We start from the raw sequence: 72,089 nt of genomic DNA, 5'->3' as shown, positions 1-72,089 counted from the left end.
AGATATGGGGGAAATGGAATGTACATTGAGGCAATATCTGCACCTCCCCATCGGTACAAGGAATGGAAACGTCAAGTCAGATGATGTCCCTTAGACGAGAGAGGGGGAGGGAGGATACATGAGGAGGTTGCGTGATGGATGTAATCAATTGTTCATGATCTGTTGTGATGCACGGTCGTGTTGTTTATGTCATTATAATAAATGCCAATAAAAATGTTTTTTTTTAAAAATGCATGTTTTTAAAAATGAGTAAAATGTGGCTTTTAAGGTTGGAGAGTGAAACTCTGCATTGCAACCTCTCTTTGTCTGCGAGTCATGTGCTTATCCAAATATCATTTACAAACATCCAACTGAAAAATACCATCACTGGTGTGTTCCTCTTTAATTCCATTTTTTTGGGTAAGTACATTTTATTGGATTTTTAAGTGAGCATCAAACAGCTATAATACATCAGAATGCAACATGTTTCGAGGGACCCTTCGTCTCACACCTGTACAGGTGCATTGGTAGAACAGAGATTAAAGGGCAGGCTGGGAGCCACCGTATGCATGCCAGTCACCCCACCGGCAACAGAATGAGGAGTTGTTCACTCAAAGCACTACTAGAAGTCCAGCTCCAAGAAACAAACCTTAACAAACCATCCTCCCTTCCTGCCTTCCCTCCCTCTCCCCTGTGGTGTACTGTTCTCCCTCCCATTCTATTAGACTGCTAGTGAGTATGGAGTGGGGCGGCAACTCTTATAGCACAGCAATAACCTGTACCTGGTACCTCATACCGCAGCGAATCCTCCCTCAGTGTTGGCCATCAACGCGGGCTATGAGGCCATCAAACCCATAAACCCCTGTGGCTTCTATGCATTGTCCTGTGGATTTGCAAGGTAGCTATTCTGACTCAATGGTCCCATCTTCCTCATCCCACTCCTTTAATGTGTCAGTTAACGCCTCCCACAAGCTCTAGCAAAGTCTATCGTCCTCCTGCCCTGATAAGCCTCTCTAAGCAGTGCGCCCCCCTCCCAGTCTACCCATCTAAGCATATTAGCTCTCCGCCATTCCACCTTGGGACATTTATCTTGTATTTCATGTCTCACTGTAAGAATATGCACGTACAAGAAACACTCCAATCATTTTGCCCTACTGTACAGCCTTGAGTTTGGAGGGTAGGAAATTGTAGGGCATTGTAGATTCATTACTACATAGCAGACATGTATGTTTCATAATAGATTGGAAAATACCCGAACCTTAAGATCCTATCTTAAATATTATCTTACAGTTTCATATAAATGCAAAGCTGCATTGTCGGTCCAGCAAGGGGGGAGAGCGTTAATAATAGGCACTCAAGAAAAGTTAGTCAATGGCTATTCAAGGGGAGACTCCAGAAGTTCATGGAAATTGAGATGGTGCACGTAACTGGTCAAAGCAGCATTCAATAAAAACATTGCTTTGTCGAATAGAGCAGATGCGATTTTAAAGGTAAGGGACCTATGTGTCCCTGCGACTGAATCACCAAGCAAAGCGCCCTTCATTTGTTATTCTTTTGTAGTTGTTATAATATTCCACTGAAGCAATAAGGAAACTTTACTCAATGCCAACTCACATTACTACATCTGCAGCACATGCATACCCCTTGTATTTGTTTATCAGTAGCTAATTTTCTCCTGCAAATCAGACGCATCAGAATTTTTTTTAATTGAGTTTAGTCAAAGAAATTGTATTTTATACTGTATTTTTAATAATACGATGTTATTTGACTGAAACTCGCAGCACAGATTTATTTTGCTTAGATTCCGGTTGCACCTAACACCACTCATGCTGGGTTTTCCTATGAAGAGATTTAGACATACTGATTTGGTACCGTGCCCCTGTGACTGTGGCTCAGAGCAGTCGGACCTTCATATACTCTTTTTTTTGTGGGTTGTATAAGAATGAAATCATCAGATTTTTACGCCCAATTTTAAAGAAAATGAATTTTAATCAATGTCGCCCGGAATTATACTTTTTAAAGAAACTCTCGGACCCATTTGTATGCTTCTCAGAAAGTACTTTTTTATTGGCATGTCCAAGGAGAAGGAAAAACGGTTATGCACATGCCTTATGAATATTTATAATTGACTACCTTGTTTAATTAACCCCAATTGTAATTCGGACATTTTTAATTAGTTTTTATGAAATGAAGTTCCAGACTTAGTCGTCTTTTTAACATGGTTGGCGCTAAGAATAAAATTATGAATTGTGTCCAAACTGATTAGATTATAAACGTTTTTATTGTTTTGTACTTTTATGATATGTAATCTTAAATGGATCGAATAAAGTTTCTTCGTTTGTTTTGACTGATGCAGATTTTAAGTATTTACTAAATGTATTGAAACATGAAATGTCTAAATTGATGCATTACAAATTGTATTTTCGTTGTATAAACTGTATTGTTTTTATGGTTCATGTGTGAATCGAATAAAGCTATTTGAATGCCTGTGTAGAGTCAAAGGAATTGTTAAGGGGCGAGTATGTGGATTCTTTAACACTGACTTCTACTGAAGCACTTTCCCATTGTACACTATATACCATAAGACAATCCCTTCACACACTGGTATCATCTACTGCAAAGCTGATTCTCTGTTTGGTGCTGGCTGCACCATCCGGCATGATGCACTGTTGTCTACTATGTTCTAGAGCTTTACAAAGAAGTCGAACACTAAGCTGAAATGGCTTATAAGTACCTCTAGGGATGTCCATTGTGGCCAGAGTTGCGTATTTTGGAACCGAGGAGCCAGGTTCGAGTCTCACTGGCAGCTCAACATCCTGTGATTCTGGGCACATCACTGATTCTCCCCGTGTCTTTAAAAAATAAATGAATGTGACCTTATGTAATGGAACTGGTGCATCTGTAAAGTGTTCCAATTCCTTCGGGTCAAGTTTGCCCTACATAGAACTACATTACTGGCATTCTGTGGACATTACTGTGCCACAGAATGCCAGCCAAGTGGAAATCCACTAAACATTGGGTTCAGGGCACTTTCATGGAATGGCAGCTGGTACTGGCATTCGTGGTCGAGGCAGGTATTCGCTGGATACCCTCACACATGATAGTACTCTGACAAATACACAGAACATATTGTGGTCTGTTTTGAAGGTGTATTTTCGTGAGAATTCTGAGCCCATTTGTCCTTGACAGGCTTTCGCCCATGCTGTAAGAGTTTGTTGTGATGTGACTGTCTTTATCAGTAAGCCAATTAACTTTATTCGACCTTAGACATTAAGATCATAAAATTACAATAAATTGTGAAATACAAATTCAGTTATATATTCCGTTTCCATGACGTGTATAAATAAATACAGATAGAAAACCTCTAAAAAGCTAAGGTTAAAAGCACACTGTTAAAACCTACTAAATTCATTCAGAATATAAAATAATATACACAACAGTGCCAACATCAGTTAAAGTGCAGACTATGGGCCAATCAATCTCCAATTTACTAAATCCAGACATAAATAAGATGCAAGACAAAAGCATACATATGGATGAGGAAGCGTTTGGAGAAAACACAGAGCTGGTCGACATTGTGCAAAGTTATATTTCTGGAATAAGGGACAGATATACTTTTTGCGTTCACAAATATGGAATTCCCCAAAAAAATATACAGTGGAGATCGGACTGAAGGGATATACTGTCACAGGAACAAACTAGCAATTCATTGGTTGAATAAACTCCCGCAGGGAAACTCAACATGCAGGGGATAAGATTCAATCTGAATCGCACCAGTACATATCGGTGGCGGATATTAGTTACAAAGGCCAGATATGAGCTAGCTTCCTCAAGGACTCTCTTTATCAACCTTTAGTGTTGGCGCATTCACGCTAGCGGCAGATATAATTTTAGTGCAACACATTGTGGGGGTTGGTTCCAAGCCAGTTCAAACCGAGCCCAGTGGTGGATGGGATCTACTCTTTCTACCCGAAACACAAAGATAAATAGAATACACGATGAGTGTGTGAATGTCGCAGGGGACAGTCACCACCATCCACCTCTGGCCTTGTCAACTGGAAATCCAAAGGGCTGCTTCCCATTACATTGGAACACTTCACTCATATGATCAAAACAAAAACAACTCTTCCAACCACACACCCAACTTGATGTAGCTGCTACCCATGCAGGCAAAAGCGTCATCCCCCCACATTGGAGTAGTAAGCGAAGCGCTTTGTAAATGTTACAGTACAAACACTTAGATAAGCTGGCCGTCATCCTCTTTCTTTGGGGCTTGTAGCTGCTGGATAACTATTTCCGTCTGTCTCAGTTTTGAAACGGGCTAAATGGCTGATATATGGTTTGAGGAACAGTATGCGGTCCAGTTCTGGGAATGATTTGCTTCCTTTTATTAATCAGCTTGCCAGGGGGGTGCAAGTTTAGCAGCTCGTTTAGGAAGTGGGGAATGCACATGAAAAAGCTCAAAGCACAAACAGGACGTTAACCATCAGAACCCAATCAAGCAGGGGAGACACGATTTTTGAAGGCAAAAAATGGCTTTATTTTAGCTGTCTCCCCACTAAAATTTCCTGTGCTTCAATAGAGAAAATACCTTCCCATGATTTTTTTTTCAAAATCTTCCACTCTCTTGTTCTAAAATGTTGGCATGTATGGGATAAGTGAGACCTCTTGTAGACACACAGCATCTCGGCTCCAATTCTTGACTCTGCCGTGAAGGTAGACACCTTGTGCAGAGGAAGACTGTCCCTGCATTCAAAGGACCAATCATGAGCGCGCGGGGGCTGTCCTCGTCCCTCTTTTCTCCAGCACAGTGCGTGCCCAGCCATTTTTTGGGCAGCTGGAGAGCTCAACACTTCAAAATCAATACTGGACCGCTGGGGACCACTAGGTTGTGGCCCAGCTCAGATGGCAGCAGTTAGGTATTTAGGTGTGGCGACCCTCTAAGTCAGTGGTTCCCAAACTTTTGACTCCTGAGGACCCCCATTGAGTCACTACTGGAAGCCGGGGACCCCCAAGCAATTTGTATGAGTTAAATTTCAAATATTAAAACAGTAATTCGAAAAAAATACACGTGTGCACACAAAATAAATACTCAAAGTACTAAGGATTTTGGGGCCAGATGTACGACTATTTCATTTAGCGCCTCGCAATTGGCGACACATTGCGAGTGGCAAATTGCGAGTCGCTAAATGAAATGTACAACAGTGTGTTTAACACTGTTTGAGATTCCCAATGGGGTCGCAAATTGCGAGGTTCATTAATATTAATGAGCCTCTCGCAATTTGCGAGCCCATTGGGAATGTCAGCCCTCCCAGGTATGGTGGCCTGCTGGGCTCTGCAGGGCACCATGTCTGGGACTGCTTTTCAATAAAGCAGTTTTTTAAAAAAATGCAGCCCGTTTACCATGCATTTAAAAAAATTTAAAAAAATGAAACTTTTTCGTTTCATTTTCTAAGGGTAGGCAGAGGTCCCTGCCTGCCCTTAAAAAATAATTTTGCATGCATTTGCAAATGGGGAAGGGGTCCCCTGGGGACCCCTTCCCATTTGCGAATGCATTACCATCTACTTGAAGTAGGTGGTAATTGCGAGTGTTTTGCGACCACAAAATATTTGTATATGGTTTTGAGACTCGCTATTTGGAAGGGAATGCCCCTTCCAAATAGCAAGTTGCAAAATCTATTTAGCAAGTCACGAACAAATTGCAATTCGCGAAATAGGCAATGTACATGGCCCAATAGGTTTTTGCATGAGCAAACGGGTTCACGAACCCGTTCGCGCATATAAAAACGGATCGTACATCTGGCCCTTAGTATTTTATATTGAAGAAATAGCCCCTCTGTCACATGTATTTCATTTGTTTTATAGCATCTCTCATACCATTGTAGGATGTCAGAGCACTTTACATCACACACATATAGAGACATTGAATCATACATGTAAATCAGTGTGTATATAAAATGTTTAAAGAGGGCTTGGTCTGGAAAAGCACAAACTCAGAATTCAGAACATAACACAGTGGCTAGCACTGACTTTAACATTAAAAATGTATTTCCACCCACATAAATCTTTTTAGCAGCATCAGGATAGTGAATAACTGGGAAAAAACATAAGTTACTAACTGGTACCATGCAGTTTGCAAGCAGCTCTTTGACATGTTATAGGTCCCTCTGCTACATTACGATTGTCACTTATGAAGTGCACAGTAACGAAAGAATCTCTGACAAAAGCAGTAACCACGAACCTATGCACATAAAATGCTGCTTTTTTAAATGCTTGTTACACGTTCTTTGCAGTAGGCACATTAACCCTCTGTGCTACATTAGTTAAGTCAAAGCTGCCACTGAACACAACTCTCCTCACGCTCCAGCAGGTACATTAATCACTAGCATTATCTTGACACTTTTATTGTTGCTGGGAAGCTGCTAATTATACAAGAAACTTTTCTGTGCTTTTAAAACTTTTACCTACGGACCCCCTGGGAATGTGTCACAGACCCCTGGGGGTCTGCGGACCCCAGTTTGGGAAACACTGCTCTAAGTGATTTAAGGTGTAGCTGCTACTTTCAAATTTGGGATGATGAAGATTTTAAAACATACATCGGGGAGATGTAATTTCCCCACTGACTTATTATAAAGCAGAGGCAATGTTAGACAGGAGAAAGGTAAAATAAAGACATTTTTGACTTTTTTTTTTTTTTTAAATGGGCGTGCCCTGCCTAAATCTGGTCTGTTGGCATGTGTGCTGTTATGTCTGCAATTCTGGACTGGAAAGACTGCTAGTTTGAGGAAATTAGCCGCCATAAATCCATTCATGGACGTGGCCTACATATCATGAAAGAGCAAGCAACACAAGTCCTACTGCATGGTCCCAGCTTTAACATTCATGCTGGAGGTGACCTTAAAAGGATCAGTGGAGACAGCATAAGCTAGTAATGGAAGCCCCCTCCCTCCGCCCCAGGTTCACAAGGCGGTTCTCCTCACCTCACAGGCACCCTGAAGGTGCTGGTGGGACTCCCAATGAGGACCCCAGGGCCCAGGAGCCTAGACATAAGGCAGATGCTTTTGAGAAGCTCTACAAAGAGTTCCAGACCAGGGCACATACATTTCTGGAAGGAGCAGCAGCAGGACCCCTTGGCATTCCTCACTTCTCCTTAAAGCAAAAACGATGGGCAGAGTAGACTCTCTGACCTGGAGACTGTTGATGATAATGCAGATACATTTGAGGTCTCAGATCATATCAAAGGTGTAAGAGAGGCAAATGACTGGCTTTTTCTGTTTAATTTAGAAGCTGGAAACCTGCCACCAAAGCGGCCTAGATTGTGCAGACAGGATTTCAGATGGTCTATCGACAAGAAGGTCAAGAGCCACCTGCAGGCAGAATGCCCTTTGCCCTCTATTGAGGGTAAATAGACAGTCATTATCTAACTGCATATCAAGAGGGCAACGTTCTTGAGGAAGTATACGAAGGGCAAGTTCTGGTGTGCATGCCGGGACAAACTGTTGGACCTACCTATGGAGATAGTTGAATCAACCAAGAATTCTGGAGAACCTGTGGATCCCAAAATGCTCTCTGGTTGGACACAGTGGGCAATCTACTACCTTGGAAACACAAACTGCTCAATTTCCACCAAGTACAGTCTGTCCATTCTGTTGGGGAACGATCTAAAATTAGGGAAACTATCCTACTTGGAGATAGCACCAGAGGCGGCTGAGATCCTGTTTGGCAACCCCTATGTCTGCCATTCATGAACATATTTCCAGACCTTTACTACACTGTAGAAAGCAGTCAGCATTGAAAAAAGTGTCTGTCTTTAAGGCTTACAGTTGGGCGGGACATAATAAGAGTGCACTTATGCCTGAAGGCAAAATCCCCAAAGGGGCCAGTACTTTAGAAGATGGGTTGGCAGGACCAGAGAAGATTTAGAGTCATATTTATTAACATTCATGCAACCCAGCACAACAAGGGAAGTTGAAGAGCTGCATTGTGTGCAGAAGAGACAGCTGAATTGCGTATACAAAGATGTCCATGGTTCCGCTCTCTCCTAGTGTTGGTGCACTGTTGGCTGCCTAGCCCTATGGCACAAGTGTGCCTGCATTATAGACGGCTGTTTTTGTGCACAAAAATAGTACTCTAAGTCTTATTCCTCTTTTCTTGTGTACTTCAGCATGCAGCACATAGAAAGAAGAAATGAGCAGAAAGAAATATATTTTTTCTTGTTATGCCTCTGTTGGGTAGGCACACCATTTTGATACAAACCCAGGTTTACAAATCATGTAAACTTGGGTTTGTGTCAAAATACATTGCTGGGTGCACGAGGACATTCATGATCCACCCACTTAATGACTACCCAATTCCAACCAGGGCTAGGCGGTGTCTTGCATTACTTTGTATTATCTAAACCATTGGTGCAGTGCCACAACAGTAATGCAACACAATGTTAAATCTTAGTAAATCCGAACCCCAATGTCTTATTCACCTCCATATCAAGGTCTAGAAGGGGACAGTTTAAAAGGGTGATCTGAACTTGCATAGTGCACAACCAACACAGGAAAGTATCCTGGCACTGAAACAGGACATGTGTGGGCCAAGCAGGGGCTAGGTGAAGAGCCTGATCCTCAGTTTCTTGAAGAATTCAAGAACTGAGAAGGTGACTCTGATGTGCAGGGGCAGGGTGTTCCAGGCTTCAGGAGCGAGGTAGGAGAAGGAACAAATGCAAGATCTGGTTCGGAGTATGAAGGGGGAGGGGGTGCAAGTAGGAATACAGCTGAGCGGCATTGACTGTTAGGTTTATGCAGTTGTTGAGGTACGTGTGGCCAAAGTTGTGTAAGGCTGTGAATATGCGCGGGAGGAGTTTGAAGAGTGCTGGTTTGTGGATTAGGAGCCAGTGGAGCTCTTTGAGGTGCAGGGTGATGTGAGTGCCAGGTGGGAGGTTGAGGGTGAGCCTGGCAGCTGAGTTTTGTATGGTCTGTAGTCTTCTGGTAAATAGAGCATCAATTCCAACATAGAATGTATTGCTATAGTCAAGCATGCTGTTGATAAAGACTTGGGTGACATTTCTGCGAGTGTTAGTGGGGAGCAATTTGAAGATCTTCTTGAGTATCTTGAGAAGCAGGAGATGGAGGCTGTGTTCACGTGGGCGGTCATGGTGAGTTGGTTGTTGATTACTATTCTGAGGTTCTTTGAGTTAGTTGCCAAGAGCATGTGGTCTGAGTTCATCAAGCCTCCAGGCAAAGTCCCAGACCAATGTGAGATTCCTGCCTTCTTCATTTGTAAAACTAGGGGCACGGTTACAGAGCGCCTAGCCAAATGGCAGGATATTTCTTCAGATTCCTGAATCCTGCAGACTTTTTAGGATTCCAGGAAAAGTTTTGGGCACCAACCTCTAATTGGTAAGGGCACATCCCATTATTTTCCATCCAAAAACTAATAACCTTGGTGGATAGAAGATACAGGACATGGGAGTCCAAGGGAGCAGTGCAAACATATTTTCTACACTGAAGGGGTTTCCTCAGCAACTTGAAAAAAGAGAGAAAGAAAAGTAAATGTTTTCGACCAATTGTTAGACCGGTCAGCCTTTGGTGGTCTTCCGCCAAATATGTCGCCTTCTCCCCTCCTGTTTTGCTGAATTCTTTTTGTTGACCTTAGAACTCTGTGCACTTTACCACTGTTAACCAGCACTAAACTGCGTGTGCTCACTTCCTAAAACCTGGTCAAATTGGCTTACACCCGATTGGCACGATTAATTTACTTATAAGTCCCTAGTAAAGGGGTATGCCATATACCCAGGCCACTATTGGGCCTGCAGCACTTATTGTGCCTGTTACTCTCTTAAGCAGCCCCTTTAAACAGGTCTCTGGCCTGACATTTCAGCCTGTATGCAATGATAAACTGCCAATTCGACTTGGAAAAATAAAACTCGTGCAGAACCCAAAACTCCCTTTTTAATACATATAAGTCACCCCTAGTGTAGTCGATAAACAGCTCACTGGGCAGGGTGCCTGGTATTTGAAAAGTTGGACATGTACTTTTACATATCCTGGTAGTGAAAAATTCACAAATCTGTTTTTTTCTACTCTGAGGCCTCCCCTTCCGATAGGATAACATTGGATGACCTTATTAAATGTAATAAGTGATAACTTTTGTTTTCGAAGCTAGAGGAAATGTCAGGTTTGGTATCTAAGAAATTGCAATTTAAAATCCTCTTTAGTGGAAATGCCAGATTTTAAGTCATAAATCTGAAAATGCCGCTTTAGAAAGCAGGCATTTTCCTGTCCTAACCATTTGGTCCCAGCAGCCGGTTTCCTGGGACACATGACTGGATGTAGTTGGCAGATGGCCTTTGTGTATTCCTCCCAGACAGCTACACAATAGGGGAACTTTGGGGATTGGTAGTAGGGTGGGTCATCTTGGCACAAGGGGGGCAGAATGCTGCACAGCCCCACTTGCACTTTAAAGTAGCTGTCTCAGCATATGCAAAATTAACTTCATGCTAGCTGTAGGAAGGGGGACTTTAGAAGTTTCTTCCACTTTACAGCTGGCCCCAGATATAAAGTTAGCACCTTCAGACCTACTCTTCAGTTCACTTTTGGACCTGCAGAGGACTGCTGCCTGTGGCCTGCTGTGTACTTTAAAGGACTTCTCTGCTGCTCCAAGAGAACTGCCTTGCTGCCTGATGCCTGCCCTGTGCCCTGCAACTTAAGATCTGCTTTTCTACTTGAACCCAGGACTTCCAGAGTGACTCCAAGGGTTAGTTGGCTGGTCTCCTGATTGTCTCAGGGACAGAAAAGGCTCCAACCATCCTGAACCCAGCCTATGTGAGTCCTGACCCTCCAAGTGGTCCCCCTCCATTCCTGGACCCTTGGAAGCGTGGCAAAGGTACCCAGATAGACCAAATCTAAAACTTTGGACTTGGTAAAATGTCAACCAAAAAGTGCCCCAAGAACCAAGAGGAGACCTGGGCCTACCTGCTTGTCAATCCGCCCAAGGTGCATCACCAGTTGGCCTGACTTCACAGTAATTCCCATTATGTGCTTCGCCGGAGCAGCAAATGCTGTTCAAGGGCTCCTCCCAGCAGGGATTGCCAGCCTTGTTGAGCCCTCGTCGGCTACAGCCTGCAGTGTCGTCCCGCTGGAGACTTTTGACTTCCATAAAAGAGACTTAGTCTGAATGTTGAAATCTTCACTACAACCTCATCCGGTAGCTCCCCACCGATGACGCCTCCTCCTTGGACACCACTGGCAGCCTTGCCCTGCTGCGCTTTACCTTCTTAGACACTTTTTTTACTACAAATTCTTCTAAGTCCGAAGGTAAGTGGAAACCAGGCACAATCCCCTTAGTATACCGGAAACGTGCACTATAACGGTTACCCATACCTTTTGCCTTAGCCCCAGTCTCGCGCAACTAGATGTCTGCGACTGGTGCTTTTATCTTTTAGGTGCTATTTTTAAATGTAAACTTTAATAATTAATAACTCTGGTTCTGATTGGATTTTTGTAGTTTTGGTGTCAAATAATTTATTAAAATTAACTCTCATTTTCTAAATTAATGTGGCAATTTTCTTGTTTTCACTTTATTGCTGTTTAAGTGCCGTATACATACTTTACACTTTGCATCTAAGTTAAGCTTGACTGCTTTTGTGCCGTGCTACCAGAGGCTTAAGCACATGTCCATTTAGCAATTTGTTGTTGTTCACCCTGACATGGATAGTGGCTGTTGCTTGAGAAGGGCTCCTCCCCCCAACCCACAAACAACAACCTAATTTCTCACAGCAGTCATAAACCTTAATCAGGATAAACAGATGTCTGGTCTTCAGACACCCATTTTCATTTCAAAATGGTTTTATTAGAGTTTCAAAGATATAAAAACATACAAGGTGTATAAAATGCTTGCATCTAATGTGAGATAACTGACATTTTAAGCAGATCCAATATTATAATGGAGGCAAATATGACCATGAACAAAGCATTGCTGATTGTAACAGTATATAATATAAAAGAGCAGGGGGTATAGGAGGAGGAGGAAGGAAGGAGTGGTATGGGTTGTACTGAGCGGCATGTGAAAGGAAAGTGATAAAAACCAGCTTGGTGAGATGCATTTTATACCATTTACAGGGATCCCACTTATAAAGGCTCTTCTAAGCAGGTGGTAGAGTGGTGAATAGGATATATGTTCAGCTCAGAAGGCCTAAGACTTAGGTTTGGTCTATGTGGGTGGATTGGCGAGGTTGATGATTACCGTGGCTTTAAAGTTTAGATATACAAGTCCAGTTTATTACATAGTTTAGGTGGGGCTTGAGGATTAAAGTTATTTATGTATTTAAATCTTTTTATTAACAATGCTCAAGAGACTATTTAGTACAAGACAGTTCCATAAGTCCATACATGAAGAGACTACTGAAATCAATAGATTCAAGTTATTTTTGAGCAGTGAATGATCCACTCTTCTTGCAAAGTAGACCACCGACCGCCATGTATAGTGGGATAGATTCGGACATGAGTTCCATTCACATAGGATATTCTTGATCCCTATTGTTAATAGTAGGTTTTAAAAAACTCAGATTTTTGGAATGCAGTTTTGGAATAGGTATGAGGGATCATGGACCTAAGGTCACTGCGTGGAAGTTAAGCGGGATCTCCGTATCAAAGATCTTCTTTTATTATGTTTTGGATTTCCTCCCAGAATGCTCTCACCTTCTTAAAGAGGAACAACATATGATCGAGAAAGTCTGAGGCTTTGTGGCAGTTCCAACGTTCGTTGGAGTCTAGAAGGGCCATCTTGGCAAGTTTTTTAGGTGTCCAGCAGGTATTCTGCTGTTTCCAGAATTTGCATTGGGAGAGAATGAGAGATACTCTGATACCTAGGGAGAATTTCCAATTGCTTCTCCAGGAGCCATTACATACAGTCATGGGGAAGGTTGTTGTAGGGGGGGGGTCACCATTTATTTGGATCTCTGATGTTAACCCATTGTAGCTGGAGTTTAATATTTTGTCACTTTTAGCTGCCACATGAGGTAGACTGGACAACTTTGTAAGGAGGTTGATGAGGTCTGATTTCTTGTGTTTTCTATTGCATCTATTTAGGGCTACCTCAGTAGCGGCCCGTCCCCTGCCAAAGTGGGGGTGGCGGGCCAGAAAAATGAGGTGGGGAGAAGGGAGGTGGGGCGGGTGTGGATACAAAATAAATACACTTCCCTTAATGCTGCCACTGCCATCTCCCGCACATCAGATACTCCTGCTTCTGGCTCTGGGACTGGGCACAGGCTCCCTGTCTGCCCTGCGGCCAATCCTGAAGCTCCTCTCACATGAGAGCAGCTTCAGGATTGACCTGAGCGTCGACAACTTGTTCTCCCAGGCAGACAGGAAGCCTGTGCCTGCACTCTCCAGCTACAGCGACACAACTGAGGCTAGACAGAGCTTCACTGCACATCAGGGATTTAGCCAGCCTGAGAAGGCCGGCCAAACACCTCATACGCAGTGAAGGGAGTGCCCACCACTCCCCCACCAGCAGTGTCATCTCCTGGACCCGCCCCCAAGACTCATCAGAGTCCTGGGGGTGGGTCCAGGGGATTAAAATAAAACAATATTAAAACATGTTTAAAGCCCGTTTTATTGTCGTTTTATATACTGGTTGTGGCGGGGGGCGGCACTCCTTTGCCCTAATGAAGCAGCCGCCGCTGGGGTAACTTGGGATTTAAGAATTTATAAAAGTCAATATTGTTTAGGTTATGGGCGGTCTGTAACTCTGCAAACGTTTTGGGCTTATCTGAGTTGATGAGGTCTTTGATATTTGGTATGTTCTTGTCCGCTCAATTCTCCCATATTGGAGACTTCCCTTCTATGTTAATTTTTGTGTTGCCCCTAAGGGAGGTATATTCTAATAGTTGGATTTTGTTGTTGAGTGTTTTTTGTCGAGGACTTCGAGGGACGAGATGGTGTCCTTGATAAATAAAGAGTTTAGAATGATGCTCGTAATGTCTCGTAATACGTAATTCATTATCACTGGACATATGTATTCATCATCCTTCATATGACACAATTCTTGATGTACATACAGATTAATTCATTGAATCGTAAATCTGACACAGTAAAAACGCATTGACAGTAATTATCCACAATTGAGCTCTGTATGAGCATACATCAGTAAACAATTCTCCCACAATGTTACAAAGATGGTCCAGAAAATTAATAAATGTAATAACTTAAAAGGATTTCAAATCTCATTCTGTGCAAAGATTGCGCATTTGATTTTTAACACGGTAACGTATATCTAAAATTCCTGCTTATGAAAACCTGGAACCCAAACTGTTGGATGAGTGGGCTGCCTATACAACTGAAACGTCCGTGGGAATGTTAAAAATATTAATCAAATTCGCCTGGAGCGACAGGGAAAACTGTTTAAAAGAAATTGAGGAACTTGAGACTTTGATCTCTCAGGAACAAGATACGAAAACAAGAGATGAAATGAGAGAAGCTTTGAAAAAACAACTTCTTGCCTATGAAGAAAAAATTAAACAGCGCAAAAACAATAGAGACACCCATGATTATGAACAGGGCAGAGTCCTCACATTTGCACAAAAATTTGATGCACCACGAAGAGCTCTAAGGAATAATGTGATTCGAAAAACTGTGGAGCAGAGAGAAACATCTGAATCCGACATTACTACAGACAATGAACAGTCAGGAGATGATAGCACAGACCCCAAGGCACAACTTCCAGTGAGATTACCTTTTTCACAAGGAATTTCAACTGAGGAGACAATCATGGCAACGGGGAGGAAGAGGCAAACCCCCAGAATGCGGCCAACAAGGAAGACAAGAAAAACACGAAGAGGGGGCTGCCTCCAATGCAAACAAAGGTGTGGCTTCACAAACACGAAGCAAGAGAGGGTAAAAAAAATTAACAAGGTGGATGACTTAAGTATCATTAACTTGGCTCCCAGAAAGTTGACCAAAATTGAAGAATCAATCCTAAAGAAGGGGCTTACATTTTGCCCAACGCAAGGTTTTGAATACACCCAAACGCGCATAGACCTGTACCTCTTTACAAGAAAATTGAAATTGCACAAAATGTTAATTAAGGGTCTCAACAGACAGGGAAAATCTGCCGAAACATGAACATCATCACCAATATTGACTGACATACTAACAGGGGGCGATCTCGAAACCCTGCTACTTTTAGAAAGCCAAAATCAATCTAATGAAATGGGAGATGGTGTTGAAACGATCAGAAATATAGAAAGCTTGGAAATTCCCCAACATACGGCAAAGACAGCATTTAAGGTAAAATCGACATTTGTACCATCAACAACCTGTGACACAATTGATGTCTTTGAGGAGGCTGCAAAGAAAGACTTTATTAAAATGAGACAGAAAGCACTGAAAGGGGCAGAATCAAATTATGGCAAATCGAATTTGACATTGGAACAAAAAAGAAATCTGGAAGGATTCCATAAACACCCAAATATAAAATGCAAGCCATCAAACAAAGGAGGAAATATTGTACTTATGACAAATGAATACTATCGTAAAGAGGCTTTACGACAATTATCGGACATTACCTGTTATGTTAAGATCACTAAAGAGGAATACAATACTAGCATCAAGGAATACCACACTATGGGGTCGATTCCGATCAGGTAAAATAATCCGCCGTACGACTCGCATCCGGAGCCGTTTCCGTACGACTCGTACAGACGCCGTACGACCCGACGAGTACGATCCCGACCGGGGTACCAGGACGCGAGTCGTACGTTCCACGTCAGGTAAGGGCGATCCGTACGGAAAAGCGCACATTCACATACACACCGTACGGCGCTTACACCCCATGATCGCAGGGGTATGCGCCGTACCCCTGCGATCATGGGGGGTACGCACCGTACACCCAGCGTACATGGGGTACGGTGCGTACCCCATGTACGCTGGGTGTACGGCATGTACCCCCCATGATCGCAGGGGTACGGCGCATACCCCTGCGATCATGGGGTGTAAGCGCCGTACGGTGTGTATGTGAATGTGCGCTTTTCCGTACGGATCGCCCTTACCTGACGTGGAATGTACGACTCGCGTCCTTGTACCCCGGTCGGAAATATCGGCCGTGAACCGTACAGATGTCGCGTACAGCGGGTTCCAAGGGAGAGTCGTACGGGGATTTCATTCGTACGGTCCCTGTACGATTCGTACGGAGTACGGCTCCTGGTACGGATCGTACTTCGTCGTTTGTACGGGGGACGTTGCAGGGTACGAATTGTATGGGAAAACGCTCTGAACGGCAATTCGGAGCGCTTTTTACCGGATCGGAATCGACCCCTATGATACATAAGTCGTTGGATATAGGTATGATAGATTTTGAGGAACTAAGATTCTTAAATTGTCCTTATCTCGTGATATCAACATTCTATCACCTCCCTAAAGTCCATAAAGACTCCAAGACTCCTCCAGGCCGTCCGATCGTATCCTCCAAAAGCAGCTTAACATAATCATGTCACAATATATAGACTATTTCTTATCTGATTTTGTTAAAATGCTACCTTCTTACATCTGTGACACCAACGACTTCATTAGAATAATTTCTGAAATAACTTGGGAATCAGATATGTTAATGGTGGTCCTTGATATAACCAGTTTGTACACCTGTATAGATCATGATAAAGGTGTCAATGCTATCTGTTACTTTCTGAAAGGAGGATCTTTGAAATATGCAGAGCATAATGCAATGTTGATTAAATGTCTCATGTTTTGCCTTACTAACAATATTTTTGTTCCAATAGCAACTCTACAGACAGATAAAGGGGTCAGCCATGGGTGGGCACCTGCTTCGTCCCCAGCTATGCAAACTTGTTCGTGGGCTGGTGGTAGAAGCAGGTGGCCTGGGATGATGATAACAACAAATGGGTATCATCCAATATTGGATGGTACCATTATATAGATGATTTATTCATCCTTTGGAAAGTTCCCCAAGCAGAGGCAAAACAATAAATTTCAAGCCCTGAATAACAATTCGGTTAATCTACATTTTAGTGGACACATTAGTGCAACAGAAGTGGCATATTTGGATCTAAAAGTATTTATTGAGGAAGGACACATTTGCACTACCTTGTTTAAAAAGCCAACAGCAGGAAACTCAATTTTAGAAGCACAAAGCAGTCATCCTAACTCTTTAAAAATAGTGTTCCCTATGGCAAGCTATTACGCCTTAAAAGGAACTGTACCAGAAACAAAGACTTTGGCAAGGCAGCTGAGGAAGCCATTGAGAGGCTTAAAAAATGAGGATATTCCATCATTGCTCCAGAAAACTCTTACCAGAGTGAATAAGATCCCTAGAAAATGTATTCTAAGTGAAAAGAGAAAGGGAGTTGATGGTGAGACAAATGAATTTAGATTCATCACAACTTTCTCGAATGAGTCACAGACATTAAGGAAGGTCATTTATCGGAACTGGCACATCCTAAAGGCAGACTTGGTGATTGGGAAGAGCTTACCAGACCATCTAAAAATAACATATAGGAGGTGTCGCTCTCTTAAAGATACCTTAGTGAAAAGCCAGTCAGTATCAGTGGTTAGTAGTCAGTATCAGCCATAAAAGAAAACATCATAAAAAGACATTCAAATAAAATAAATAAAACATGAACATCAGATAATATTTCCATGACAATCGCAATTTCATTATCAGAATATCAATATTTTAAATAGTAATTCCCACAAATAACGTCTTAAAGATTTAAAACCGGGGTACAAGTAAATTCATAGAATCATTTACCAACAATATCCCGTAACCGTACAGCCGAAGAAATGTATCTGTAGATCATTAGACAAGTAAATACATCTTTTAAAAGCTGGAGGTGATATAATGCTGCCCAACACTTTCTAATATATAAAATTTTAAAAGAGGAATAATAAAAGCATGCCGTGGTACAATGTAAAGTTTACAAAAAAACATGAAATATAAAGTACTCTGAACAGACAGAGTCACATGGGCACAGGTCCAGTTTGGCATCACAATAAACTTTACGTGGATAAGAGACCAAAAAATGTGAAATGCCAAACCTGAATCTTATGAGATAAAACAATTTGGCGTGACTAAAATTAAAAGAAAGATAGGGCTCAATACATGGAGTGCAGACTAACAATGAATGTCCTACAACACTCTTTTTAGCCATCTCTAAGCTTCCTTTAGTAGAATATAAATGTGTTAAAAGATCTCTTTTTAACTTCACTTTTGGTATTTTAGCGATACTAGCTGGATTATAGAAACAATCCACCAACCCCATGGTCTCTAACTGTTTTTTATATAACTAAACCAGGGTATTTTTGTCATGCACTCCAGTTTAAGGCAATTTAAAATAATAGCACGATTCAGGTCCGGTTCTTACTTTGCCCAAATAGTGTGCCACAGTAGTATCGGGGCTACTTGGATGCGAAAAGACAAAGGAACCAAGCCAAATTCGCTGTGACAGATGGTGGCAGCAGTACTTTTAGGAACTGTCAACAAGAGTTTCATAAGCATTTTCTCGGCTCTTTGTAGGCCCTCTACATTACAAGAACCCCAAACTCCAGCACAATACAAGGTGACAGCACATGAACGGGCTTTATAGATATTAATAATTGCGTTAATTGGTTTAGTGCCATTTTGAGTCTGCCTTATTTAATCCCAGAATGAGTAACCTAACGGGATTTTTTCCTTGCACTAAATGTAAGGCATGAAAAAATAGTCCGAAAACATTATCTTATGCCATTCCAGGATGTAAGCAACCCACAGCCATTACTAAATTTCTAACATGTACCACTCCTTTTTGTATTTATTGTCTAGTCTGCAAGTGCAATTTAACCCCTTCCACGCTGATGACGGCTGAAACAAAGGCCCCCTCTTGTCTGAATATAGAAGAGGAGTTGGTGCTACATTTAGGATAGAGTGCACAAGGGGATATTACTAGCCATTATAAACCTTAGTAATTACATGCTCTGAAAAATCTACGCATCTATTTATTTGAGCGCTAAATCATGTAGCTTCAATTAGGACTTGTTTTGTTCCACAATAAGTACAAATTGTAAATTAATCATTGTCAATTCATGATATTGATAGGAGCAAAGAGTTTTTTCCTATCTCCTATAGCCCATTCAGGGCACAATAGTAACTGTGTTAAAAATCAAATGTGAAATCTTTGCATGGAATGACATTTGAAATCCTTTTAGGTTAATATATTTATACATTTTCTTTTTCATCTTTATAACATTGTGGGAGAATTGTTTAGTTATGTATGTTCATACAGAGCTCAATTGTGGATAATAACTGTCAAGTTAAAAGCTCGATCTGTGCTATGTAATTTTCGCATCAATGCGTTTTTACTGTGTTAGAATTACTAAATCAATTAATTATTCTGTGTGTACATCAAGAATTGTGCCATATGAGGGATGATGAATACATATGTCCCTTGATAATGAATTACGTATTACGAGACATATAACCGCACAAAGATGGCGCACAGAGACTGTGAGTTAACAGTCTGTTTTCTATTTTTATGCATTGGAAATTCGAAAAGGGCGTGTTGTCATTATGATGACAAAATATGGCGGAATATCCATCTGTGTAAACAGTCAAAAAAGGCGCGAGCCGAAACGCGTCCTGTTGGTTTTTCTCGGTAAATAAAAAACTGAGTTATCCACCCTTCCATTGAGTACGGTCTCTTCACTTGAAGTTTGGAGCATATTATATATATTATATAATCAGACAATGCATTTCTGATAGATGCTTGGAACCATACAATTTGAGCAGAGTTATATGTGATCATTCGCCTCATCGTCTGCATGGACAGTATTCAAATTTAGCATCCCTACCTGGACACTAGTAGCTGAGTCTCTACAGGACTCTACCTTTGGAACAATTTATGTGAATCGCAGTTTCATTATTTTACTAATAAACTGGGAATTGGATCCAACAGGAGAACAGCATGGGACAACATGAAGATGGTAATGAGAGGAACCCGTACATGAAATGTATATGGGAAAAGCCAGCAACTGAAGTTTCACATGGAGAAGACAGTTCAGGCTTTTAACACTTCAATCACAGTCAGCAATTATCTTCTCCAAGAGACAAATTGGTGTAGGACAAGAGGAAATATGAGAAACTGAACACTGGAAAGATTCCCATATATTGTACAGACAGAAAGTGGGTTCAATCTGGTAAATTATTGGAGAGACACTTAACATACTCAAATAGCGATAAATAATGTTTTCAGGGAACATTGGCAATCCATGTACATGGAAAATGATATCCCTGACTCGGAGACAGTGAGCACATATGTAAAGATTGTAGAATTACCATGAGTCACTCCTTAACAAAGTGAACACAGACAACTGATTCACAAAAGATGACCTAATGGTTTCAACAAAGCTTATAAAGAGGAAAACCACCCCAATACCATGAGTGAGGCAATGATTGCTGTAGTTCATAAACCAGGGAGGGGCCCAAAAAACGTTCAATCTTATAGACCACTCTCAATCGTGTCCGACCCACCATCGCCACTGTAAAAACATTACTGACAGTAATTACAGATCTGTTACACAGATCAATTGGAATTTGTCCCACATCTTACAACATCTATAGATAATTTAAGACAACTGGCATGTTAAATTTTAATTAAAGTTAAAGAAAAATATGTCGGAACTCCTTAGAAAACGAAAAAAGTGGTTGGTAAAGAGGGGCAGCAATTAATATTCCAAACCTTGAGAAACAGGACTTTGGCACATGTATTATTCGCTGGATAACATTGCTGTATACAAGACCAGAAGCACGAGTAAAAACTAGTAGAATCGAGTATGAGAGATAGACCCTGGAAAAGGGCATCCAACAAGGATGTCCCCTGGCACCAGCATTGTTCTATTAGCGAAGCCACTGGCTTGTATGTTAAGAAGACAGATAGGACACTGAGGTACTAGGATAGAACTCAATCTCTTATTGTCCCAGTATGTGGACAACATTACGAGGTATCTAAGGGACCCCAAGCTATCTGTGCCTGATCGTGGTTCACCAACAGAATATCGACACCTAGAATATCCCCATACCACAATATCGAGTAATAAATATCGACATGTCAAAAATATCAACATCATATATTTATAAAGGTAAGTACAAAAATATGGACAACATATATATCGATGTCATAAATATAGCTGTACAAAATATAGTTTTTTATATATATATATATATATATATATATATATATATATATATATATATATATACACACACACACACTAAAATAATAAATATTAAATATAATAAATATGAAAATTAATACTGTTTTATATTTAATATACATTTGAGCAAATATAACAAATAAACAATTTTAAAAAGTCAAATACAGATATATACAATTAATATATATATATTTACTTTAAACAATTATTAAATTAATGTTAATGTATTTTATAATTTTAAAATTATATAAAAATGTAACACATAAATAAATATAAATAAATATATATATATATACACACACACATATATATACCAACATAAAATCTATTTAAAAAACGTAATTAAATTAAAACATTAACTATTTAAAAATATTTAAACTTAGTAAAAATAATTTTCCAATAAACAAATATTAATAATTACAAATATAATTTAAAATAAACAAAACATAATATTTTAAATTATAACACAAAATTAATTATTACATTTAATACACATGCTATTCCCACTACAATTTAAACAAAACTCTGCAAACTATTAAATTAAATATATAAACAATTTACCAGGTAAAGTGTTGGATTGCAGAGGGGTAACATGTACTATTTCCACTCCAGGCAGTTCAAAATTAAAATCAAACAAAATATCATCCACAAAATTAAAATATTTTTAAAAAAGTAATCAAACAAAATATAAATATGATAAAAATAAAAATATATTTAATAATACATATTAAACAAAATTCGTATTGTAATGTTAAATACACATCACAAATACATACACATGATATATTAAATAAAAAAATAAAAAATTCAAACAGAGATATTAATATTTAGAAATGATTTATTAACAAAAACATTAATGATTATATAAAGTTAGTTTATTTACTTCCTATCCTATAACATCACACAACTCACATCTAAAAAATATATATATACATTTGCATAAATAACATAGTTATCAATTAAACAAATATTATTAATTAAAAAACAAATTCAAACACATAAAAAATAATTAACTTCCCACCCTTTATCCCTGTAATCCCCTACAGCCAACACCTAAAATTAAATTGTAAAAAAGTAATTACACAATTAAAATATATTTTCTATTACATAACTAATGTTATTTAACAACTAATTATAAAGTAAGTAAAATATATACTCCCCACCCCTTGCCCCTCTAAAACCAAAACCCACCCAAGAAAATTACCCTAATTAATTATCAATTAATATTCATTATCAACTAATCATAAATTTAAAAAAATTACATCTCACCCTTTACCCCTAAAAACCCCACAACCTGCAACTAAAATGTATTACACAATTTCCATATTTGTCAATTAATTAACAACTAATTATATAAATAACTTCCCACCTTTTACCCCTATAAACCTAAAACACATACACTCAAAAATATAATTAGACAATTAACAAAATTATCAATTACATATTAATTATCAACTAATTATTACGTAATTAAAAATAACTTACTTCCCACCCTTTACCCCTATAAACCCCCAACCCCCACCTAATTACATAATTACCATAATGATCAATTAATTATTAATAATTAGCAACTAATTAGTAATTAACTAATAATACATTACCACCTCATACCCTTATAAACCCCACTACCCACACATAAGGGGGTCGATTCCGATTCTGGAAAAAAAACGTCCGTACGATTCGTATCCGGAGCCCTCTCGTACGAATCTTAAACATGCCGTACGACCAGACGAGTATGATCCGGACCGGGGTATGAGGACGCGATTCGTACGGTCCACGTCAGGTAAGGGCGATTCGTACGGAAAAGCACACAATCACATACACACCGTACGGTCCGTACACCCCATGATCGCAGAGGTATGGTGCGTACCCCTGCGATCATGGGGTGTACGTACCATACCCTGCGATCGCAGGGTGTACGCACCGTACACCCAGCAAACATGGGGTACGGTGCGTACACCCCATGATCGCGGGGTACGGTGCGTACACCCCATGATCGCAGGGGTACGCACCGTACCCCTGCGATCATGGGGTGTGAGCACCATACCCGGGGGGGGGCGTTCCGTACCTGTTTCGAGGCAAACTCTGCTTCTCCGGGTGTTTTCAGCTCTAGTAGAAAAAGCGTTGTACGGTGCGTACCCAACACAAATCGTACTTGCTGGGTCAGAAAAACCAGCCGCGAACCGTACGGATGTCGCGTACAGCGGGTTCCGAGGGAGATTCGTACGGGTATTAGATTCGTACAGTCTCTGTACGATTCGTACGGAGTCCAGCTCCTGGTACGAATCGTACTTCGTCGTACGTACGGAGGACGTTGCAGAGTACGATTCGTACGGGAAAAACGCTCCGTACAGCTATTCGGAGCAGTTTTTCCCGAATCGGAATCGCACCCAAAATGTACCCTAATTTGTTTTTAACAATTAACATTATAAAATCTCAATTCAATATTAATAAATAAAAAATATTCCTTCATTTATTATAATCAAATTACTTTCTTCCCTATTTCCCTATAAACCCAGAACCCACTCCTGAACTAAAAAACACAAAATTTGATTAACATAAAATGAATAACTACTAAAAATGTGACACATATAAAAAAAACATAACCAATACTTATACAAAAATATACATCACAAACATTTAAAATATATACTAAAATACATAACACATTTTAAAAAAATCGATATTTTAAACAACTATATTTTTTCAAACGATATCAATGACTTCTATAATTTTTAAATCGATATTTCTTACCTTACATACAATATTCTTGACCACGATATTCTTGCTGTCTATAGTTCTGTGTCACAATATTTAACACTCAATATTTGTGTAAGTCGACATTTCCAACTCATTACTTTGACTGAATACCCCTGATCTTCTGCATGCTAGGTCCAGCCATGGGAACTTCAAAAAGTGTGTAAATTACACTTAGAAGCAAAGGCAGAAAGATAAATTGAGACTAGGTGGGAACAAATGAGACTTAACGGGGATAAATGCACACTTTTGGAGCTGCTAGAGAACATATGGAATTCAGAAGAGAACAATGTTATACTATGCATAACTGTCGGGGACAGCCAATGGCACTTGGTAGATATTCCTAACTAGACCATGAGAATACAGTATGCTTGTAGAATTATTTTCCCTAAGGGCAGAAGGCCAGTGTAATTACTTTAAAGAGGATTATGCAGAAACCATTTGAGACAAGAACTTAGGCGTAAACTGGACAGAAATGTCCCCTCCATAGTAAACGGGCACATACCCCTGACCCGAGTGACCCAACTGGTTTTGAAACCTGTATCCTGACCTTTCCTTTGTCAGGCAAATACAATGATATAGCATGTGCACTGAGACCCCCCCCCCCCGGATATTGCAACATAGATTTTCAAATGTTGCAGCACAAAAGTGGACATTTTGTGCCATTATTTCAGCACTTTATTTTATTGGTACTCATTCCTTTTCAGCCTTAATTCAATGGAAATGTTTTTGCAGTGTATTCCACTTTGAAATAGGCTTATTTATGCTATATGAGAGTGTTTGTTTAATATATGCTCCTTTGTGGCAACATTCTTTTGTATATGTTAAGCCAAGCGCATTAGCACAGGGCTGCTAGCCATCCTGTTTTCGGTGGCATTGTGCTGACTTTGGGCAAGCGGTTCCAAGTCCTAGAGCTATCTGCGGTAGGACACCAAACCTCTTCCACAGGCGCCCTAGGGTGCAGCATCGTAGTGGGTAGAGGTGCATTGCCACAGCTCATATAAGCATGTTAAATATTGCACTATTCTCACACACAACCATCCTTGGCATTTAGGTTGCATACCTTACATAATCAGTGGAATTTTTTTGCATACAATGGGCATTCCTTCATGCATCTTTCCTTCATTCCCCGCCTTCCCTAATTCATTAACCCCCCGATCTTTATTCCTGTACACCCTTCCATTCTCTTCCACATCTGGCTTTCTTCATGCTCACTTTTCCCTTCTGCTTCTATGTCCTGTTTCTCTTTTTCGCTCATTGTAACACTCTTTTCTTGTTTCTACTCCTCTCTAACCTTTCTTTTTATCATTCACTACTCTGGATTAGACCCAGCAGAGCACCATGGTACTTCTGTATTGATGTCCAATTGTCATCATTTCTTTACAGACATCTACTTAGAGAGATGCCAAGAAACAGATGTGTGCACCTGTGTTTCCTAGCATCTTTAGGACCCTCACCCAGGCTGCACCATTTCATCTGCAGGTAGGTGAGATGATGTGCACAGTACACTACACCTTAAACTGTTTTACTTCTAGCATGCCTAAGGTCTCAGTGTGAGTTTACATAGAGTGATCATATACTATCAACCTGTAAACAGTTGGCAGTAACACATGAAGAAAGATTGACCAGGATCACACGGTTTTTGTGAAGCCGGGACTCAACCCCAGGATTCCATGCTTCAGGGTTGTGATCATTGCTTCGCTAGATGTATTCCAATCACACAATTTACACACAAGTCCTTTGGTACAGGGGACACTTCAACAAAGCATGCCAAAAAAAGCTGTAGTTAGAAGATGCCTTTGTGAGCTTTGCAATAAACAGTCACTGTTGTCAAGTGGCTCTCGTGACAGGAAATCTAGCCTGAAGTTATTTCAAATGAGTTTACTTTTGTGAAGTTTTATTTATAAAGGGCAGGTCATTTGGTAATCCAAACAGTGCATATTTAAAATGCACACATCCATTGTACACTAAAAGATGCGTGTGTGGATCCAGGCTTTGGAATTTTAATAGTGCAGTCTACCAACATCCATTCAGCCTCCACTAACATTTTGATGACGGGTGTAGCTTTTGGTAATGCTGAAGGCATAGCATTCAAATTGGGATTTCTGAGGTGCTCACTAGGATCCGAAATTGACACACATATCTCCCCACTGTAGCATTCTGCGGATACCTTCAATATTCCCATTGTGTTTTGACACTTCTGCGATCAGTCACTTACCCAGAAATGTCTGTACTAGAGGTAAAAAGCACAGTCCAACTAAAAAAGGGAAGTGCTTTTGTTACACAATTCCAAAAGTGCGAAGGAGAGATTGAGTTGTGTCGAGGGTTGCGTAGGAGACACTTTTATACAAGAGACTGTGTGCAGAAGCAGCTTGCTCTGAATCTATTGACGTGTTCTTTGATGACGAAGCCCATGGAGGCTCCACAAGAGCTTGCATGACTGTAAATAGAGTGGGAGAACTGTAAGATATGGGCCTCCCGGTTATTTCCACAGATGTCACTAGACATGTCTTGCTGCAGCAATCTCACTTATTCATTTTGTGAGCCTTTGAACAAAATGTCCCACTTCTCCATTGCTCATCTGTGCCTGTTCTTTCAAATCAGCACCTGAACAGAAGATCCCTATAATTTCACTTTTTACAGTCAGCACTCCTACGCTAGGGTCATGCCGCAGGATCTCCACAGCTTCAAACAACTCGTTAACAAATACCTCCCTTAGTGTATTTTTGGCAGCTCTTCGGTGCATTCGAATTTAGGCTACTCCCGTGTGTTCACCCATCAGGTGCCTGACCTCGATCTCTCTGTACTGGACGAGTGTCGCCGCTGACACCCCTCCTACCGAGGTGCTGAATCCAGGGCCTTCAAAGGGGTGCACTGGACTTTCTGCTCTTGCAGAACCCGGGCAGGATGCCACTGTCTAGCCTCCCTGCCCAGAATGCCTGCTGCTATAGTCCCTGGGACCGCGGGATACATCACTGCAGACGCCAATCTGAGACCCCTGGTCAGCAGCAACATTGAGCCCACAGGCATGTTTTTCCTTCTATGATCGCTCTGCGTGTCTTTCTCTTGTCTAATTCATAAAATTTCACTAATTTCGCAGTCACTTTTGTAAAAAGCACAGCCATTTTACAAAACTGCGGATTTCGCAATTATTCTGCAAATCACAAAATCCTGGAGGGTCTGACTGAAGTGTATACTTGTCTATGGCGTCCCTCCATGTTCATAACAAAATCTATGATGTGTAGGACACAGCATGCATACCCTTTATGTTTATAAGGGATTATTGTTCACATCCTGGGTTGCTGACAAAGCAGTGGTGAGAGCATACAGATGTTGAGCATTATAGTACTGAACAGCCTTTTACTTGATTTCAGTGGAGTACGGTGTATGAAACTGGGCTTTTCTTGAAGTTATTCCCCACTTTTTGCTCCCTTTTTTGGCTACTAGATGCTGATTTTCGACTGAGTGCACGGAGGCCTGCTAACCAGACCACTGTGCCAGTGTTCTTTCCCCAAAACAAGCTGTTGTCTAATTGTGCTACACATGGCTAAGCCCCTGTAAGTCCCTAATAAATGGTACCCCAGGTCCCTAGGGCATGAGTGCTAAAGAGGATCCCAAAGGGCTGCAGCATATCTTATGCCACCCTAAGGGACCCATACACAAATTCCATTGTAGGCTGCGTGACGTGGTGCAAACCATGAGTGAAAACATGACATGGCACACTCCTGTATGTCATGCCAAAGTCAGTGCATTTAATATGTGCAAGTCACCCCAACAGCAGGCTTTGAGCCCTAAGGCAGGATGCATAATATTTTATGCGAGGACATATATGCAGGAACAGATATTATTATTATTAGGGATTTATAGAGCGCAGGGCTGCCCTAAGGCTTCCCAGCGCTGTACGATTTGTAACTGATAAGATGCCGGCAACTTAGAGGTGTTAATTTGCTTTCGAAATTGCAGTTCATTGTTTATTTTTCTACATTCCAGCGGAATGGAATTCCAGAGTTTGGAAGCCAGATGGGAGAAAGCTCTTCCTTCCCATCTTTCTCTCCTGACCTTTGTTTGTGTTAGGCGGTCTTCCGTACTAACCGCCTATTTGGAGTGTAAGGGGATATTAATTTCCTGACTTTTTCCGGACCTTTATTATGGCGTGCTCCGTGCTTAATGATCAGGACTTTAAATTTTATTAATGCTTCTATCGGTAACCAGAGAAGGTTCACTATATATTTTTTTCCGATTCCTCTATGGGGACATCACAGAGCAGTCTGGCAGCTGCATTCTGAACGATCTGCAGATTGCGTATGACGTATTTAGGTGCTCCCATGAACAAAGAGTTACCATAATCTAATCAAGAAGTGAACAGAGAGTGGACCACTGTCTTTCGAAGAGGTGTTGGCACCCTGCCCAGGATTTCCCAAAGACTTCTTAGTAGTCCTAAACAAGTTGCGCTACCTTCTAGGCTTGTGTCCCCCATATATAGGTTAGATTCCAGCCAAAAGCCTAGGCTTTTAATTATGTCTGTAGGTATCTGTGCTTTACCTAAGCAGGCTGACCAGTCTAGAATGGGGCTGGGTATCAGTTTATTTCCAAGATATAATATCTCGGTTTTCTCCCCATTGAGCTTTAGGCAGCTTTTCGTCATCCACTCTTTGACTTTTATCAAGCAGGAAGACATCTTCTCCCAGTCTCTGCCGTTTTTTGGGTCTAGTGATATCACCAACTGTGTATCGTCTGCATACAAGGTCATGGATATATCGAATTCTTGTACAATTTTGGCCAGGGGCTCCATGAATACGTTAAAAAGGGTTGGGCTCAGTGATGATCCCTGTGGTACACCGCACTTTAGCCCCATGTTTTCAGAGAAAGTAGATTTTTCTTGTGCTTGGAAAGTTCTTTTATTCCGGAATGATAGCCGCCATTTAAATGCCTTGCCCTGTATCCCAATATTTGCTAACCTTCTGCCAAGTATTTGATGGTCCACCGTGTCGAATGCGGCGCTCAAATCCAACGGGAGGTGCACCGCAGATTTCCCCTGGTCTAGTGGTTGTCTCAGCTCTTCTACGAATACCAGCAGTGCAGATTCCGTGCTGTGTTGTACTAGATATGCCCCTGTAATGTCTGTTTTATGAATGGATATTGCAAGTGAGCAGGGAGCCATCTTAAGGTATGTGCGGGGCACTTGTCAAAAGGAGGTCCCCAGCTACTTATGGCTTTACTAAAACATATGGTGTTTGGTATCAAACACCTTGTATTAATAAACCACACTGATTCCAGTGATGGATTTATTAATACATGCACCCAAAGGGTACTTTAGAGGTACCCCCTGAAACCTACCAGCCCTCTAGTGAGCTGGCTGACTGGTCCAGTCCAGCCTGCCACCACACACAAGTTTCTGACCCCCAGGGGTGAGTCCACGCTCTCAGGAGGTCAGGAACCAGGCCTAATGCTGTTCTTGCCAGATTGCACTAAAGTCGTCTCATTCTGCAGCTACTGTGCCTCAAAAGCCTGTGAGGACTTCCTGCCTTCAAAAAAGACCCAGGAGCTCCCATGGAGTAGCGGAGCTGCTTCCCTGCATCCTGCAAGCACTCCAAAAGAACTGTGAGGACTCCAGACTGTAACAAACCTGACACCGGAAAGCACCACTGCACCCGTGCCCCCGAGCTGAAGTGGCCCAATGGCGCCAGTGTGGTCCCCTAACCCTCCAGAGACAAAACCCAACTTGGGTCTGCCCACAGTGGACTCACCAACACTGCCTGCAGCTTCTTTGTGCAGATCCCCTCTACCAAGAGCGTCTCCGATGATGACAACATGACACCTCAGGACACCTCTGCACCAGGCTGCCCTTGCCCGAGGAGAAGAGGACCAAAGGTGTCCCCATGTCACCGAGCATCAGGAGACCTGAGCCCCATTGTTGGTTTAGCCGGACTAATCTCCCAGTACCAGCTTGCAGTCTCTTTTCAACTGAACGGTTCCCCGTTAAAGTTAATGGGACACCCGTCATTGTAACACACCTCTGCTCCCAGATTTCCCAGAGCCTCCCGAAGTAACCTGTTGGCATGGTCTTGGACCTTGCCCCATACTCACCTTAAGTCCTGGAGATTGGTCCCATAAGTTGCTAAGTGCCCAAATGCAGCACATTTCCCCCCTTAGGATAACATTACGGCTGCCAAAAAATGCACTGTCAACTTTTGCAAACTGTAAAAATGTATAACTCGAAAAGTACTTACCTGATTCCAATGATCTTGGTATCTAAATTCATATAAAAGTATGTTATTTTTATAAATTGGTGTCAGATTTGTGTGAGGGTCTCAGTGCCTTTGTGTGTGCAATAAATGCTTAGCACTACCCTCTGATATGCATACCTGCTCGCCCACAATACCACAAAAGATCATTGGAGTGTCATTTTTGCCTTTGGAGTTTGCCTAGACTCTTTACACAGTGTACCTTTTTTGTCCACTATATAAAGAGCCAGGTTCCTACATGTGGTGCATACTGTCACACTTGTAAAGTTCTCCTCATACATGACACCCAGATCATTGCACTTACATCCTGTATGACTGAAGACAGCCAGATATAGACTCTTCACACTTCAGTGTGCTCATGTTATACATATAACGCACAGGTGAAGTGAAGAATGCTTGTAAATATTCTAACCACTCGCAATCACTTGGGGTTGCATTCCAGCCCACGGTTTTTCACCCACAATTCCACTTTAGACAGGCGTCAACTGTATACATTTCAATATGGAGTTTGCTCCTCCTGGAAACAGTTCAACCCAAACTGACAGGCAAGGCTGAATCCAGAAGGGACAACAAGTAACCCCAGACCAGTTATCAGCCTATCAGTTCAATCTCCAGACTATTTGCACGTATTCCTCCCATTACCTTTTGTGGTTTTCATGTTCTACATACTCCTGCTCTGAGCCATCCTGGTCTTTGTTCCTGTTCCACATTCTCCTTGACCAATGAAGGGAATGCTCTACAGAGTGTTCAAAGATCTATTGCAAACTAGGACTGGCGTCCAGCAGTCTCCCACGGGTGAGGGGATATCAGCAGAAGTCTGCGCCACTGCCCCCGATCCAGCACCTCATTATGGAGGCACTGGATCTGCGACTTCAAGGGGTGCAAGATCAACCTCCATGCCAAGTTTCAAAGCAGCGAACAGGCAATAGAGAGCCTGAAAGGACAGAGACTGTCTTGAACATGATAAAAGTTATATCCCAGCGATTATTTCGGATCATTCTGCAGTGGAGTTAGTCCTTAACCTTGGGCTCAGGACCACAGAGAAAAGGTGGACCCTAAAAAGGACTTTATTATCGAATGAGAGGGTGAAGATGGAGCTAAATTATAGAATAGGCTATTTTTTTTTAGCTTCAACATAGGCTCCTCCACTGAGCAGATGGTCTGGGAGGCCCTTAAAGCATATGTGAGGGGGCTCTTGAGCTCCTTAAAGATCCATAAGAGGAATACTAGTAAAGAAAGAGAAATAGAGGCCCTTAAGAATATCAAGGGGAAAGAGCTGGAGCTGCAAAAAGCAACCTTGACAGCTAGGGGACTTATTCCTCAGTTGGAGAAGGAGCTGGTTAGTTTACAGGCGGATTTTAATGCTAGAACGGATAAGATCATGAAGGACAGGTATGATGCCAGCAAATTACAGAACTTCCCCTTTGGCGGAAAATGCGGCTCCCTCCTGGCGTGGAAATCAAGAACAGAAAGGGTGAAAAATAACATCAAGAGTTTGATACAAACGGGGTCAGGGGTGCTGTTATTAGAGGATGACAAAATCAGAGAAGAGGCAAGGTCATTTATGCAGGATCTGTATCAAGACGATATTACTTCTGGACCAGACGGAGTTAGGGCCTGGTTAGATCTTAGGGATCTACCTCAACTGTCCGACTCTGACAAGGAATATCTAGCTACCAGCATATCGGAGGGGGAGATTAGAGAACAATTGAGGAAAATGAGCCGGGGCAAAGCCGCTGGCCCCGACAGATTACCGGTTTGAAGTCTATTTAGGCCTTTTAGAGAAGGTGGCGCCGGTATTAAAAACAATGTTTAATAAAATACTTATACAAAGCGAATGTATCCCCCCATCTTGGTCAGAAGCGACGGTTTCACTAATCCATAAACAAAATAAAGATCACAAAAAATCGAATCGTACAGACCAATCTCATTATTAAACTCTGATCTGAAGATCTTCTCGGGGATATTGGCCACTAGGATGGCCAACATAATTAAAACTATTATACACCCTGATCAGAGAGGGTTTATACCAGGGAGGCAGCTCAATGAGCTTACTTTCCAGGTAATCGGTGCAATCAACTTCGTGGTGGAAAAAAAAGTTGCCACTTACCATCATTGCAATTGACGCCGCTAAGGCGTTCGATCAGGTTAACTGGGAGTATCTCTGGGAGACCATGAATAAGTTTGATTTCCCTTTAAATTTTACTGGAGCTGTTAAATTTCTCTATTTGAATCCCAGGGCGTACGTTCTAGTCAATGGTGCCCTAACGGGGTGGTTCAGTATTTTTAGAGGCACCAGGCAGGGCTGCCCTTGTCCCCTCTATTGTTTAATGTATATATTGAACCCTTTGTTTGTGCATTCAGAATGGATCGTAGCATTACACCCTTTAAGATTGCGGATTTGGATCTTAAAACCGCTCTATATGCAGATGACCTTCTTTTGTATACCTCAAATCATATCGATGCTATCCCACGGTTATTCGAACTGGCCGAGGAATTCGGTAAAATCTCTGGCTATAAGATCAACAGAGAAAAAAACAATATAATGGGGTGGAATAGTGCAGGCACCTTACAGGGAGCCAAAGAATAGAGGAGATATCCAGGGATATATTTAACTCAGAAACTGATAGATATACCTAAAACAGCTGGCAGAAGGTATCTAAGGAAGTTTGTAAGCTATTATTGCGATGGGGGAGTCTACCATTGAATATTTATGGGAGAGTTAATCTCGTAAAAATGACGATTTTGCCTAAAATAACCTTTCTGTTCAACACAATTCCACTATCCTTTAACTTTAAATACATTGCCAGTCTCCAAAGGAAGATCGGTTGCTTTATATGGGCAACAAAAACACCCAGAATAGCATGGAAGAAACTAAGGAGAGGGTTGAAAATTGGAGGTTTGGCTTTACCCGATTTACTTACCTACTGTCATGCCTTCCATTTTAAGAATTTTAGAATATTGGCCAATAAACTAGATTCTTCCTCGCAGGGCCTCTTATTTCGGGCAATGTTACATGATGTGCCACAGGGACGGGAATTTTTTCTTTTTAAGTTTGGTGACTACAAATTTTACAAGAAAGTCCGCCTTAAGACTCTGCTGGCTGCTCTTAAAAATTGGGGATACATCAGGAGAGACCTGGGGATATCATATTACACCTTACATGCTCCGATTTGGGACACCAGATTGTTTCTCGGATCAATTGTGTCAGCCGCTTAAACTAGCTGGTATTATGGTCTGGGGGGATCTATGTAAAAACTCACAGCTTATGAGCTGAGAGTCCCTCTCTAACCTGACAAATGGGACCCTAACAAGATTTAAGTTTTACCAGCTCTGTGCTTGGTGGGCAACACAATCCTGGGGCAATGAAGAAGATAGTACGCCCCTGGATTTTATCTCCAGAGCGGGCCTATGGAAACGTGAGGTCTCCTTTTTGTATAAGGCTTTCATAGAAGCGGGGGACTGTTTGGACTCAGAGTTGGAGAATCTCTGGGGTAATGTTCTTACAGAAGGCCGAGAGGAGGTACGGAAAATTTTGGGTGACTCCTTCATTATGTCTCAGACAGTGGTTAAACCAGCGAATCTTAGGAGGAACCATCTGTATACTTATAGAGTATACTGGACTCCGGCTAAACTATCCAAGGTGACCACAGGGCTATACTACTGCCCCAGATGCAAACTCCAGGCTGCAGACGACCAACATATGTTTATGGGTTGCCCGAAGATTGCTTCATACTGGGCGGAGGTTCTATTAAGGCCAATTGAAGTCAGTACTAGACTAATCTTTTTTGGTCTCTTGCCGGACTATTGTATGAGCAACCCCGCTTCAAAATTTCTGTTCTATGTAATAGTCATTGCCAGAAGGGAAATATGTAGGGCATGGAAATCGGAGGCTTCACCTACATTTGCTGATTGTCTTAAAAACATAATTATGACTAGCCAGTCTGATATGGCCTGCGATGAATCTAGTATTAATAAGATCTGGGCAGCCCTAGAGACCTGAAGGAAGAACTAACAGCGGTCCTATGATTATAACAGAGGATTGTTGTCCGGTCCTCCCTAGTAACCTGCGGTTTGTCTAGTCAGGTGAACAGGAGGGGAACAGGAGACAGCCTTACCTCTGGGCGAACTCTGTCTGCCCGGCACAGACATCCAGGGTGGCCATTGATTCTGTTTGTGTGGAAGGCGCAGAGGGACCCCCATCTAGAGTCTATTTGGTCTGGTGGCATGTATGAGGACACAAAAAAACAAAAAATAATAGAATAGGTAAGTAGCACAAATACACAGTGATCTCCAGGGGTAGACCAAACCATATACTACTAAAGTGGAATGTGAACCGCGACTGAAGTCGAAACTGGACCCAGAAGACTTAGAAGAGCTGGGGACCCAAGGAACCAACCAAGTTAAGTACCCTGGAACCCCACAGAGGCCATGTGCCGAGTAGAAACATGAACAAGTGCTCAATACAAGTCAATAGGGAGGTCGCAGTTTTCAAGACGAAGGACCCTTCCCAGAGGTTGCTAAAGAAACCCAGTGGAAGATTGGAGAGTCACACCACTAATAGATACCCTGGGAACCAGGATACCTACACAATGGAAGCCAGATGCATAGGTGCGAACTGATGACGAAACAGCCGTAGACCACAATGGACTTCAGTGAAGATGCCGCTGGTGAAGGTGAAAGCATCTGGTGGAATCCAAGGTTGTATTATCGACGAGGAATACCTGCAAGCAGAGGGGAAAACGGTTATACCACTCTATAAAGACAAGGATGCCCTGAAGACCAATGACAGACTATACAGGAGAGTTGACAATGCCCTTGTCGCTGCAGCTGTGAAGACCAGGTGATGCTGTGGCAGATCAGGAGCCGTTCACGAGCTGTCCCACGTCAGAAGTTGAGAGCCATGGGGTCGGTGTCCGTCAGGAGCATCAACAAGCCTTGGCAACAGCAACAGCCGAGGTAAGCGACAAAGGTGCAGTCTTGGGACCAGCAAGGTCCAAGTTACTCACAAAGTGCAGGTGAGTCAGAGCTGGCCCGAACAAGCAAGGGAGCCCACTGGAGCCAAAGAAGACCCTCAAGAGGACCCATAGGTCGAAGACACAGGAGTCACACGAGGACCTCGAGCAGTTCACAAAGAATGCAGGCCCACGGTGCAAAAGATGCGGTGAGGACAAAGATCTTGGGTAGCGAGAGATGCTGGAAGCTGGAGCTTCTTGGAGCCCGAAGATCCCTGGAGAACAGTCAGCAAGCCTTGGCAAGGGCAAGTTGATGAGGTGTACAGGGGTACTGCTCCAGCAGTTCTAACAAGGGATACGGACTACAAACTTGCTGAGAAGACTGTAGGCATCGAGGGAGTTGCAGAACCACCACCTGTGTTGCTGAGCCTCTCGGAGTCTGTGGGACGTCAAGAGCAGCAGACCGGTCAGCTTGGTTGAGGTGCCTACAGCTGCAGGGGAGTGACTCCTTCACTACAAGTGAGATTCCTGCAGGTGTCTTGGATGTCCCCAGGCCTGGAGAAGAACCTATATGAAGCACAGGCACAGACGACACAGAAGAGTGGCAGGACAACGAGTCCAGGAGCAGCAGGAGTATTCCCAGATGCAGTCTTGGTTCACAAAGCAAAGTGCCCAGACGGTTGAAGATGAAGTGGTTTCGGATCTGAATCTTGTCCTATGACAAATCTGAAGAGCCACCCACAGGTAAGGATTGAGATGATTCAGAGGTCCTTCCCAGAAGAGTGGCAGGGCGACGAGACCAGGAGCAGCAGGAGTATTCCCAGATGCAGTCTCTGTTCACAAAGCGAAGTCCAAAGTGCCCAGACGGTTGAAGATGAAGTGGTTTCGGATCTGAATCTTGTCCCATGACAAATCTGAAGAGCCACCCACAGGTAAGGATTGGGATGATTCAGAGGTCCTTCCCTGAGGAGGGGCTGGACAGAGAGGAGGATACTCCTTTGTCGAGTTTCACGCCAGAGTAGGAGCCAACGGCTCCCTAAACTGGTTCAACTGGAGTATGCAAGTAAGGCACCACATGTGTCCTTCAAACCAGTCTGGTGGCGCTGGCAAGCGCCCCAACCCCAGCCCAATACACTAAGTCCTATCTGGGAGGTGGTACACCTTCCTGTGAGAAGAAACCGATTGTTCTACCTTTCCTCTGCTCAAGCCTGGCTCAGCAGCAGGAGGGCAGAATCGTGTCTGTGGTCGGCAGCAGCACTAGCTGGCGGTTAGACCCAGAAAGGTTGGTACCAGGAATACAGGGGGGCTGCCTGAGGGAGCCACCCAGTACATGGGATCCTACATCCAGCACTGGAATCTGTGTTGGGGTAGATTTCCAACATGTTTGATACAAAACATGACTGGTTTCGGTGATGCCAAAATTTAGTTAGACATCTTGTCATTGATGTGATGTCCACTATACGTCTAAAACGTCTGACTGCACTTACAAAGGCAGGAGAATCGACTCCTAGGTTTGTAGAGGGTGTCCTGTTCATGCAGGACACTATCTGTTGTGAGTGGTGCTAGCACCAGCTCAAACAGACTGCAATGGCAGGCCTGTAGTCACAGTTTGAGTGGTCTCTCATGAGTGGCACAATACATGCTGCAGCCCATGGGAGACCCCTGGTGCACCTATGCCCTGGTTGCCTTAGTACCAAATACTGGAGACTTCGAAGGGTACGCCGGTAGCCGATTAGGAAGATACCAAAAGTACTTACCAAGTCCAATCTAGGGAGAGAGCACAGTGACTGGGATCCTTATTAGCAGGATCCCAGTCAGACTAGTCGGAAAAACAGAATGACACCAGGAAAAAGTGGGGGTTACCATGAAAGCAGATCTTACCTACAGTGGACATCCAAGGATAATGCAGAAACCGGTAGAAGCGATACAGTGAAAAGGAGGCATAGCAGTCTTAAAATTATTCCTGGGTGCTGTGAGGATAAATTGTCAGGCTGATTTAGTGAAAGGGCATAAGGCAGCAATACCTGGGACACTTTCACTGTCAGAAATTGGGTAATTTGTTAAAGGAGTGATGCTTCACCTTAAGTAATAAGCAGAATACGTGTCCGTTTGACCCACCAAAGTCACTAAATTACCAGGATCTCAACTTCCTGGCACAGAGAACTTGGAGGTGTGAAGTATTTATGCAGTACCAAAACAGGAATAAAGTTAAAACATAAGAAAAATACCAAACCAAATTAGAAAAATAATACATTTTATTAAATTAAATGACACTAAAATGGCAAAAGTCAAATAAAGAGGGAACAGAAGATATGAATTGAGGCCAGTCCAGAATGGAGTGCGGGTCGGTTACAGAAACCAGGTACGATCCAGTTGGACATTTTACTTGAGACTTAGACTTAAAAATGGAAATGCTAAATACTTTGAACCTTTTGGTATATTGAGATTACTCTTCTTTTGGGGAACTGAGTTAGGATATCAGTAGAGTGGCAGTATGGCTGTATGATAAAAATGGGGGTTTGTATCTTAATACTAGAAGGGATATTAATATTTATTTGCAGTTTTTGTATATTACTTTATTTTATGTTTTCAATAAGTAGAGAACTGAAAGAAGAATCCTATTGTGAAGGCTAGATGACATTGTTTAAATGCGTCATTTTTTGTGTATTAGCTCCTAATGGTTTTTATTTTATTAATTTACTGAAAAAGACTAAGATTTTGTATGTGCTGATAACTGGATGAGGAATAGTACAAAGGGATGTTTGATGGTGCAACTTAGCGAGGATAATAGGTGTTCTAATCCTGTATTTGGAGTTTCCATCATGATTATTTTTTTTGTTTTCATTTAGTTTGGTAAGGAGATTTAGTAGAGTCAATGTGATAATTATGAATGTATTTACCCTAGCGTGGTGGACTAGTAGTTTTTGAATCAGGATTGAGATTACCTTCAAGAAAGGATGTTGTGAGAAGTGTACTTGTGAATTTTTAGTATTATATAATAGGATGTTTTTTTTATTTTCGGATTTCCTCATCATGGGGTCCTTTATCCTTACTTGAGGAAATGCATACTGCATGATTTTAAATACAATGATATTGTCTGAGGTTGCTGAAATCGCTTGTCAGCGTTTGTTGATGATTTAAGGGTACCATTGTTAAAATCAATTGGTAAGTTAAATAAAATATGCAATTTTTAATGTGACAATTATTAGAGTAAGATGTGAGTTTTTTTCTTTTTTTGGTTATTTTTCATACAATTACTCTTAACTGGATTAGAATTCTGATGGGGATTGTATGCTTAAGCATTTCATCAGTAGGTAAGTGGATATGCTCCTGGAATTTATTTATATCATTTTGGGTTTCGGAACTAATGTTACGTAGGTTTATTTAGGAAGAACGTGCTTGAGATTGAAGAAGAAATTGGTAAGAAGAAAGGCACATTTTTTCCCTTTGGTTTTGGAAAGCAGTCCAAAATATTATTAGGACTAGTTGTTGCAGCCTAACAGGTTCTAAACGTTTTTACTTGGTATGCAACTAGGTTTTTATTAACAATCAAGTGAGATCATTCAATAGGAAAGGAGTTGTTTCACACTTTTTAAAAACGAGTCATGTTACATCATTTGAAGGGAATACGTTTGGAGGAAAGAAATGTAAAGCATTCAACTGCAATATTTAATGAGAATAGGTGTATAAAAAGATTTTTTTACTCAATGATGAAGAGCTCTGTAAATGCTTTATAAATGTTTCATGTTTCAGTTCTGGAATGTCTCATTTAAAAATGGGATTTGGAGGTGCTTTTGAAATTCTGTCAATTTGGAGTATTTTGTACTACTATGTTTAACATTATTATTGTTGTGATTATATTGAGTAGCGTTTGTCTTTTAAACAGCTTAAAGAAGCCACTGTGTCACAAAACACGTTAGCTGCAATCGTACACCTTACTAAATTCCACACTTGAATTCTGTGATTATGTGTGTCCATAGACAGAAGGCTTTATAATTTGGTTGAAAATTCGAATAAATCTCATCTGTTGACCTACGGATCAATTGTGAAGGACACTGAATTCTTTTCCCATAACAATAGGTTTATTATTTTATGGAGTTACATGCCGGTTGGGTACCAGGTTCTGCGATTTACGCCGGACTCGTTCTGTACCCGAATCTCTTACCATTCGGACTAAAAAGATGTTTACTACAAATTTCTGCCCCTGCAACAAACTATTTTTATCTCCAAGTACCAAAGAAATCAGGCGCACAAAGAGGCATGCTTTAAAACGGTTTCACATAAAAGATGGAGCCATGTGGACAATCAGGCCGTAGTGCTGGAGCACAAGGCATAGCTCAAGCAAAAGGAACCTAAGACCTGGGAAGGACCTTTTGTAACGGGTTGTAAAGGCTTTGATTGGACTGGAAAGGGCCACTGGCATGTTGTGATCTGCAAAATGTAAAGGAACATTTCCTTTTAGTAAGTACAAAATGTAGGGACTGGATGAAAATGTTTTGACTACTCGTAGAAAAGGTTTACAATCTAAGTGGTTATCCAATTTCAATCATCTGTTTAATTGTGGCCTTCATCTGGTCTATATGACAATAACTTGGTCACATAGACCACATTTCTTATTGCAGGGCGTCAATCAACAAGCAAGCTGCAATTGTCATGCTTTGGCAAAAACATGCGTTTGGCTATGGATGTTATGCAAACTCACTCTTATCTATTGAAAAACCACCCAAATCAAGAATTTTTAATTCCAAGGTTTTGCCAGATAGTGCTCTAAACAAGTACACGATTCCAAGGCCTTTTTTTACACTGGATGGAGTCCAGTATTCTGCTGTGGGGTGAGCAGGAATTACTTTGAACTGCCACATTTCAACGGAGTGAATTCAAAGCAGCCTAATGGACCACCATTGTACACTATAAGCTTTCTTGTGAGTCCATGATTATCATTTAAGTTGATGCCCCATCTTTTTTTTATATTTCCACAAACCTAGAGAACGATAAACCAGAATAACAGATAACGCAAGTAAGAGTATTCCCACATCCAGTCCTACTTCACAACCATCACCCCATCTCCCACCCATGCTGTACACTATCCTATGCAAGTATAGCCATGCAGGGCAAGGACGACATTATCTTAAACAGCCTTACTGCAAAAATCTACAAGAAGGTCTTGCAACTCCCACGCTCAGCTTCTCCTGCCCAGACGCGCTTAGAATTTGGCCTGATGAACGAGACACTGGGAAGACTCTATACAAGCATTAGAGTATGGTATAGAATTAAATTGAACTCTACAAATAACACCTTGGACAGTTTGTTATGGCAGGAACTTGAAAATCAACAAAATTCTGCTGCAAACAAATACCTGACAGGCGCTCTGGGGCAAACATGCACGGTAACCTTGTGGGAAAAAAACCTACCATTCACGTCCTTTAAACAGGTTCTAAAAAAGCGGCCAAATTTCACTCATTAATTACGGATAAAGCCACCTTTGCCGCCCGCTCCCACGCATGGACCGTGATTAATAGCTATAACAATCTCATCCCGGCTACCTACCTTGCATCAACATACTCCGTGTTTATAAAAAAAAGGCTGATGGCAGTGAGATTCGGCAAACTACCAACTCTGGCTGACGAACCTGTCTGGAAACGCTCAGAAGTAAACACCTGCCGACTATGTGGCATTACAAAAGAAGATATAATCCACATTATATGCCACTGCAAAACACTGACCCAGGAGCGAACACTACTTCTAAAGAACATTTTAAGGCCAAAGGACTACGCACCTGTAGATCTGCCATTATTGGCGCCTTAGACTCAGCAGACCCAATAATTAATTGCAAATTTATAACATTCTTGATAGCCTTTGAAAAGCGGCTGAAAGCTCTTGATATTTTAAAATAAGATGTTCAGTATTACCAACTATTTTAACGACAAACAAACAATCGGATAAAGCTACTACCAGTACCATCTTAAATTTTAAACAGTACGATGTAGACATTTTTGTGGATTTTATTGTAATGTTAAAATCTCTTCCATCTTCGTTTTGTTATGGTTTTAATTAACTAAACAATAAAGTTTAATTCTAGATTCCATGCTGTATGTGTGCCCATAATGTGGTATACAGACTGACTGACCCAACAGAAACCATAAGGTGGGGAGACCGTGAGGAGGGTGAGAAAGGGGGCATGATGGTGTAACACAGCAGATTTATCAACTTCTTTAAAAAAATCTGTTTACTTATTTATAGGCTTAGTTAAGTGTTCTTCCACCCAAGGGCACCGAGACTGCAGTATAGAGATCCCACAAATAGATGCACTATTTAAGTGGATTTAGCAAAGCCTTTTAGTGCTTTCTGCAATTTCACATTCAGCTTATTTTGCATTGCCAACGGCAAGAGGTTCCATTGGGTGGAAAATATTACAAAAAAGACCGACCACTAATCGTGGGTTTCTTCAATAACCTAAAGACAAAAAACTGATGCTGTGACCTTAGTACTCACAATTGGCGTTACCAACCCAGTCACGGAATAAGAGGTTTATTGAACTTTAAATGGAGGCTTTATGCACTTAGCACTAATCAACATACTTCTGTGCCTTCAACATGTGAAGATAACATACCCCTTAGGTTTGCGTGAATGTTTGAGTTGATAAAGCAAAACCTAGCTATAAAGCAAGGGAGTGTTGTTCAAAAGAATGGGTGGGATGCAAGGAGGGGGAAGCACATACTACAGGTAGTGCAGGGTTATGTCTCAAAGTGCCCGTTTCGGGGTCAACTAGACAAAGCAAATGGTAACAACATCTATGATGGTGCACATCTCGAATTCCTTCTGGAGATTGAAGAACTCAACAGATCTGTGTTGGTAGGGAATTCTAGATCTTCTGTGCAAAAGAGCAGACAGCTTGTCTTCAGGACTTCAGATTGTATGGGAGCTAATGAAGCTCCTGAAGGGTGCATCAGGGAAATAAGAAACTTTTTGTGCAATTGTTTGGAATGCATGGAAGAAGATGCGTTGGGGGATGTTAGTGAACAGTTCATTACAGCTGTCCAGGTGGGATACAACCCAGGCTCAGACTGCAATTCTGAAGTTTGGTTAATGGACACGAGCCCCAACTTTAGAACGAAAGGACTGCTGGAGCCAAGATGTGTATGTCTTTCCAGCGAAATAAATTTGAAGGGTGAATGTAAATAATTTTACTGTGATGAACCATTTCTGTATTTGAGCTTGCTTGCTATTCAGGACAAACTTCTGATAGTTTTAGTTTCGTGTAGCCTTTCAACGGCCAGCACTTAAGGAGAAACGTTCTGCATCATCTACAAGCTCGAACACCCCAAATTATCTGGCCAAAAATAATTTCCGTCTGGGATATCACTAGCACCACTTGTAGCATTAATCAGATGATTGTTACAATCCACAAGACAAACTTATTATTTTCTTTGCATGTGCTACTTAGGACAATTAACCACTCTCTTACTTTCAGGCAGAAACCCGAAAGGTTTCCATTACCCCACTTGACTCTCCTGCTTTTGACCCTCTTGCTTAACCCAACCATGTTTAAGATGTATACACATTGTAGCATCGTTTTTTGCTCTTTTTCCTTCAATGCTTTTGTAAACATTTCTCTTTGCTTCCATAACATGAAGTTGCTGTACACGTACCTTTGCAAAGCCGTTCACTGCCTTGTAACCAGCACATGTTGGAAAGTGTTCCCAGAACTACGGAACGAGCCCCGCTACCCAGACTGGTTTGATCTGGACTGAATAGGCACACTTAATTTTAAAAAGACCGGGGGGAACAAAAGTGCCATATGTGAAAAACTAGCACTTGGTGGAAAATGTAGGACAGAAAAAAGCAAACGAACAACAAAATGACCCACTTTAAAAATCTGAAACCGAATCAGTAACATTAATTATACTTCATGAACACATACACAGATCAGCAAAATTAAAATCTCTTAAGGCACAAAAGTAATCCTCAATAACCAAGGAGGCGGGGGTCCTAGGTGGTCGGTTTCATGTGAAAGTATGAAGAAAGGAAGAATCTAACAGGACAGTTGGTGGAGAAAGTGTGTCCAACCAAAGCAATTTGAAGCTCATTAAATACACATATGCTTTACTTAACTGCGTTGCCACAACCATTGCACTCGAATACGAGTTCTCTTTCTTTCGACATCAGTAACAAGACCAGTACACAGTTATGTGCTGAACAGGTCGCGGACAGGCACCTTCTGATCACTTTAAATATACCATGTTTTTCAGCTTTTAGGCTGTTCCAAAAATAAAGTTTAAAACAAGCTGGTCTCTTTGACGAGGAGGGCTCTAGACAGTATTTGCCGAGTTAGACAAAGTTTGGAAATGGGGCGTGGAAAAGTAGGTCACATTAAACCCACTATTTGAAAGTACTGTGCACATGTAACTTAAAAACGACTGAACATAACGTCACCAATGTGCACCATGTACTCAGGACTTATCAGAATGTTGTTTTTTTTGCTCAAAATTGTGAAACTCTGCTCATTAGAACTAGATATAATAGGCTCACATTGCCAATCGGTATCAACACATGCCTCCCATCGCTGTAACTGGAACCAAAATATGGCAGAAATGTTTTCTTAAATAAGAGGGGGATAATTAATTACATAAATGGTCAAAATTCACTGAAAGCAGTTCCTTGGTGGGAGGCAAGGTTACACACAAAAATAATAAAAATAAAATCAGGATCCTAAAATAAACTAGTTAAAGTAGAGAAGCCACCTCGACTCGACTCCCCAGTGTCTAACATGCCCTTCCAGAACCTGGGGCAGATTAGGGGAGGGGTTAATCCATAACCAATTATCTTGACTGGGGAGGATTTCTGAGTTCTTGTAACTAATCATGACCACCAGGCAAGCCGTTTCAATGACTATTTACAAAAGAGCGCCCAAAGATCCAAGTAGATCTAATTCTTATTCTGTACCTGTGATTGGCATTGCATGGCTATCCTGATAACAGTATGTTACACACACACACCTTCCAGATATTACTACTTATATGACATGCATGTTGCTATCTACAGTTTTGTTCTCTACTTTTTACATCAAGTAGTTTAGCCAAGCTGTAAAAAAATGGATTTATTGTAACTTGGCTTATACAAACAAATTTCAACAGTAATCCTCGTGTTTCAGTGCCAAAGAATGAAAACTCTGCAAACATTGTGCAAGCCACAGTTTCAGGTACTCCAGGTATGTTCAAATGTCTTTGGAGGAAAGGGCAAGAGACGGATAAAGGTTTCAAATTTATCAAACAGCATGTATGCTAATTTCACACACACCTTCAGATTATGGGTGTTAGACAATGTGTTTCGTTAAAAATCAAAAACAAGCCTCAAGCTTCTCAAAACCGTTATCTTTTTTCCACCTGATTTTAGGATCTCCAATTTAAGCTTTCGTGTGGATTTCAACAGCTTCATTGCTTAGTTGTTCCTTAAAAGAGGTTGTTCTGATCAGTTATAAATGGAAGTTTCACTGTTAGATTGTATGTCCGTCAGTACCGCCCGCCTATTCTTGCTTTTTGTGACTGTACTTATTGCTAGACAGGTAGATATTCAGTTTCTCCTCTTTTCGTCAGAGGACCTCTTCTCTCGTTCTTTTGGTTTTCCTTCGCGTTCACCATCTCTGCTTCTGCTTCGGTTTCGGTGGGGCCTGCGGTCCCTGCTTCTAGATCTTCTCTCCCGACTGCGTGACCTATGTTTTCGTTCAGCTCTGTCACGGCTCCTTTGACGTTCTCTACTCCTGCTTCTCCTTCTATCACGGCTCCTAGATCTCCGGTGGTCTCGTGATCTGCTACCTCGCTCGTCGGAGGTCCTGCTCGAATGTCTACTCCGAGAGCCACTTCTTTTCCGCCTTTCTCTGTCACGAGACTTTTCCTCCTCATCTCTTCGTTTCTTGCCCTCTTCTGGCTCCCGTTCTTTTTCATCTTTTTCTTTCTTTAAACGGTCATCACGGTCAGGTTCTTCTGTTTTTTTCCTTAATTTTTCTTTTAACTTTTCAACAGTGGATTTGATTGTAGCATAGCCCACATGCTGTTTTCCCATTAAATGGTCATCCACCCTGGACTGTGCATCCCCTACAATTAAAAAGGCCCCACACACTTCGCATACTTCCATTTGCTTTTCCTGGGCTGCAAAGCTCTCAATGGTAGATGTTGTAGACTTGAGTAATTCTCTTTCCTCTTTGAGTTGTTCAACTAGTTTCATCATTCCTTGGGCTTCTTCCACCTTTCCCTCAGACCCCAGTTCTTCAATTTGCTGCAGAAGTTCATCCATTTTTTCAGTTAATACCTGAACTTTTTCTTCATTTTTGCCTGTGGGTCCAGCAGCCCGTTGGCTCTGAGACAAGGCCAAGCGTGCATGCCCCCTACGTATACGGCGTTCAACGTCTGCAAGTAAGCTCTCCAAATATCGAAGAAAGTCTCTTTCATAGCCAGCTTTCAAAAACCGAGAACTTTTTTCATACTGTTTACGTAAATTTTCATCATGGATCTTTTCACAGGGACCCAGGTCAGAACGAGTGTTAGTGAACAGTTCGGCAGGGCAGAACTCGCAGAGATAGTATTTACACACACTTTCATGGTCCCAGCGCACATTGCCTCGCTTCCGGTCAGGAGCCAAGTTCCGATCCCTGCCCATAAGCTCATCGAGCAGCTGGGCGGCTGACAGCATGGTTCCAACAGAGGGGTTTCAAACTTGTCGACCAATCAGGATGTTGCCAGGTCTGAAGAACAAAACAAAAATGTCCATTGAAAAGAAACCCAGAACAAGTTCAAGCCTAAACATTTACAAATTGCAACCAAAAACAAGAAAATGTATACACAAGGGAAATTTCACACTGCATTAAAAACACGAGCACTATTTGTTTTCCTTATCATACAGAATGTCATACAGCCTTCTGATACAAATAAACAGCAGTCCGTGGTGCAATAGTAACTTGCAACCAGTAATGGTAACAAAGCTGCAAAAAAACACAACAGCAAGCTACAGTAAAGCTTTTTTCCTGAAAGTCTGATTTCGCTAATTTTGTTCTAGAGTATCTAGGAGGAAAGGGGCCCGATGAGTAATTCTTCCAAACCCCAGACCTTATTAGTGCGATCCTATTCAACTCCTAGCGGCCCTGTATCTTGCATAGTACCTCTCATATGCTTTACCTTTAACTGAACTTTACTAGGGATTATGGAAAATTGGGAACGGAAAAAAGCCATAAGTGGGGCAATGAGCACTATGATAGTCTGCTGTACTCCCTATATGTAGTGAGGCTAATACCCCTACCCCCTCCTGAAAAATCACACAGTGTATTTAATAAAAAAAAAAAACTTTCAACTTTAAAGTGACTGTGTAAAGATCAGTTATATAATCTGTGAAGTTGCAGTAAATATGCAGGGCATGTAGCTGCAGAGGAGCATTAAGGTGAATAGCAGGAGATTTCATGTACGTACAGTTCCAGCTCTGGGTTACATAAATGAAATGCACACAATTTAAAATTAACACATTTTTAAATTTTGTTGATTCAAAATTACTCCCCTCAAATTGGATACAACTTTATTAGTGCCAAAGAATTGGGGCGCTAGGTGGCACACATCCAAGATGGCTGCACAACTGTGAGGCTCCGGAGGCTCAGTGAAGAAATCCGTAAAATATCCGTGTATCTGCCAGGGATTCCAGACTGCTGATGTAACCTGCCTACAAGCCAGACTCTCCTGCCACGCGGGGCCAAAAAATCGCAACTCCTGAGTGATCGGTTGTGCTCTGGCGGAACGGTTTCTGCTGTGGGAGTGTAGGCGGGCGCTTGGGCTGGAGACCTGGTCGGCTGTCGCCTCTACGCTAGTCCCCAGGGGGGACTGGGATTGCAGACTACCGAGATTGGTCTGGGGCATTCCACAGCGTGCCGTTTTCCTGCTCGCCCTGCTGGTACATGCTCTCCACCATCTACGCCTGTGACCATCGGCTTGATGGACACTGAGGTGGGCCGCACGCCTGTTGCGAGGGCCCCGGATCAACGGGGACAGCAGAGCCTGCACCGTTTCCCCCTTTCCACCTCCCTCCATTAGCACAGCGCTTCAACACAACGGGCCAGCCAGCAGGCGCGGCACCTGAATATCCCCTGCACGGACCCAGCGCAACTTGTATCTGTGGGCCGGAGATACTCATTTTTCCCACTACCTCTGCACGTCCGCCATACCTCTGACCGACAGTCACACTGACCCCATTCACCGTGAAACACCTGGCACCCGCATCTGCGGACTACCACTATGCCGAGGGGCCCTGCAGCGAGAATCCACCTTTGCACATGCGGTCACCCTTTAGCATCTGAACCACTCAAGAACTCCATGTACCAGATTCCCGAGGGGCGATCCGGAGGAGGGGCTAGCGGTGTGCGCTCCATTGCGATTGCTTATACAAATTGGCTCCCTTGAGCTTTAAGCCGACGGGCTCCTGGACGACGCACCTGCGTGCCGGTTCGGGCATCGAGGCCTTTGACGGTTGTTTGGCGGCCTTCTCTTCCACCCCTAACTATTTTCTCTACTGATGAGGGAAGTTATCCCGAAACCCGAGCCATGTCTCGGGCGATATCCAAAAACCCGGGACATGTATCGGGTCTAGAGATCATCAGTTCTACAAGTACCTACATGCACCCACTGGGGTGAGCCACTCAAGAACTCCATGTACCAGATTCCCGAGGGGCGATTCGGAGGAGGGGCTAGCGGTGTGCGCTCCATTGCGATTGCTTATACAAATATGCTCCCTTGAGCTTTGAGCCGACGGGCTCCTGGACGACGCACCTGCGTGCCGGTTCGGGCATCAAGGCCATTGACGGTTGTTTGGCGGCCTTCTCTTCCACCCCTAACTATTTTCTCTACTGATGAGGGAAGTTATCCCGAAACCCGAGCCATGTCTCGGGCGATATCCAAAAACCCGGGACATGTATCGGGTCTAGAGATCATCAGTTCTACAAGTACCTACTTGCACCCACTAGGGTGAACCACTCAAGAACTCCATGTACCAGATTCCCGAGGGGCGATCCGGAGGAGGGGCTAGCGGTGTGCGCTTCATTGCGATTGCTTATACCCTTTAGCATCTACTCTGGGGGGGTGGTTTGTGGAGCACGCTATATAGGACTGGCCCGGACGCTGACTGTCCCCCTCACAGGCTTGGCGCACGCAGACCAGCGATCCTACACATTTTCACCCCATCTACGGAGTTGTTTTACCTCAAACTGGCACGGCCACGCTGTGTCCATCCACCAGGGAACACCCAATACTCACGTGTGCGGCCCGCCATTACGCCGCGGAGCCCCATAGTATGAAATCACTTGCAAGCCGCATACTGCTCCATCACGCCTGACGGGGGGGAAAAATTGGTCCTTATGTGACATTGTACACTTGAATGTTAATCCCCTTCTTTTACCTGGCACCTCAACGGACGATATCCCAACACATAGTACAGGAGTGCTCCCTACTTTCACAAGGCCTATCCGGGTCCACCATCTGATGCCAGCCGGAGGCCCGTGGTCCCCTCACACGACTGCCGCGCACTGCAATTACCATTAAGCGGCCGACTCCTGGGGACCTTCTACTGGCGAACTGTCAACTCAGATTTTTTTTTGGCACAAATCCTTGCCAAGTCGCACTTCACTCTACCTCTAATACGCCGACTGGTATAGACTCCATATCCTTCCACGGCCTTGTGGTTGCTGCCGTCTGCTTGTTCAAACTTACCAAATGGCGCCATTACACACTTCTTGGAACGCCTGAAGATACTAGACTGCGCCACTATTTCCCCACTGTCTGGACGTGTGATGCAACACCATGGGGAAGCCTGACAACCGGCAGCCCAGGCTGACATCCGAGGCCAAACAAGCTGCGATGCGTTCAATTAGAGTGGACTCTGAATCAGCCGTCATGGACGCGCCTTGGCTAAGGATATTAAACAAGCCCGTTTTTCTAATTATGTGCTTTAGGTGGTCGATGAAGAAATCCGTAAAATATCCGTATACCTACCAGGGATTCCAGATTGCTGATGTAACCTGCCTACAAGCCAGACTCTCCTGCCACGCTGGGCCAAAAAATCGTGACTCCTGAGTGATCGGTTGTGCTCTGGCGGAACTGTTTCTGCTACGGGCATGGATGCGGGTCCTTGGGCTGGAGACCTGGTCGGCTGCCGCCTCTATGCTAGTCCCCAGGTCCCCAAGACTCCCGAGATTGGTCTGGGGCCTTCCGCGGCGTGCCATTCTCCTGCCCGCCCTGCTGGTACATGCTCTCCACCATCTACGCCTGTGACCATCGGCTTGACGGACCCAGAGGTGAGCCGCGCGCCTGTTGCGGGGGCTCCGGATCAACGGGGACAGCAGAGCCTGCACCATTTCCCCCTACCTACCTACACAACCACTGCAGACCGCTAGGTGAAGTTCAGAGGCAAGCATTTTATTTCCCACCGTTGGGGGGAGAGACCGGGACGCGCCTTGGCTAAGGATATTAATCACCCTCGTTTTTCTAATTATGTGCTTGAGGTGGTCGATGATGAGGGTGTGCAGCATAGGGACAGTCACTACATACTAAATACATTCACCACTTTCTACGTGAATATGTACATCCCCCCCAGACTTTGCCCCCTTTTTTTGGAGACATAACTCTAGGCTGGTTAGGTGACACACAACGCAAATTCCGTTGTGCCATTTGAGGATGATGAGCTGCAGGCAGCCATCATGCAGATGAAATCAGGCAAAGCTCCAGGATCTGGCAGCCTACCCATTGATTTTTACAAATCCTACATTGATCAGCTACTCCCAATACTAAAAAAGGTTTTTCTTGAAGTTCACAAGACACAAACTCTTCCTGCCTCAATGAAGGAGGCCCTCATCACGTCCTTTTTAAAGCCAGGCAAACCTGCAGATCGTTGGGAACCTTACAAACCCCTTTCCGTTATACTAAGATTCTTGCTAAATTATTGGCGAATCGCCCGAGTCTCCTACTGGACAAATTGGTCCTTCCAGACCAGGCGAGATTCATTCCTGGGAGAGCGACGTCCCACAGCCTTATTCTCCATTTTACAAACAGTCGATCCTAAACTGGCACTGGTGGCAGTTTTTTTTTTAAGATGCCTCCAAGGCTTTTGATTCTGTGGAGTGGGATTACCTCTTCACTGTCTTACAATGTATTGGACTCCCCATCGGCTTCTTTTCTTGGGTCCGTTTGTTGTATACCTCACCAACAGCAAGAATTTTTATCAACGTGCAAACCTCACCCTCCTTCTCTCTATCCCGCAGTACCCGTCAGGGGTGTCCCCTCTCCCCTATGCTCTTTGCCCTAGTGATGGAACCATTGGCAGCGAAGATTAGGCAACACTACAACCATGGAGGCCTTTGTTGCCTCCTTCGTCCCATCCTCATCTCCCTTTATGCGGATGAAGTAAGCCTCTACATAAAACACCCTTGTCAAAATTTAAACCCACTCATGTGCAAATTTGTTAAATTTGGCAGCCACTCCGGTATTAATATTAACTGGACTAAATCACAAATATTTCCACTGACCAGTGCCGCCCCCCTCTTTGAAAGAGATTATTCCATTTTGTGGTGCGAGGACGAGGTTAAATACTTGAGCGTCCGCGTTACAGCGGACCGGGATGAGCGAATGCGTCTTAACTAAGGGTATGCAATGGAACACGTCACTGGCTATATATTACTCATTGGATTGCACTACCCTTAACCATGGCTGGTCGCATATCCCTCATAAAAATCGTTATTCTTCTCAAATTGTTATATTTATTCCTCAACATCCCTAATGATCCCGGCCGCCACTTCTTTAGTACTCTCCGATAAGAATTGATTAGACTGGTATGGGGTGGCAAACAGCCACACATTCAATGGGACACACTTGTGCAGCCTTATGCGCAAGGAGGCTTTGACATCCCGAATTTCGAATTATACTATATAAGTGCGCAGGCACACTTCTCTCACTACTGATTCCACTCACCACGTTATACTCCACGTTGCCACTTAACACTGGCTTGCAGACCCTATCCCACTGGATGGCGTCTTACTCTCCAGCGTTGAACTTCGGGGGCGTAGCCCCACCTCTGTTGACTGCACGATAAAGGCCTGGGCTTGCATCTTGGATCGCACGTCCGAATCCTGCCTCTATTCCCCCCTTCTACCACTCACCTGTCACCCAGATGTGGCATTATTGCAGGAGGGCATATTTAGGATGATGGCTCGCACACAGAATATTCAATGCTGGGGGGACCTATATATGAAAGTTCCGTACTCTCCAGCAAATGTGCCATGACCCCCCACCATCTACCATGGACACCTTTCTATATGCTCGTTTTCGTCATGGCATACAGGCTTGTCACTCCACATACCCTTCTGAACCAAACACCTTGACACCATTGCACCAAATCTTGCGCGCAGGCTCCGCTCCACACTTGGTGTCCACACTTTATCACACCTTGTATTTAGATAATGATTACTCGCCATGCGCATCTCGCGCTAAATGGGTGGCAGAACTGAATCAGGACCTAACCGATGACCAATGGATGTACTGCTGCAAGCAGACAGAGCAGGTCTCTTCCAATAGTAGGCTCTGTGTCATACACTACATATTCCTTCACAGCAGTTATTACACCCCGGTCAGACTTCACAATTTTGGCTTACACGACTGACAGATGTGACAGATGTCAGGCAGAACATGCTAACTTTTTACACCTAGCATGGGGGTGCCCTGGAGTACTTCGCTATTGGCGTCAGGTCCTCACGGCCCTGGGCTTTATGACTTCCGCACACATCTCCAGATCACCACGTATTACACTCCTAGGGTATACTGAACATATTCCTGTCATGTATCGGAAATTCGTGTCCTTTTGTCTAGTGTTGGCTAAGCGCCGAATGGCCTGTAGGTGAGGCAGTGGCCAAGCACCCAAGCTTAAGGAATGGCTGAGCGACATGATCCTTTGGCAAGATCAACTCTGCACATATGCTGAACTACTCCCCCCCCCCCAATTCCTCACACCCCCGTGACATTTGGGGTCCACTGCAGTCATACCTGCTAGAAAACCCTACCATTTCAACCGATGAGCCGTGAGGCCTACACTCTTTGTGCATTTAGATCTGCTGTATGTGCCGCCTTCCGCTTTTGTCCTTGATATCCCAGGGCGGTCCCCTCCTGACTCCCTCTGTGTACATATGATTATTGTAACAACTGTACAGGCTACCCCGACATTCCCATTTACAGTATTATTACATGCTTGTAATGTATTTTGGCATCCACTGACATCCATTTGCTCCAAGTACTACAGCTCTTTGATGAATGTTTCTTGATGCTGCTCATAACGTAATTGCATTCTTAATGTAACTGCTGATGTGCTGATTGTATATTATTGACCGAATTTCAATAATTAAAAAAACTTTTTAGGGCCCGACGTAGGTCACCAAATACCGGTTGGTAACGGCCGAATTCGGCCGTTACCGACCGGTATTTGGTGATTGAGATGTAGGGGCCATTATTTTACAGAATCGGTAAATTTACCGAATCTGTAAAATACCGAATCGGTAATTTTACCGATACAGTGCTACAGGCCTTCAGAATTTGGAATTTTATCACCCAATACAAATGGGTGGTAAAATACCGAATTCATGTACACCTGTGCCATGTGATACACAGACATGCCCTTAGGGCATGTATGTGTGCCACATGACATACAAGCCTGGAATTGGGGTGCTACAGGGTGTCAAAGTGACACCCCGTTCACCCTTGCAGGAATCGGTATTTACCGAATCGGTAAATACCGATTCGGTATTTCCCATTGATTCCTATGGGCTTCAAGACCCATAGGAATCAATGGGAAATAGCGATTCAGTATTTACCGATTCGGTAAATACCGACTCGTACAGATTCTGTAATTTATTATCTACATCTGCCTGCTTCCGATTTACAGACTCTTAAATACCGAATCGGTATGATTCGGTATTTAAGAGTCGGTAAATCGGAATTACCTACATCGGGCCCTTAGTGCCAAAGAAATCTTTTTAATCCAAACAAACTTCAATAGGTCGGGTATAATACAGCCCTAAGTAAATATATATATATATATTTATATTTTTAACAACATTCTTCAGTCATCAGTTCTAGCAATCAAAATGTTGTCGTAAAAACAGTCAAGACTGGCGGATGCTCCCTGGGAATCCGATGTGGGCCTGCTGGAGGACGACAACTAGGTGGAGGTGGTGCAAAGCCCTTGAGAGGTGGCAATCAGGGCAAGGTATAGACTAGTCCAACTGCGAATCCTTACTCCACCAGTGTACTCATGTTCAAGCTGGGGCGCATACCCACAGAAAATTTTCAGAGGGGTACCTTCTTTCATATTATATGGGAATGGCCGATCATACAGAAGTATTGGCGGGGGTGACGCAAATAATGTCGGAAGTCGTGGGACAGGAAATTCCTATGGATGCCAGGTGTTAGGCATATCGAGGGGAACTGACGTGACCTAAATATCCACAAATCTGGCGACTAGAGGCCAAAATAAATATTGTCGGGCGCCATACAACCACCGACAGTGAAACGTTGGAAAAGGGATATGGACTGGTGCTGTGCGGCTGGAAAAACAGTATATGAAAGCAAGGGGTGTCCCAAGAAATGGGAAAAAGTGCGACGGCACTGGGAAGTATACAGGGGCAACTGGGAGGTACCTGAAGGCTCAGAACGGGAGGGGGTGGTGGGCAGGTGGCTTTTCGAGATGGGAACCGGACTGAATAGCTGAGTGTGTTACAACGTTTGTATGCAACAGATTGTGTACTACGGAAATAATTATATATTAACAAATTATTGCCTAGTAGGATGTTGTGTATAGATACTGACAAAAGTTTAATAAAAAGGTTTTTTTTTAAAGACTGGCAAATGTCAGATTACTTCTGCTTATTTTCCAGCAGATTTACAGCATTCGGAACCATGACACCAGTTATGAAGTGTTAGCTTCCCCGTCTGACTAAACTGCGTGTTCCAGTGCAAATTACTTACATATTCATTTGCCTCAATTGCCTGAAGTGCCAAAATTAGCACCTGAGGAGATATTAGGTTTACTGGTGTGCACTATGCAAAATAAATAATGCAACCATGAAGTGCACCATGAGCAAGCATCCAATGCTTAAGTATCTCTGCTACCTACCTGTGGTCATAACCAGGTACCTTCATCGTTTGAAGCCACGAGGTTGGTCAGTACAATACTTATGACTAAGCAGAATTGTGTTCAATTACTTGCATTCGTTACAATGAAGAGGGGCAGCAATTAAGTCAGCAGTCAGGAAACATGGGGAGACAAAAGTGTGACACACAACCGCAAAACATGGATTAGGAACGCACCACAATCGTAATGAAGAAGATAATAGATATAATAGTGTCTTTATTATGGCTCTCGCCAATTCCAAAAATATAAGTATGGGTTTGGCCTGCCAGGGTTCAAACCTGTGGCTTGCGGATCTCAGAAGCGAATACCTGACGTTATTATTTCACCAGTTGGCAGAGATGGGGTGCGAGATAAAGGGCAGGGTCTAGAATAAGGCAGGAACAAGTTACAGTACTGGAGTACACTACAGGAAAATTGAAAACAGGTGGGGACAGAACCTGAGAAAACGTAGTTTCACAAAGCTACCCCATTTATCTCACCCGACATACATGCTGTTCTTTCTTACCACCTCACTTGTGACCCTGAACCTGCGATGCTCCTCATTCATTTCAATACATAGCGAGGAACTCCGCAATTACTTCAGTTTATTGCTATTTTGGAGAACTGTGACGAATTATTTATTATAACATAGAACTTCCTCCCCTAGGCCTGCTGGTTCATATCTTCATTCTTTGGAGAATACACCTCTAAAGCTAAGGAATCAGGAATCTGCCAAGTTAGCCCTGAATGTCGTCCTTCTTTTGTATCGGCACCCCCACATTACGGGGTTGAAGTAGCCGTTGGCAGCCATCACATTGCTAGCAAACCTGCTAATCAGCCCATCCCGCCCTATTCCAGCTATTCCATCTCTGATTGGCAGGTCTGCTACTAATCTCGCTCCTTATTGGCTGAAAGCCTACTAGGCAGCTGCCAGCATTCAGGCTTTCAAAGCAGCCCGAGAAGAACAAGCGGCCTTTTGGGATAAAGGAACCCCACATCCTAGCGGAAGATGGAAGGGGGTCGGATAATGCCTGTACATTAAGCGAAGCCCAAAGGGTAAAGGGCGGGCGCGCAGGGCGGCACTGACCGGTAGACTCTGGCTGTGCTCGGGTGGCGTTCCCTCACTGCTCCCGCTCAGTCCAGCCTCGCTCAGTGGTCACAGTGGCGCTCTGGCCTGCCTCTCGTTGCTCCAGCGGGCGCTCTACCCTGGGCGCGCCCCTCCCCGCACTCGCTGGTGGTGCGGGTGTAGCAGATGACGCTCTCTCTTGTCCTCTCTCTGGTTCGTCGCCGCTCTGAAGCTTGCCCGCTCTCGTTGGCAAAGGTACTACTGACTGGTCTGTACCTGCGCTCAAGGGTGGACACAGCATCCAAATATCGTACTTATAAATGTACTTAATAAAATGTACAAGGGAGACTTTAAAAACAAAATTTGGAAATTCTTGACACTGTTTTAGAATTGTTTCTTTATTCTATGTTAGAACCTAGGCTCAAAGTTTCTTTTTGAACAATTAATCACAATTATTATAAATCAGCAATTAAAAGAAAAAAACAATACAAATGCGACGGGGTTTATACCGACGTCGACTACCTGTATCAGCAGATCCCGAACAAGTCAGAATAGCAGAAAGCATAGCGATTAAACAATGCTTTCAGAGAGTTGCTACATGTGCAAAAGCAGAGATACAAAATAGCATAAACTTGCAGGTGAATAGCGCAAAATGCAAACATTCCACACCAGAAGCAATTCAATTGTGAGTACTGTTCACATCAAATTCTATTAATATAGGCAGATGATATAAATACCAAAGCTAAAAGAAAGCAGGCAGCAATGTTAAACCAAGATTGTACAATGCAATCCATAATAATGTTGCTCAAACACTAATTAAAACAATTACACGTTAAAAATTAATGTCAGTTGCTGCATGAAGCCGCAGCGCTCAGCAGCATTGTGGCAACCATCATAAATTAAAAAATTCTTGCAGGTAACTGACAGGAGTCCCCCTTCAGACATTCGTCAAATGCAACTCTACTGTTCAATTGTTTAAAAATTGGTGCTAGGCCATAGCGCTAGAGGCAGGAGGGATAAATACACAAACATAATATGAAAAAGAGTCTCCGTTGTCGATCGACACCCCCTACATAAAACGTTCTCACCAGTTAGTCGCTATGATACTTGCACAGTTTCCGCGGAATCAAACCAAGTCGTAGACAAAGTAGTTTGAACAGAGAGCCTGGATGGGCACAATAAGTATACCGACAGGGTTAATGGCTGTTAAGGTCCATAATAAGATGTCCATGCGACTTAATTCGAATAACTTCCAGGTCATCATGAGCTGGCAGAAGCCTTCCTTGTTTGAGGAATATTTTTGCTTGCTTTTTCGGTAGTAAAGGAATTTGCATGAGCTCATTAGTTGCAAACCAGTCAATCACAGCCTGGTAGAAGTTATACATTTCTGATTTCTTATCTTGAATGATACCCCCCAGAAGCTGCTTAATAGACCCCTGCTCAGCTGGTATCAGCTTGACACAGAACAAAAGAAACATTCATAAAGTAAATAATGTTGGTGAGCCAGATTAAACTCAACCCAGATTTGAGCCTGCACCATACTTTATGGTAGCTGGAACCGATGCCTGTAGTACTGGCAATGTGTAAGATCCAACAAGCATGATAAGCGGTTTTTATAATCTCAGGAGCCATATTTGAGGGTATGGTAACCAAAAAGTGAGCAACTCAATATACCCGTGAGGGTTTGGGCAATATGTACGGTAGGGTGAAGATACCTTCGAGGGATTTTACTACTGTTAGATTTCAAACAAAGTTTCAAACATCAATTAGCGGCCTAAGAAACTTGGTGCCGATAGTGCAAAAAACAGATCTTCGCAGGGCGTCTTACGCTGCTTTTATATTTATTTAAAGGAGACTGCTGTGTAGTCAACCCTTGATGTGGTGACAACTCTCTGAGCACTTCGAGCCAGACCTTCCGTCTCCTTTAAATAAATATAAAAGCAGCGTAAGACGCCCTGCGAAGATCTTTGCACAGCAGATCTGCAGTTTTCCAAAAAATAATTAATTAATATCGGAACACGCTTTGCCATGTGCTTTATGCAGTAGGACATTACTGATCGCATTTAACCCACCTGTAAATATCCGGAAAGGCGACTACACCCTTTCTTGACAGTTTTGCATGCACTGAACACGAAAGGGACTTGATAAACGAAATATCTGTGACAGCCTTTTTCCAAATTTTGAAGGGTTTTCAAGATATGATTTTCATTGTCCTGAAGATGGTCTCAACAACTCAACAATAGAGACCGAAACATCGACATACGCTTTTTCTACTGGATTAGTAAATTAATTGTAAATAGGTAGAAAAGTGTCGAGAATTGTTATATAGAAGTTCTCTTTGATTGATATACATGAAATGTACTTCTTATAACAGTGCTATCTATTTTGTACCCTTTTTCTTGTGAAGTATTAAATACAAAATTTTTCATATACACCCGTTTTTAGCTCTCATTCTCATTAAGATCACCTTTGGTTGCTTATGTATATTGACTAAATACTTGCTGTTGCAGTTTTTTGCACTATCGGCACCAAGTTGCTTAGGCCGCTAATTGATGTTTGAAACTTTGTTTAAAATCTAACAGTAGTAAAATCCCTTGAAGATATTTGAGGGTAGGCATCAGTTACTGTCAATAACTTTGCAGATTGCCAAAAGGTCAGGGCCCAATAGATTTTTAAGGAGGGACTGGAAGGCAAAGGTGACAGCATTTGCAGTCGTCGATAATGCCTCAATTTCTGCGAAAAGATGACTTCGATCGTTTAGCCATACCAAAAGGTATTTGGTTTGTAAAAACCCTTTCAACTTCTGCCCATTGATAAACCATGCTCCATACTTAATCCTTCTTTTTCCAAAGACTAAAATCTTGTTTTGTAGTGTATCAATACTGAGCTTGTTGGCTTTACAATATCCTGCCAGGGTGGCCAACGATCTTTGTAAGCCTATTGCATTTGGGTCATTACAATTGTGTTGTCAGTATACTGCAATAGGTGAAGACCTCTGCCTTCAACTTTAGGAGGAAAAGCTTTGGCTGTACTTAAGTGATCATTCAGGACCGGATCTCAGATTATGCTTGTTCAAACTTGTATCACTCCCAGAGAGGCAATATATCTGAAGTAGACGGACTTAGAGGTAGATTCATAAGACTAGTCTGCATTCTACATAATGTCTATTAATCTAAAACCTAAAACATAGGCGTTAGAAGCCATAGAGCCCTTTGCAGAATTTGCACCAAAACATCAATACCTGCTTCCACTATAAGCCATTTACCCACCTTGAAAGTGTTCCACCGACACTGGCTGAAATGGCTTCTGAAAACTAATGAGCAATTGTCCTCTTCTGTTTGCACTATCCTCACTAGAACTTTTGTCATATACTTTGAAGCAGCAAGCCATAAACAACTATAGAATTATCAGGAAAGCTAGGATATGAAATGCATTTCGAATTGGTCTAGTAATGTGAAAGGAAACACATTCCGGCAAAACTACTCTATTTGTTAAGTCTAAAGGTTTGACATCCTGTACTCTTCTACACCTTTGCTGAAAGTTGCTTCTGAGATAATTCTTTGTTTGAAGGTACCTCTCAAGAAACCCCAGAACCATTTTAACACCTCAAAGAGCAGAATACCTGGGAGCTGGTGGTTTCAATAATCTAATCCAGTTTACCAATTTATCTTTGGGTGCTCGCCTAGTAGTCACTAGCAAATGCCCTGCAGGTGTAGTGGTTGTAAAATTGTTTATTGATCTGTACACCAATCTGAAGCCATTGGACAAAAAATGTGTGACTAATGGTATATCTGCTGTCACAGGATCCACACTCTGCTCCATCAGGCATTCACCAGATAGTAAGGCTAAAGATTTTCCTCACAATACTCCTAATATTCATTGAGCTAAAACACACTGTTCGTTGTCATAGTCACAGAACTAGTTTGCATTAATTACCACATCCTTAAGGAATATGAGGGGTGTCTTGTCAATATCAATATATGCTTAAATATATATATATTTATATATATATATATATATATATATTATATATATATCATATGACAACGCCCAACAATAGAGGGCAAGGCAAGGAAGCCCGAAACATGTTTGGTGCAATTTGCTGTGGGGGCGAAGATGTTTTCTATGCTACTCACCATTAAAGAAGGTTCAGAACACGCTTGTGTGTGGCACTTGTATTGTTGCGCGTTTTCATATGGTATATGTAGCAGCCCTGCTCGGGTCGCGAGGTGCCCCGCTGTGGAAGTACAGCTCCTACACGCCACGAAGACTGCAGCGTTGAAGGAACAGCGTGGCCACTGATGGTAAAAGATACAAGCAGGGACCCAGTCTGAGTCTCAACATGCAACCTACTATAGGATGGAAGCATTTGAGGAAGACATAGTGGCATTCCATTACGGATTTAAAACGTTTGAACTACCAAGACCACAATGCTGCTGTGAAGCACGCTGTAGTATTCTGTGATTGTGCCCTTATGGCACTGGTAGTTGGAACTTTGGGTGTTGGGAATTCTGAGGCTGCGAGTGGAATGCTGACAGTTTGGTCAGTTGAATGCTGCATTGTGTTGCTGTCGCTCTGCTGCTCTTGAGCCGAATAAACTTGATCACAAGCTTCCTGTGTCTATAAACTATCATTGATACTACAGAAATGATGGCGACGATGCTCAAGAGCATAAAACGGACGCGCAGACTCACCTCGTAAATATTTCAGTCTCGAGAGAGAAGGTCGGAATATTTCGGCGCAGGCGAGGAGGAAGAATCTCAGCTGGGGCAAAGAACTGGACCCCACATGAAGAATCTGAGTCAGAGCGGAGCACACGACGACGGACACTGCCAGATAAGTGTTCCGTTTTTAATTGCTTCACGCTGCGCGTCCATCTGAAGGGCGGAGAACAGCTTCGCAACTGCCGTGGTTGGCGCTGAGTGGAGCGTGTGGTTGGCAACGTTAGCCACGCTGCTGACGTCCTGTCGGCCATTTCAAGGAGAGGTTCAGCCTTCTATGACGCCTGCGGTTGGCAACGCGGGACCACGCACGCAGCGGCCATTTTAAGATAACGAAACGGACGTGGTTGGCAAACACCCTTTCACGTTTAATTTTCAGACACTGTTGTGCGCTAGGTCTCAGAGTCAAGTTAACGCTACTGGGGTAGGAAGTGTTGCAGAATGCTATGAAAACACCAGCAGGGGGCAAGATCCCATTAATACCATCCAAGATGACCTTAGGGACATGGTTGTTGTGGTTCGTGAGGGGCAGAATCCTATTGATGTGCCTACCAAAGTCAACAAAGACATGATCATAGCTGTGCGTGATGATGGTGTCATTGTTGGAGATCCTTCGGATTGTGTTGATCCCTATGAAAATTTTGGTGTGGGTGATAAAGTCATTTCTTTATTGGTAGATTCAGGTGCTAGGGTCACAATGATCACCCAAGAGTTATTTAATGAAACTTGGCCAGGAAGGAAATTAGAACCTCCCGACAGAGCTCCTGTATCTTTTGAGGGGCGCAGAATAGCTTTGCATGGGTATTTTGAGGATGTTATTCAGTTCAGGGGAAGGAACATTTTTGGAAAAATGTATGTGGCTATCAAGGGTCTTAACATTCTGGGTTGCTTCCATGGCGGTTTATTTCGGTTAGTCTTAAGACCGGGTGCTAAAGAACAGGTTGGGATGGAAGAGGATGGCCTGATTTTAGAGAGTTTAGCAGTTGTAGAAACCGATGACTATGTTGTGGGTTTGGCTAATAAGTTTCCTTCTGTTTTCAGTAAAGAGCTTGGAACGATTAAAGATTTCAAACACGAAATCAGAGTCAAGGAGGGAGCCATTCCTGTCAAGCATAAAGTCAGGGGTGTCCCTTTTAGTGTCAGAGAAAGCCTTGAAAAGGAACTCATGGATTTGTGTAAAAAAGGAATTATCGAACCCATCGAGTCATCATTGTGGTTATCTCCCCTTGTTGTTGCTAGGAAAAGGAATGGAGATTTGCGTGTCTGTGTCGACTTACGCAGCCTTAACAGAAACATCTGGGTCGACTCGCACCCTTTACCTAAGATCACTGACTTGTTGTCTCTTACCAGGGGTGCTAGATGGTTCACCAAGTTGGATCTAGCATCTGCATATCACCAGGTGGTGTTGAGCGAGTCCTCTAGGCATTTAACTGCTTTTGTTTCGCCTTTTGGCAGTTTTCAATACTGCAGGATGCCATTTGGTCTTGCCTCGGCGGCAGCAGTTTTCCAGAGGTTAATGAGTCAAATGTTCAAGGACACTCCCGGAGTAATCGTTTTCCAAGACGATGTCTTAATTTTTGGGCAAAGCAAAGGGGAACACGATGTCTCTCTAAATCAAGTGTTAGACATTATGCAAAGTAAAGGTGTTGTCCTTAAGAGAGAGAAATGCGTTTTCCTCAAAGAGAAAATGGAATTCCTTGGTCATGTAGTCTCATACAATGGGGTTGAACCACGTCCTGGTTTAGTAAAGGCCATTGTTGATGCCTCCCCTCCTCTGGATAAATCTGGTTTAAAATCCTTCATAGGTTTGAGTGAATTTTACTCTAGATTCATCAAAGACTATGCGTCTAAAATTCAACCTTTAACCAACATGCTTAAGAAAAATGTATCTTTTGTGTGGAATGAAAACTGTGATGAAATTTTCCGATGGATTAAGTCACAGCTAGTGAGTGACAGTGTTCTTAAAGCTTTTGATCCCAATAAGGAATGTGTGGTTACTGTTGATGCAAGCGGGTTTGGTCTAGGGGCTGTGCTCACCCAGAAGAATGGTCAGGTTGACAACACCATTGCTTATGCGTCAAGGGTTTTGCGTGGTGCCGAAATGAATTTCTCCGTCATCGAGAAAGAGTTGTTGGCCTGCTGGTGGGCAGTCAGGAAATTCAATTCTTTTCTCTGGGGTAGTCATTTCACCATACGCACGGATCATAGTCCTTTGGTCTCAATTTTGTCTGGGGAAAGGATTAAGGAGCATACCCCTAGGATTGCCAGATTGTCGACGAAGCTACTTCAGTATGATTTTGACATTGCCTATTTGCCAGGAGCAAAAAATGTCAGGGCAGACTACTTCTCACGTTTTCCCATCTCTGGCAACGACTCTGAGGTTGAGAGGGAAGACGATCAGGAGGATTGTTTTGTTGCTGCGTTGGACTTAGAGGGCATGTGTGCTGTGAATGAAACTGAATGGAGAGGTGAATTGTCTAAGGATGTTCTTACTCGTGTCATTGACTATTTGAAGTCAGGTTGGCCGAGGGAGAAGTATGTCTCTGGACCGTTTCAGACGTATGTTAAGGTTGCCGATGAGCTCACTGTAGAGGATGGTATCCTTTTGCGATGCGGTAGGCTGATTCCTCCGGAGAGTTTGAGGGAACGGCTTATGGATGGTGCGCATGAAGGTCACTTAGGGAAAACTTTCACCAAACGCAGGTTACGTGATGTATTTTGGTGGCCTCAAATGGATGCGTGTGTGGATTCATTGATTGATGGTTGTGTTATATGCAACCATTCCGACAAAAGTCTTAAAGTGAGAACGCCCCCTTTAGAACCTATTCAATTTCCAGAAAGAGCATGGGAAAAGATTGGAGTTGACCTAGTGGGTCCTTTTAACCTCTTACCCCCCCTCTTCACGTTTCGCAATCGTGGCCATTGATTATTATTCAAAATGGCCTGAGGTTCGGTTCATCAATGAGCCTTCCTCGGCAAATGTCATTCTTTTCCTGAAAGACATTTTTCTCAGAGAGGGTTTTCCTTCATGTGTTATGACCGACAACGGGGTACAATTTGTTAGTTCTGATTTCGAGTGCTTTCTCAGACAATGTGGCGTCTCTCACAAGAAGAGTTCTTTGTACCATCCCCAGGCCAATGGTCTTGTCGAGAGAATGAACCGCGTGTTGAACAATTGTGTGCAGTGGGCCATTGCCAGTAAATGTGTGCTCGAGAATGCTGTTCGCTCCATGTTATGGTTCTATCGCACTACAGCACATTCTTCCACTGGCTTCTCCCCATTCGAACTTTTAAGAGGGAGGAAACCGTCGACCAAAATTTGTCAAGGTTGGATGTCCAAATGGGTCAAAATGGATGTCATAGATGGCATTGATGGTTTTGTAAGGGAAAATGTTATCCGAGCACAGACTAGGCAGAAAAGTCAATTTGATGAGAGGAAAAGGGTGGTGTCTCAAAGTTTCTGTGCTGGTGATGTTGTTCGCATTAAGAATCCTGTTCATGTCGCCAAAGGCAGGAGTAAATTCTCTGAACCGGTTGTTGTCAACAAGGTGTGTGGCAATGCTGTGCGAGTTAACAACAACCATTGGTGGAATGTCTGTAAAGTTGTCAAAGTTAAAAATGTCTCTTCTGAAACCACCAACTCTGGTAACAATTGTTGTAATGATAAATTGTCGCCCGTACTTCGCAGGAGTTTGAGAGTACCCAGGATTCCTGCCAGGTTCAGATAACTCGATTTTTCTTCTTTGCCATGTTATGCTTAACGTTTACCTTGTCTTTTGTTTTTTTTTATTTTCTTCTTTCCTTCTTCCTCTCGGTTCCTCTTTCTCTTCTCTGTCTTCTCTACATTTTCCTTATTCTTTTTCTTTCTTCTTTTTGTTTGCAGAAATGAGGATAATGTAGTATTCTGTGATTGTGCCCTTATGGCACTGGTAGTTGGAACTTTGGGTGTTGGGAATTCTGAGGCTGCGAGTGGAATGCTGACCGTTTGGTCAGTTGAATGCTGCATTGTGTTGCTGTCGCTGTGCTGCTCTTGAGCCGAATAAACTTGATCACAAGCTTCCTGTGTCTATGAACTATCATTGATACTACACACGCCCACCGGGCGGGACATTAATCAGAAGCCGCCAGTGTGGCATGAGACATTGCAGCTGTGCCTTCCGTGGGATACCAGTGAGCAAGGGCGAGGAAGCCCGAAACATGTTTGGTGCAATTTGCTGTGGGGGCGAAGCTGTTTTCTATGCTACTCACCATTAAAGAAGGCTCAGAACACCCTTGTGTGTGGCGCCTCTATTGTTGGGCGTTTTCATATGGTAAATATATATATATATATATATATATGTATGTTTCCCAAAAGTGTCCCGGATTAAGACGCTACGCCACGGGGGATAGTTCTACTGAACCTTTATTCACGAAACCGGTACAGGCATTTCCAATTGCTTCTCGTCCCTGACGCGTTTTGCAGCGGCTGCTCCTTATTCATAGGGAAGTAGCTAACAAACACGGGCGCACTCAACACGTATTTCTGCTTTATGCATATACTCTCCAGTGAGTGGCATCCCGGGTGTTGTAGTTCCATATCTTCCCCATCAGTGGGGCTCGTGTGATTGCCAGGTCTTTTGACTCCAATTTAAATAATCAATATTTTAAGCCCTCCGGTGGGCCTCAGATGTGCAGCCCAGTTCCAATTATTAATCCTCCGTGCTACTCGTAGGCTGCAAACCAATTACAACCCTGCAGTCCTGTACTACCTTCCACCAGGTGGAGCAATCCTTCATGGCCAGTATGTATAAACATGTTTCCCAAAAGTGTCCCAGATTTAAAGACGCTACTACACAGGGGATAGTTCTACTGAACCTTTATTCACGAAACCGGTACAGGCATTTCCAATTGCTTCTGGTCCCTGACGCGTTTCGGAGCGGTTCCTCCTTATTCATAGGGAAGGAGCTGACAAAGACGGGCGCACTCAACACGTATTACAGCTTTTTGCATTATGTGTACATATATATATATATTTCTTGGATTCCTCACGCCTCTTCATCCCCCTCACGGCGGAAGTCACGGCACAGCAACAGGTAAGTTGTCTTTCAAAATTACTTTATTTACACACCATGTGAAAAAGTTTCAGTGCAGTAAATTGGACGGCCTATGTGTTTCGGCTACTCCTAGCCTTCCACTGGATATATATATATATATATATATATATATATATATATATATATATATATATATCTCAGAAACAAGAAGAAGCCACACTGCCGTCCCGGGTCCCCAGGAAGAACAGAAGACTCCACGATTCCAATATCAGGCAAAGGATTATTTATTAAGCAGCGCTTAACAAAAAGTGAAAACTGACGCGTCTCCTAGCCTTCCACTGGATATATATATATATATATATATATATATATATATATATATATATATATATATATATATATATATATATATATATATTCCTTTAAACCAAACTCATGCGATTGAAGAAGGCGCTGACTCCGTGGGTCTGAATCCAAACTTTTTTATTTCTCGATCAGTGTCTGCTTAGACGCGTTTCGGCGTTGCCGCCTTGTTCACTACATCTGCATAAGAATTTAGGGCGCTTATATATACACTGAATACTGGGCGTGTCATTCAATTACAATACAGGTTGAAACTGGATATTGCCATGGTTACAATGTGGCCAAAACCTGTCTTGTGCCTTTCATGTTACATTTTTATATATTTTTACATTTTATAGTTTTTTAACCTTTTGCACCAAAACGAGCATTTTTTACAAAATTCATTTTTCACTTTATGCACATTATTACTATTACGATTAACACCCAACCCTTGTGTGTCATCATAACTATGACCTATATGTACAGCATGTTCACTTCACAGCTGACATACGGTCGTTATTTAAACCTCAGTGACATTACTTAGTGAAAACGGAAAATAATAATGATTACCACAACATGCTACAATTTACATACTGTTCTTCCCATAGATGTTCCCAATAAAGGTCCCCTAGTGGTAGCCCATCTGGTTTGCCTGTATGCCAGTGTAGCGCTGGAGCCTCGTGTGAACGCTGGGTGCGTGTCTCAAGAGACAAGGTAATTATACCGGGAAAGTTCAGCGCGGGCGATCCCCTTTGACAGGATGGGTTTCCCTCTCTTAAAGTTGCCTGGTGATGCACAAATGCGTGTAGATTAACTAACATTGTACTGATTGTTATGTGTACAGTTGTTTTCTCAAGCCTCTAAGTTAAAGAGCCGCTGCCAGCGGATGCGAGGCTTGTGTGTTTGCCTCAATGATTATCGCTCGTAAAGGCGCCTGCCACAGAAGCCATGCTGTATATATATATACACACACACACACGCATATATAAACTTCCTTTTTCACAATCCCATTATTCCCTTCAACTCTGGGTTTTTTCGGGAATCACAGACGGCACTCCAGGAACCAGTTTTTAAGCTAAACAGAATTTATTTTTTAATCATCAGTGCAACAAGGGGACAGTCTACGCGTTTCGGCTATTGCCTTTCACAGAACCGGTTCCCTGATTAAATATCGATGTAAAAAATATAGTTTACAAAAATATTGTGGTAAAAATATCGAATACATAAATATCGACTCCCTATACTTAAAAAGGTAAGTACAATAGTATAGATACAAAAATTTTGAAGTAAAATATATAGATTTAAAACATATCGACTTAAAAAAGATATATAAATTAAATAAAATATATTAAATAATATTAATATTTTTACCAAATTAAATTACATTTAATATATATTTGAACTAAATATAACAAATACACTTAATTAAATAAAATATAAACACACAAAAATGTGTACAAGTACATATATTTACTTAAAACATTATATTAACTATTATCTTTACTTAATTTATAAACTTTTTAAATTATAAAAAAATATATATATATACATATATGAATAATTTAAAATAAAATAAAACATTTTATAATTAATTAACACATTAAACTATCAAAAGAAATATTAAAAATATATTTCACAACACAATAATTACAACAGTAGGGAAAATGTTGGATAGTGGAGGGGTAAAAATTACTATTCCCACTCAGGTGAGTGCAGCAGTAGGGAAAGTGTTGGATAGCAGAGGGGTAAAAATTACTATTCCCACTCCAGTGAGTGCAACAGTAGGGAAAGTGTTGGATAGCGGAGGTTTAAAAATTACTATTACCACTCCAGTGAGTGCAGCAGTAGAGAAAGTGTTGGATAGCGGAGAGGTGAACATGACTATTCCCACTCCAGTGAGTGCACCAGTAGGGAAAGTGTTGGATAGCGGAGGGGTAAAATCACTATTCACACTCCAGTGAGTACAACAGTAGGGAAAGTGTTGGATAGCGGAGGGGTAAAAATTACTTTTCCCACTGCAGTGAGTGCAAAGGCACGGAAAGTGCTGGATAGCGGAGGGGTAAAAATTACTATTCCCATTCCAGTGAGTGCAATAAAATGTTATTTCCATTATTACCATAATTAATATTGAAATTTAAAAATATTATTATAAAAAAATAAACATTCATAATTTACACATTGTTTAACACTATGATATCCAGAACACAACATCTAAAATCAATTACACAATTACAATTAATAATTACTAATTAATTAATTCAAATAAATTAATACACATTGATTAACAAATTAATTAATGCATATTAATTGATGAATAATAAATCATCAATAAAAAATAAATTACTTCCCACCATTTACATCTATAAAAACAACACACACCTAAAACTAATTAAACAATTAATCTAATTAATTATGAATTAGTTAATTTAAATACTAATTATCAAACAATTATTAATACATTAATTTATGCATTTATAACTCTATAACATCACAATTATATAATTATAAATAAATATAAATTATTAAATACATTTCATATAATTAAATTACTTCCCATCCAATTCCCTTATAAACCCACAACCCGCTACGGAACTAAAACACAAAATTAAATTTAAAAATAATTATTAAATACTAAAAACAATAATTCAAATCTATATAATTAAATTACTTTCCACCCTACTCCCCTATAAACCCACACTACGCTACGGAACAAAAAACGCAAAATTGAAGTAAAAAAAAAATATTAACTACTAACATTTTAACACGTATAATAAGAATACTAACAATTCTCATACAAAATACTAAAATACATAACATTAATAGTGAATCAATATTTTTAATAACAATATTTTTGTTAACACTTCGATATTTTTGAAATCGATATTAAATACCTAACATTCGATATCCTTTAACACAATATTTTTTACATCTATATTTCTTACCCACGATATTTTTACCTCGATATTTCTGTAGGTTGCAATTTATACATCGATATTCTTGCTCCTTACCCACAGGACCATATATACATTTATATATATTTTCACTGACAACAAAGTTTGCAGGGACATGATAGGCTCAGATTTTACCCCCACTAGTGCACCCACACCCCCCCAACACATTGGGGGGCCTGCAATGGGCCCGCGGAGACATTCTCCACATGCCTATCCACGGCGGTCCTCCCGCCGCAGAAAGGCTGGCTACCACCGGCATCATAATCATGCCGGCAGAGCCTGGCCCAGCACCAGCACCACTGTGGCGGGCCAGTTTCGCCCGCTAGGCAGGCGTGCAAACTGCTACAGGCGGAAAAGTGGCAGGCGGAAAATCTCACCGCCGCGGTCGTCACCGACATGCTAATGAGACCAGCGTTTTTCTGGGTTGTGATCGCTGGCGGATGTCCGCCGGCTCTTGCTACCGGCAGCAGCCGTCTGTCCGCCATCCTCATTGACACCTTAGTTTTCTTTCCTGGTTCCAGTACCCCCTGGGCCCCCACTCTGCCTATTCCTTACATTTGTATTTTACATTTACTGCAGTAGTGTGAGAATGCATTTCATGAAAAGGAATATAAAGTAGGATTGCCAAAAGAACAATGCCAGCCATGTGTTGTTTAAATAGCCTGCAAAGACCTCCTCTTGAGCCTAAATAGGGTTATAAATAAAAAAGTTTGTTTTCATTTGTAATGTGAATTTTCTGTCTTTGATCCCTTTAATTATCAGTCATGGATCATTCAGGCAGCCCTAGAACACAATTAAAAGTGCTTTCTATCTATATTTGCTGTTCGAAGTATGCACAGATAAGTGCTTAAAATGCAGCTTTAAGTGACCGCTTATTTTTGTACCGTCAAGGACATCAAAATAATGAGCTGGCAACCCTAATCATAAGACTGGAAGTTTGTTGAAGGATCAGCACATTATTTATTTCCTCCACCCTCGATCCCTGATTAATGCCATAATAGCAATAGTTTAACTTATATCTGAAACCTTACGCCGCCTCAATAATAATAGTCTAGGAATGCACCCTGCATTCGTACAACTCACTTCTCATTCTCGCGCGTCACTTTCATGCTCACCCTGCACTCACATCGATCACAATGCACTCACACTAATCACCATGCACTCACACCATTCACCCACTCACCTGTACTCCCAGTGATCACTCTGCACTCACAGTGCACTTGCACTGTCTACCCTGTACCTTACCCTGCAGTCACACAAGCACACTACTCACCCTGCACTCATGTGACACTTCACTCACCTGTTCCCCGCACTTCTCAATCTGCAACCTCACTCAAACATGCCCATCACTAACCATGCATTCATTTGTCCCACTCTGCACTTACATCTGCACCCAAATTCATATGTTCACCTCACTCACCCGGCAGTCACTCCTCTTACCCTATTCTCACACTGTTGTATCCCTCACTGTGCACTCACATGGGCACTCCTGCCACCCACGCAGTGCACATGGTTAATGTGCCTGCTACAAAGAGCGTATACCATGCAGATCACAGAACTGAGTGTGAGTAAACTATGAGTAGCTCTATAAAAACATGACATTTTTGTCAGAAAGGTGCTATAGAGAGGTGAGGTGCATTGTTGGTGAGTGGTAGTGAGGGAATTCATGGAGAAGGAGGAAATGGGGAGGGGGTGCCTAAAAAGACTGTTGCACTGTGTGCAGTCAGTGCTAGGGCCAGCCTTGCTGGGAGTGTTATCCCCCCGAAGTTCGGGTCTAGTTGCCCCTCTGGTGAGTGGGTGTGTGAGTAACTGTATGTGGGAGTGAGCAGGTGTCTGAATGAAGGTATGAGTGAGTGGCGGCCGCATAGAGCATCTGCAACATTGCGGCGGGCATTGCAGAGAGCACCGCCCACCGGAATGCCACAGTGGCAGGTTGTGCGTTTCAATGCACAACGTGACAGGCACCGCGCGGTGCCTGCCACGTTGTTCATTGAAAGGCAGGGGGTATCATAGGTACCCCCATGTGCACCCCCCACTCCCCCGGAGTCCCTGGGGGCCAGCAACGGGCTCCCCAAGCAGACTCTGCATGCCTTTCCGTGGCAAGGAAAGGCATTTCCAAGGCTACATTCTAATATGGCTGGCAGTGTCTTTCAGACACCGCCACGATATTGAACTCCTTTCTGCCCAGTCGACATGCTGACCGGGCGGAAAAGCGGCAGACGGTCTTTCCGTCCGCCGCGGACCTCCCAGCCATTGTAATATGGCGGGGGTCATTTCTGCAAGGATGGCAGGCGGATTGCCACTGGGCCGGCGGTGACTACCATTGAGTTGGGTAACAATAAACATCTGTTATTCAGCACCAAGATGCCTACGGGTGAACGTGCGCTTTACAAATACACATGTTATGTCTCTGAGGGGGTACAGGAGTCTGAGTGGGTCTGTGAGTGTGTGTGTGTGAGTCTCTGAGTGGGTGCATGTCTAAGTGGGTTTGAGAGTGGGTGTGAGTGGCTGCAGGAGTCTCAGTGGTTCTGTGAGTGGGTGTGTGTGTCTGAGTGGATCTGTGAGTGGGTGTGTGAGCACTGAGTGCTTTCTTTTTTGCCCTCTTCTGCTCTGTTTTGCCTTTTCTGCTAGTTTTTCTGACCTCTCGTTTGCCTTTCCTGCTCATTTTTCTGCCTCTGTTGTGACTTTCCTACAAGTTTTCTTGCCCTCTGTTTTGCCCTCTTCTGCTCTGCCTTTTCTGCTAATATTTCTGCCCTCTGTTTTGCCCTTTCTGCTCCGTTTTATGCCCTCCATTTAGCCTTTTCTGCTAGGTATTCTGCCCTCTATTTCCCCCTCTTCTGTAATGGAAGAAGGGGAGTTGCGTGGCCCTCGTTCCTGGGCCGACTTTGGCCCTGGAGACCCCATCATCCACCTTAACTGAATAGGGGAAGGGGACTACATGCCCCCGGTCGATTTCAGCCCCAGGGACCCCTACCCCTGGGGCTTGGCCATGTGTCCCTGGGTGCCCTTTTCCCACCTAGGGCATCCAGTGTGCAGGTTTGGGTCCACAGGGGAAGCCTCAAGGCCACCGCAGTACCAGCCGCCTAACCACCTCCTGTGGGAGCCGGCATTGCTGTTACATGCAGGGAGCTGCTGGAAATGCATCTCCCTGCTTGCAAGAGCAATCTTTCATCTCTTTCCCTGCCCACAGGTCTGAAGGCAGGGAAAGAGATAAAAACTCTGCTTCAGAAAGCAGGAGTGCTTAGATAGCTTCAGCTTGCTGGGTCCGTGAGTGGGTGTCAGAAGGTCTGAGTAGGTTTGCGAGTGCCTCCATTAGTGTGAGTCATTCTGTGAGTGAGTGAATGAGTGTCTAAGTGGGTCTGTAAGTGGGTGTGTGAGTCTCTGAGTGAGTCTTCTAGTGGGGGTGTTAGTCTCTGCGTGAGTCTCTGAGTGGGTCTGTGAGTAACTGCATGAGTGTGAGTGGGGCAGTGAGTGAGTGCATGAGTCTGTGAGTGGGTTGCTGGGTCTGGTGGCTCAGTGGACTAATGCATCCTCTGCAGGGGCCTGTGTTTGACCTCATGGTCACAGGTTCAAATCCTGGTTGGTCCATTCAGCCTTTCATCCATCTGAGGTTGATAAAATGAGTACCATTGTGTTGGGTAACAATAAACATCTGTTATCCAGCGCCAAGATG

The 72,089-nt window shown here is 42.6% G+C and overlaps 1 protein-coding gene across 1 annotated transcript; it reads right to left on the bottom strand.

The window, feature by feature from the left end:
- Positions 1-44,209: 44,209 nt before the first annotated feature.
- Positions 44,210-55,529, bottom strand: LOC144823598 (luc7-like protein 3). The gene is made up of 2 exons (XM_078682248.1): positions 55,391-55,529; positions 44,210-45,865 (listed from the first exon to the last, which is right to left on the bottom strand). The coding sequence occupies exon 2, from the start codon at positions 45,811-45,813 to the stop codon at positions 44,698-44,700; it is 1,116 nt and encodes a 371-aa protein (XP_078538374.1). The 5' UTR covers positions 45,814-45,865; positions 55,391-55,529; the 3' UTR covers positions 44,210-44,697.
- Positions 55,530-72,089: the final 16,560 nt, after the last annotated feature.

The sequence above is a fragment of the Lissotriton helveticus genome, chromosome 3_1, assembly GCF_964261635.1.
Source record: "Lissotriton helveticus chromosome 3_1, aLisHel1.1, whole genome shotgun sequence".
NCBI lineage: Eukaryota > Metazoa > Chordata > Amphibia > Caudata > Salamandridae > Lissotriton > Lissotriton helveticus.
Note: the sequence above shows the minus strand (reverse complement) of the source record. Positions and strands in the feature narration are given on the sequence as shown.

Coding starts and splice junctions, on each gene's coding strand:
- LOC144823598 (XM_078682248.1), bottom strand. CDS start 45,813: ATGCTGTCAGCCGCCCAGCTGCTCGATGAGCTTATGGGCAGGGATCGG.